We start from the raw sequence: 72,089 nt of genomic DNA, 5'->3' as shown, positions 1-72,089 counted from the left end.
GACACTTTCCCAAATGGCGCCGGTGTTTCTTCAAAGTACGCAATATGTCGATTGGTCACATCATTCTCATCCGCGGTAATCCCCTCGGTGTCAAGAGTTCACGGAGGACTGATGCATCTCCGACGCTTTGTGAGACATGTGCTTTTTATTTGGTCACCACGGCAGCCACGCCGACTTATCAGCGTAGCAGAACCAGCTGGGAATGCACTCCTGCACGGCTCCGTTGGGGACATTGGCAAGGAGCTGAAGTGCTCTGACTTTTTGAAACACACTCTTGTTTGATGAATAGATCGTATTAGTTATGGCGGTTCTCAGGGATCGAAACTTTCAGCCAGTATCAGTATAGTTTTCATCTTTTCACGTTGAAAGAACCAGGTTCTTTTATCGTTTTCAAAATGTTCTTTTCTTAGTTTGTGAATGCCAAAATGCCCCCCACAGCAGAGGCAATATTTTTCTGTCGTCCTTATACTACTACTAGAGAACTGGTTATTGTTTATTGTTCAAAAGCAAGCTTGTATTGATGTATATATATATATATATATATACATCAATACAAGCTCAAAAAGGCCTGTGTCCCTAAACTCTTGATTCAGATAAGAGAAGAAAAAAAATAGAGCAACAAAGGAGAAGGTTGTTCCCAAGTGTTCAAAATGAATAGCAGCTACAGATTTTGGTTCCAACTTTCAGTGTTGGATGAAAGAGAGAGTTCAACAAGTGTCCTTTCCTGTGTCTTTGCACACTTGTAACTCCCGACCTCCCTAGCTTCTGTTGCAAAGAAAAAACCCCAAAAACCTGCAACATGTAGAAATCGCATTTTATTCCTCTAATTGTTGGTCAGGCTGCTTTTCATTAGCGTATCCACAGAACTTATGAATCATTATTATTATTTGCGCCGCCGACCCCCCCCCCCCCGTCCTTTTGAAACACCACAGTAATCTTTCATTGAGAATGAGATTTGATAGAAGTCCAATGCCAGCGGGATTGTGGTGAGTTCATTTCCTCCATGTGCAGCGTGGGAGGAGGAGGAGGAGGAGGAGGTGGAGTGGAGTGGGTTGCCTTTAGGGGAGTGGGGGGCTGCAGAGGGGCAGTGGTCTTGGAGGAGTTAAAAATGACACGCAGTTAATCAGCCCAAGCAGACGACCGATATCACTTCACCGCGGAGGCTGGAATAGAGGCACGTCTGTGCGGAACAGCTGCAGGAGGGAAACTGGCCCTTTGCCTATCTTAGACATGTGGACGGAGGACGGAAGAGCGAGAGAGCGTAGCAGTGAGAGTGAAAGAAAGAGAGGCAGAGAGAGAGAGAGAGAGAGAGAGAGACACAGAGTATACATGTGTGAGAGGCCACTCACAGATGGGATGGAGGAGGGGAGGGAGGAGATGAAGAGGAAGAGAGAGAGAAAAAAGAGAAGGGTTTTCTTTTAACAGCCTACCCACATCTGTTTATTTAGAAAAGAAACCATTGTGTCATTCAGTTATTCTAACAACCTACACCAGGGCCAACGTTAGTCCCACAATGACGGCTTTTTAAATACACAGTTTACACTCCTATGAAGTGGCCTCATAACTGCGCCGGAGCCTCAGGAACGTGCCAAATGGCGGGGGAACATGCGAGGGTTTCACATTCCCTCTCACACTATTGGACGTCCCTGTAGACAGACTGCGATGGCAGAGTTTGGCCGGGGAGGCGGGGGGGATCTGGTGGTGGGGGCCATTTGTCTTGGGCTCTTTTCCTGCGCTTTTTTTCTGCGTCTAATCTCTTAAATTGGTACTCGAGGTTTGGAGGCCAGCCAAAGGGGGAAAAAAGCAAGACGGCAGGGGGTTCTTGGACACAAGTTTGAAAGCCGTGTGAGATGGTGGGATGCTATTCTGCTCTGTGGTCTGTTGTTTACGTATCCGATCAACTGTGCACCGGGCAGTGTACATGCTGCCGACGCACAGAAAAGATCAGTGGAGTGTAGTAGTGAATTCATAAAATACAAAATAAATCATAAATCTGCTCAATTACCGGAGATTTATGTTGACGTTGGACAAATCTGCCAAACGCCAGGTTTAAAAAAAGTTCCCTTCTGTTCTACTCTGAGGAGACAAAATGAGCGCGGCATAATCAAAGTATGGTTAGGATTAGGCAAATAAAACACGTGGTTTAAGTAGCTATAATCAGTATTTGTCAAATTTGTCAAATGACAATGGAAAAGAAAAGTGACTGAGTGTAGTGTGTTGCTCGCAGCGATGAACCTACAGAGCCGTATCACCTGAATCTGCAGCTCCGGGCTGCAACTTTACTGTTTCGGTTCAGTGTCACTGCACTATTACAGCGTTGTTGTTGTTGTTGTTGTTGTTGTTGTTGTTGTTGTTGTTGTTGTCGTTGTTGTTGTTTTTTGACCCAGTAAGCCTGCTGTTCACTCCCCGCTCAGCACTGCCAGCAGACATGCCCAGTTCGCAACTATAGCTGGTGAACAGAGCGGGCATTTATCTGCTAAAGAGCCAGATTGCTTTCCCTCAGGAGTTGGTAGAGACCAAAAGCAGAGCTGAAAGAGTCACTGTTTACTGACTCACGTTGGCCAAGTGGCCACAAACAAGACTGCAAATGAATAGCGTTGCTTCATAAACTCGGGATGTATGAGCAACTGCAGTTCCCCGTATCAACTCCAGCTAAGCAGGAGTTAGATGAAATTTAGCATCCAGTATATGATAACCATTGGTCATATGCATGTATATATATATATAAAATAATGGTTTAATTTGTTTTACATTTCTTTTATCACAACATCATAGTCACCGATAATTATAGTTTTTTATATTAGTTATTTGTTCAAAATAGTGCTGTTCAGTGCTCAACAATGTGCTGTACGAGAAATAAAACATTTTGGTCCATTACTTTCTCTTCTCAGTTTTTAAAAATGTTTTCTCCTAAAAGGGGAACAAAAAGAGCCGATGAGAGAACCGCCAAAGTACCGGGTCGATAAGAAGTATCGATACGAGTAGTAGAACTGTTAAAATCTTAACGATACCTATCCCTTAGTAGTGGGACACAAAGGCATGTCTCCTCGCCCAGCAACCACGTCAACATCCACACTACTTCCTGCCAGGCCACTGAACTTGACCTTGTGACCTGCAGAATCATCTAATACGAGCATAATTCATGGGATCTGGGGCTGTCATAAAGACATAGTTTAACGTTAAAACTTTTTAAAAGATAGTTGGTTGAATAAGATAGTCGTAAAAGATAGCTTTGTGAGGTATGGAAACTTTCCCACTCGAATATTTTGTCTTGTTAAAGTTTATGTTCTTGGCATTTTCATAATTCCCTAATCCAAAGTGTTTAACTTGAATGGAGGTTATTAGATGATAGTTTGGATTAATAAAGCACGCAGCCTTTCATCAACAGCAGATCAGGAATGTTTATCACCTGTGGTCCAAATGATTGTGATGTCTTGTTGTGCTTTGTTGTCTTTTTTTATATTGCCGAATTCTTTCTTGCTGCGCTCCACGTTTGGGCGATTAAGGTCATGTGTCTGTGTCAGGGGCTAGGTCTTTATTGGTCGGTCCATATGTGCTGGTGTTTGTCTGCGGCGATATGAACGGCCTTCGGGCTTGTATAAACAGCCACTCATACAGGCTGATGGCTGAGCAGCATATGTTGCAACAGCTGCCTGTGCGATATGTGGTGTGTGTGTGTGTGTGTGTGTGTGTGTGGAGGCTACGTAGCGATTCGTAGAGGCCTGTCAGAGTAAATACTGTACAAGTTACCTGGATGTAATTACAGTTATAAAAGCACACGGTCCAACTCTAATGGACTTAACTCTTGAGTTTACTAGTTCTCGACATGAGGGCTAAGATGAGCGCTGCCCCAAAAACATGCTCTGAAAGCCTGGGGCATCACTAGCATTCCGTCTGCAGACGTGCAGAACAGACCGGAGAGGTTGTCGTAAAAGTCTGCCGTTGCGGAGTGGCCCTCGAGGTTTTCGGATTTAGGGCCACCGAAACTAAAGTCGCCCACTCGCTCGTGGTGAATTTTGTACTTCTGTATGATCACCTGGGCTCGCTCAAGACATTTTGGGGAAATTTAACAAGGTAGCTGGAAGGCAAAGTTCCGTAAAATATGCAGACATTTGCGTTTTCACATACAGCCCCTCCCGCAAAAATGTCAGGAAAATGTCCGGACTACAGTGCATTTCTGAAAGCAGCTATGATAATATAATGAAGTATACCACCATGATGTGTAACCCAACAGCATCAATGTCTATCCTGCCATGCTATAGCTCTCCCTTTGACACAGACATAAATCCCTCTCCGACTACCTTCGCTGACGGCGCGAAGGCGGAACAGCATTTCCGCGTTCCTATTGTTTATTCAGAACAATTGGGCGGAATAAAGGTGCAACACTCCCATCTTTGACAGGACGTGTGAAAGGGGCTGCACCCGACTGAAATGGCCAGATTATGCAGTGGGTGGTGTTAAAAATATTTTTTAAAACAAGATCAGGGAGATCAGTACCTATGTGACATGATGGATGACTTTAATCTTACTGATTAAAAGGCCAGCCCCCGCCCCGAGAAGCCCATAACACTTCATTTAACATTTCGCCCCTTAAGTGGGATTTTGAAGGGGGTCCAACTCATTCTCATAAATACTTTTTAAGCACAAAGGGAATGTTGAATTTCCTGCCCCCGTCAAACTCTGGGGAGATAAGTCAATGCTCTTTATTCCTTGAAACTGTATTATATAATAATTTGGGGGTTTTTTATGTCGTGAAAAGAGACACTCGTCACAATCGTGACATCCTGCTGCGGATTTTCTCAATCACTACCCTCATGAGCTCAGCAATTTCCAGGGATTTGGTGACTTTTGCAGCCTAAGCGCTCTAGCAATGGCAAAAAATAGGTGGTGTATTTATAGCCGTCCGCCATTATCTTCCTACTTGTGCAGTTCTAATCACTTGTGTGTGTCTCTCTCTCTCTCTCTCTCTCTCTCTCTCTCTCTCTCTCTCGAGTTCCAAACCGAAAAACAAATCAACACAAATCCCCGGAAGAGGACGGACAGAAAAGAGGCAAATTAATAGGCAGACACGAGGAAGGAAATGAATCCCTAATCTCGTTTGGCTTCGTTCCAAATAACTTATCACTTGCCATTATCGCTTTCTCTGAAATCCCAGAGAGGAAGTCATTTGAATGGATGGTTCCTGCCAACTCATTTCCTGTATTCTGATATTTCCCTTTTGCAGACAGCCTGCAGTGCAGGCCCGCCGCCGCTGACCTGCTCTGCTGGGATTCAGCTCGGCCAGTGACTGACGAAATGCTCAACAACACATCTCTCTGCGGCTACACGCACACTCATACGTCGCCGTTTTAAGCGTGATAACAACCTCCATCCTCCACCTTAGCTCCGTATTGGAAATAATCTCCGTCTGTACTGACTCACCTGAAAACACTTTGATCACATCACCGTTCACGATCACTGGTTGTGAGCGGCGCCGGTGTAAACAGGACACAGATTGCCTATTCTGCATTTGGTTGCTTAGTTTGCGGAGATGAGTAGGAACAAAGAACTGCAACGGCGAAAAGAAAGACAAGGGATTTCTTATTTCATGCCAAGTTCAGACGGATCGCTGTGCAGTTCACACCATGCAACTTGCTGTCTGGTGATCGGGAGTTTCGGTTTCCTTCACCAGGAGAAACCCACGACTACGGCAAGTTGCTGCGCTCCAATCGGCTGTGGTGGTCAGCAATTCGTGTACAATAATTAGCCTGCCAGAAATCTAGTCGGAAGAGGTGCTGGCGAGTTGTTGGCGAGACCCTCGAATCGCGTCTTTGAAGAGTTCACAGGTTAGTGTCCGATCATAAACTCTTACTTTGAAAGAACCAAAGAGAATCCAACCCACTGTCGATCACCTATCCTCACGTAATTCTCACGTATCAGTCTCTGATGAAGTGCGTCAGATTGTTTGCTCCTTTCGAACTTACGTCATATCCCTCTTTATGGTGCGGTGATATGAGAAAGTTGAGATTCTCACACATAATCGACAGTTTTACGGACATTTTAAAACGCTCGTCTCCGTTGAAATGAGTTTTTGAAACTCAATTGAAAGTGCCTGGGCCCGTGCATGAAATAAAGAGCATGTTTTTATTTCAGCCGGCTTCATTCATCAGCCCGGTATGATGTTCTTACCGAGAACATTAGTGGACTCCTCTCGCTCTCTGTGCTCTGAACATCAGCAGGGGACGGTTTTTATATCGTTATGTCTGTCCCTTAATTGGACTGTTGCGGCGAGAAACTGGGATTTAATTGAGCCCTCAAAGTAACGACGCCGCGCTCGCAGCGCTGCACATCTGGTTCAGGCGAAACAGCTGTTGGCAAAGACAGAAGTGCTGGATTATTAGATAATTCGATAACCTCCTCTTTTTTTTTGGGGGGGGGGGCGGGTTGAATGAAATATTTTCATGTGGTTGATGAGGCGGTTTCTCCGCGAAGTCTTAACTTAATCCATATTCAAAACATGTTTTATCGTGGTCTCTGAAGGTCATAATTGCAGTTTTAGTTACACACTGACGCAGTGAAAAAAAAAAAAAAAAAGGTGACTGAATGAATGGCTCACTGGCGTGGTGTTGCCTCTGTTTTATATTGGAGTTGTTTCTAAAAAGCACTTGAAACAATGAAGACTTTGGGGTTTGGAAAACCTTTTGTCGGCGCACACAGTGTTTCCATTCGTTGTGCTGGCGGGAAGAGCAGGGGAGAGGGACTCCTGAGGTATTGAGTTCCCTGTATCCATCATTTTCGACGAGTCGGGACCTTGGAGTAGCGCCAGCAGTGTCTGCGCTAGCCAGCCGTAACTGACATTGAGTGCATTGTTTGCCGTTGGAAGCTCACGGCAGTGGCCTAAAGGTACATTCCTGAGATCAGAATGCTGTTTGAAACACAAACGGCCTTTGTGCCCTCGCTGCTCTCGTTCCCCGACTCCCTCATCCACATCAAGCCTGAAGAGCTAAACTGCCTCCTCCCGCTCATGTGTCAACATGTGGGCTATCATTTTACTAACACCCACACACACACACACACACACACACACACTTGTGTGTCATCTTGATGATGAGGTCCAGGCAGGTATCTAAGGGTGACTATCTAAACTCCTAGGGAAAAAGAAAAAAGCAGATTTTTATTGACCTTCGTGATAATTAGACGACAACCGACTCGATCAGATTAATGTCGACGAGATTGGTTGGAATTAGCAAACCTTAAGTTAAACCCGTCTCCTTGAATATGAGAACTGGTGAGAGATATTATAAGTAATAAGAATGAGAGAAAATGTCTTTTGGAGTAAATTTGATAGTTTCATGTATAATAAAGGCTCCCATATCACATAAAAGAAGTTATATGAATAAAATTGATACACTATAGGATATAAATGCACATCAATGTGCAATATTCTTAACAAACACTTTATAAAATACTCCTCAAATTCAATTAACTTAGTTATCTTTAAAAAAAACATGAAGTGTGACAGGTCAGGGGTCTTTTATGGCCATTTTATTTAAATTAAACACAATGAGCCAATGTTTAATTTGTATTATTTTTTAATCATTTATCATCATATACTTTTTAAGGCGTGTGCTACTTTATTGATAATACAGTTGTCTCTGACACATCGACTCCATCAAACTGTTCTGTGAGGGGTTAAAAAAGACTTTAGAAGTCAAGGTATTTTTGCAATAATTGTATTGTATTGACAAATATCAACTATATTTTCATTTAAAAAGGCGGTTGCATAATTTCCTCTTGTACGAATCTGTCCACCAACACTTCTCTCCACCACAGTCCTCCTCCCTCCCTCCCTCACCTTGTGTATTTTCTCCAGACCATCCTTCTCCCACCCCCTCTATGAACTCCCGCCCACCACTGCGTAGAAAAACCCACAACAAGTGGCCCAACCAATGAGACGCCCCTCGGCAATGTGCGGAGAAGGGGGCGAGGGGGGGACGATGAGGGGCAGAAGGACAAACACACACACACACACACACACGCAGAGGAGAGAGAGAGAGAGAGAGAGAGAGAGAGAGAGTGAGAGAGTAGAGGACCACTCTGCGACCTATAAGGGCTGTTGTTTTGTTTTGCGCTCCCGTGCGCACCGGGACTGCGGAACGATCCAGCGCCGTCTCGACCGAGGTTCTCCCGGGACTTGACCGGTTTCCCATTCGTTGTTTTATCCGGTGGAGACCCGCTAGGAGAGAGAGAGAGAGAGACATATAGAGAGAGAGAGAGAGAGAGAGAGAGAGAGAGTATACGCAACAGACGGGCGCTGAGCCGGAGGGGAAAAGTTTGTTGCACGGACTCAGAAAATCACTGCGATGGAATTATAAGCCGCGGCAGGAACTCCTCCAAACTTTATGGAGGGACCCATTTCTGCTTCTTAATCTCGTGTGAGTTTTTTTCTATTTGAGTCTTTTTCTTTTTCTTCTTTCCCCCCCCGAGCCCCCAATCATGTATGGATAACGGGAGGTTCTCTGAAGAATCCGGCTCAAATGGATCAGCGCTGACGGGAGCCGGGATTACTCTGCAGTGCACTGCCAGCCTGTTGAACGCCCACACACACACACACACACACACACGCCATCTGCTTCGCGATAAACAAGAGTCTCCCGTGAGAGGACCCTCCATCCATGGGAGTGTAGTGTAGAAGTTTCACCCATGACACCGCAGTGAGCGCTCGCCGTCTTCGCGCAGGCCGGAACAATGGCAACCGCTGGCGCACTGGCACGGCGCGTCCGCGTGTCCGCGTCGACCCTGAGCTGGGTGCTTCTGCTTCTCGGCTGCCTGTGCGCGGCCTCGCCGACGCACGGCCGGCGGCTCATCTGCTGGCAGGCCATCATGAACTGCCAGGCCGAGCCCGAGTGCAATTACGCGTACGATCACTACGCGCGCGCCTGCGGGCCCGTGCTGAGCGGCGACAGGAAGAAGTGTCCGAGCCACTGCATCTCGTCGCTGGTGCAGCTCAACCTGACCAAGAGCGGCCCGGCGCTGGAGGACTGCAGCTGCGCGCACGACGCGGTGTGCACGAGCACCAAGCGGGCCATCGAGCCCTGCCTGCCGCGGACCACCAGCACCGGCTGCACGGAGGCGCGGCGCCAGTGCGAGCGGGACCAGCAGTGCAGCTCGGCGATGCACGGCTACCTGCACCACTGCGGGAAGCTGTTCAGCGGCGCCGTGTGCACGAACGCCTGCCGCAGCGTCATCGCCAACATGCGTAAAATACCCAAGGGCCAGCAGCTGGACACCTGCATGTGCGACGGCACGGAGCGGGCCATCTGCGAGTTCGTGAAGAGCTCGATGAAGGCGCTGTGCTTCGACTCGGCCGAGAGGTTCGAGGCGAGCGGCTACGACGGCGGCGACCAAGAGGAGTACGGCGGCGACGACTTCTCGGACCCGGACTACCCCGAGGAGCTGGAGAGCGCGGCGTCCGCTCCTCCTCCGGCGGCGCGCCGCGCGTCGTTGACCCTGCTGGCTTCCATCTTGGCTCTGTTGCCCCTCGTTTAATCCCCCCCCCCCCCCCCAGGGTTCAAGAGTTGCCCTCCCCCCCTCGACTATTGTCAGGATAAAAGTCAATCGCCACCTCTTTTGACCTTTCTACTGTTGTGAAAGGTCAAGAGCCTCGGACACTTCAGAGGAGACGGTGTCGTGGAGGCGCAGGCCTCGTTTGAATCGAGAGGTTTCGGACTCTGGCGGATCTCGGAATCGGGATATTTTTCTATGCAAATGAAAGCAGAAAGGAATTTATGTCCAAATTCTCCCGAGCCTCCGCAGGCCGCTTCTCTTATCAAACCCACACCACGTCCTCCAGATGCTCCGCTTATGTGATAAGCGTTAATGGGATCTTCTACTTTCCCACAGTCACAGACTGAAAGGACACAGTCGGTTTTCCTTTCTTTGTTTTTGTAACAATGCCACATTTAATCAGTATATGCTGTGCACTGCCAATTCTTTCCTCTTTTTTTTTTTTTTAAAGATATGAACTATTTTTGTATATGATAGGCTGCATGTGACCGGGGCTGATCTGATTTACACGTATTTAATGCTGGAAATCTATATTGAACTATGTAAATAGATGAGGAGTTAAAAAGTGAAACGGTAATTTATTACATGCCACCTATTATAGTTACATCCAAATGTCCACCGTGTGAATAAAAGACTGAGAATTCCAGCTTTAAAGGGAAGTTATTTTTGACTGTATTCTCTTCAAAGATAATGTACATTGTATATATGTGTATATAGACTATATAGATTTTTTTCTCCCCCCCACCCCCCCGCTCCCAAACAGAGAATCCTTTACGTTGTAGGCTACAAGATGATTTATTCACTGTGTATCGCCTAGAGAGAAAGAAATGTCTAAATCCACTGTATGATTGCCTCGTTGATATACTTTTATAGAAGGCATAAAGGAAACTTGAAGATATGTTCTCTCGACTGCGAGTTATTTGTTGGCCGTGGTTGTCGCAAACGCACACACACGCATCACACTCCCTCGGATAGTGTTTCTGCGCCTCGGAAAGTGTTTTGAAAAAGGTTCATAACACTTATTTGTGGCTCGGCCAATTTTTGGGGGGTTTTCGTATGCAGTCCAAAAAGAGCTGTTTTGCAATGACAAGCATGAACCAAAATAAATGTTGTATTCAGTCAGGCAATGGGAATAATGCCGTTAATCTGCTGTGTGTGTGTGTGTGAATCGCAGTTTCACACACGCATGTTTTCTACCTTTTATAACTAATCATTAACGTTATCGTAGTGGCTGTGGTCGGTCGCGCAAAGGCAACTTATTTTGTTCCAGACTCTTTAAGCGCTGTGTGTTGGCCGTGCTCCAGTAAGTTTGGTTTCACAGTGCTGATTAAGGATAACATTTTGATACTGCGGCTCACAGGGATAAAACTGAAATATCAAATTCATCCGACATGGTTTTTGGCTGCTCTGGACGTTTTTTAACTCTTGTTTTTGTCCGGCGAAGAAACATATCTGGTCTCTTTCTGCTCCATCGTACATCTCTGTTACCAACACATTCACTTTCACACTCCTGTTTATGTAACCACTGTAAAGCTCTGTATAAACAGGCTCATTTAAATTGCAGGCCAGCTTCCTCTGGTTTACTGATAGCCTAATCATCTCCATTGGCTATTGTCAAAAGCAGCTGTCACCCCCTCCCCTCCTCCACAGACACTCTGCACTCACACATCAGAGTTTACACTCATTGGGCTGTAAGAGGCCTTTTTTATATTCTTACAAATATTTATATTTGTAAGAATTGTATTTGTAGAGATTGGATGCTAGACGGTAATTGGGAATTTGGGTGTCCTTCAGTTAGGAACATAAAAAAAATATCAGTCTTACTCTCATGTTTACAATCGCGACCAATGTAAATAAAGCCTGTACGAATCAGGGGCTTAAAGTCCACGTATTTATTCACAGAGCTGTCATTCATTGTAGGAGTAATGGCACATTTAAACCCCTTGGGGACTGTTTTGTTTCTAATCTAGAGGACGGATTATTCCTTTAATGGTCTTCAATTACATGCAGTACGGCGCAAGGCGTATTTGTTCAGTCCCTCATCTGAATACTAATCTGTGCATCGTCCACTGAAAGTATATGTGTGTGTGTGTCTTATTAGTATTTGCAGAATTATGGCTGCATGGTGTTATCTTCAAGACAGATTGCAGATCATGCCACCTCCCTCCCTTTGGTCGACCTCTCAGGGGCTTTAAAACCAATGATTTGCTGCAAAATGTTTTATGAGGGGAGGTGGGCTGGGGGGGTGGGGGGTACAAGGGCCCTCCAGCTTAATGGATGGAGGAGAAGTCGAGTGGCATCTTTGTCATGGAAATGTTAAGCACATAATAGTTGGGTAGCACAATAGGGAGGCACTTCATTCTTTCAGGCCCGGCTTGACACCTCTGGAGAGCCGAGTGGCGGGGAAGCATGTGGGAACGATCCGCTGCCGCTTGGGTCTCAGCCCTGTCCGCTGCAAGAAGAGAAGAAGAAGCAGAAGAAGAAGAAAACAAATGACAGACCTAGCCGAGGGATGATTTTTGTCTTTTCTTGAATCCTCACTTAACATCCCCAGGGTTTCGAGAAATGAAATAAAAAGGAGTGACACAAGCGGTCAAAACATTTATTCCCCCATGATTTTACAGTTTAAACCCCAACAACTAAAACTATTGTATTTATGCTTGTTGCAAAAAAACCTATCCCAGGATCCTCTTACTCGACGTGGCCAGTAAATAAATCACCCTGTCGATTTTTTTCTAACAGTGTCGGTATGCGCTCCACTGTGTATGAGGCTCTCGTTCCATAGTCCAGCCAGTCCTCCCCCCGTCTCGTCCTCCTCCTCTTCTCCCCCTCCGTGTCTTTCTGTTTTTGCCTCTCGCGTTTGTCCGGGCAGCTTGGGGGAAAGCGCAGCGTGCGATTATTAGGGCCCGAAAATAATGCGCGGTGTGTGAATGGATGAATGAGGTGCGGAAAAAAAAAAAAAACAATCTCACACAACTGGCCCCGCTCCTCATGAGATGTGAGTGCTCGGACACGTTTTGAGTGTGTTGTGCCCGCAAAGGCAAGTTTAAGGTGTTTTTTCTTTTTGTGGTGGTGGTGGTTAAAAACTATAAAGTGTGGGTTTTTTTTAAATTTAAATTTAATAAGTGCAGCTGGCAACAAAAAGTTTCTCAGAAATGTGAAAAGTTATCACATCTGATCTCGACAACATGCTGCTGTTAAAAATGCTCTACCCCAAACACTCACAGAGCAGTGTGTGTGTGTGTGTGTGTGTGTGTGTGTGTGTGTGTGTGTGTGTGTGTGTTGGGGGGGGGGGGGGGGGTTGGTTCTGGGGTTAATTTACAGACTGTGGCTGTTTGTGTTCCAGCTCTCTGAGCGTGTGTAACGTATCTCTGCCATCCACTTTGCTTCAGTGAGCTCACTTCACTCGCGAGCTCTGCCTCCTTGGCCTCGCGAACAAGACGGCCCACACTTCGCCCCGTGCGGATCACCTCACCCCCTCACCCCCTCGCACATCGCAGCACATGTGTTTACAAAGGTGCAGCGCTCGCGACCTCTGATGCCGGAGGTTCGGTGCTCGGTGCAGGCTGCCATCTGTTAATATCCTGTACAGTATTTCATATTTGTTCTACTCATAAAACGACCCTCACTTCCTTTGCTCTTACTTCCCTCTGCATCTATTCAACAATGTCAGTCGAACGAGTTAAGATTCCACGTATGATTAGGGATATTTGACAGTATGGAATATTTGACCTTAGCCCTACTTTTCCCTTAGCAGTGTTTTCACTTAAGTCCTGGCATCGGCTGAGCTGGTGTGTGTGTGTGTGTGTGTGTGTGTGTGTGTGTGTGTGTGTGTGTGTGTGTGTGTGTGTGTGTGTGTGTGTGTGTGTGTGTGTGTGTGTGTGTTTTCGCGGAGAGGTAAATGGAAAACCTATATGGAACCTATTCAGCTGGAGGTTGTTTTACTGAAGAGAAGAAGAAAAAAAACACACCCCTCAATCAAAACAAAACGTCTGAAAGGCTGCGACGTTCCGGTGTGTTCTCTGAGGAGCGGAGGCTTGAGCATGTATGGAGACTAAACTCACAACAAGATATGCGTAAGGACTGTTTAATTTGAGTCTATCTGACCCCCCCCCCCCTACAACAAATATTAAACATAAACAATATTCCATATATCCTTGGGCCTGGACGGGAGCTGCTCACTCCCGATGCGCGCCGACCATATTTCTCACAGGCATTTGTTTTGGCCCCGGCTCCAATGCGAGCTTGTGCAGGGAGTGATGTAGAAACGGTTGGACAGTTGGAATGGCTGAGACGGAGGAGGAGGCACTGAGATGGAAAGTTCATTTGAAAGGATTTGGAAATAATCCCCTAAAGTTACCACAGGGTATTCGATGGAATGGGCTCCACCTCGACTCCCCTCTGTGTCCGGGCCGTAGCTTAGCCGCACATTTGTTAAAAGGTAGTCATAAAAAGAAGTGGGGCTTTTTTTTTTTTTTGGTTGGGTTTTTTTTTTGTTTTGCTGCTAGTTGTTTCCCTGTGATTCTCAGCAGGAATGTGTTTTTTGCCATTGTGAGTTATTTTCAGTTCTCCCGGATGATGCTCCCAGTCGTCGCTTCTCACTGGGCTCCAGAGCGGGGAATCGCTCGCTTACGTTCGTGCCCTTTCCGGGGGGGGGGGGGGGGGTGGTGACCCGACAAAAAGCAAAGATCATTGATTTTGCATCTCTCTCATTAGCTGCTCCCTGGCCAGGGAGACTCTCAGCAAAACGCTTGTTGTTTTCCCCTCGTCTGTTTCAGCTGCCACTTTGATTCCATCATGCAAGACCTCTGCTGGGTTCACAACCCTTTGAAATGGGAAGAGGCCTGTAATCCAGTTACCCAAGCTGCAGCCCCCGACTCCTCGGGTCCTGAGAGGAAAAAAAAAACCTGCAGCACTAATCCCACTGTCACCGAGAGAACGCTTTGCTACCTGACTGATTGTGGCAGCCATTTGACATATTCGCCGATTAAAGTGTTGCCGTTGAGCATTTTGTTTTACGAAGGGGTCACAAAGTGTTGTCTTGTTAGTTGGGTTTTGCCGTGCTTGATACAGCCGGCGTAGCGTCGGGAAAATCAAAAAGACGACGCTTAAAAAAAGAGGAAAAAACTAAACCCAATGCCAAAGCATAGTCTTGGTTTGTTCAGAGTAAAAGCTAAAGATACATATAAGATTTTTAACAAGCTTCTGTCTTGTCTGAGTAGTTTTTTTAAATACTGAGAGTTTTATCCAGTGTCCCGCTTACTTACTATACTCTAAATATTGTCTGTGTTTCAACCTAGAATTATTAACTGTACATAGCAAACATACCACCAACATGCAGCTGTAACGGACGAAAAAAAAACCCAGAGTAAATGTCTGAACCTGGAGTGTTTTTACCGAAGGAAACATCCCTTACCGGCAGCGAGGTGAACGGTGATGGCGCGTGTGTGTGTGTGTGTGTTTGTGTTAGGCGACATTACTACGGTACTGTAGTCCTGTCCCAAAGCTGTGAGCATGGAATCTGAATGACGAGCGACTGTCGCTCGACAGAATCATATTGCCCTGGGCCACGTCCGTCTGCAATCAGTGCAGCGTCGCCAAGACCCGTTGGAGGGATTCGAAAATGTTTCAGGAGAAAACCACGGTGCACGGTCACGACGAGCACAACGCCCATTGGCAGGAAGCCCCGCCCCCACAATACAAGAGGAGTTTTTTCGAGGTATCTTGACAATACTAAACCTGGAGGGAAATCTACTACAGACCGATTTCAAACAAGGGAGACGAGGCCGAGAGTTGTTTACATCAGACATCTGACTACAAACGTGTCCAAGCTCCAGCAGTTCCGTTGGAAGGACGGTCCAGCATTCTGTTCCGATGCTACTGGAAGAGCTCGTTTGAGTTCATCGTCTCCAAAGGAGCTTTGAGGTCTTATTGAATGTGAATGTTTGATGGGTGTGTTCAATAAAGACACGAAAGAGTGTCATTTTTGTGTCTATTTAGCTTCAACACGTTGTGGTCGTCTTTGCTCGGGACTGAAGCCGTTTTCAGACATGAACTCCAGAAAATGTCCGTAAATTCCGTGAATTCCGAAATTCTATTAGTGGGCTTGGAGGAGAAGTTTCGGAAGAAAAATATCCTGACTTCAGTCGGTCTGAGAGTGTGAGATGACGATCAGGTCAGATTTCATGACCAATTAATGCAGAAAACCAGGTCATTCCAAAGGTCTCTAATTATCTTTCCTCATTGTAAAAGTGAGTAGTCATTTTGATTTGAACCTAAAAGGAACAGGTTACTCTCTGAAGGCAGTTCGATATGACGCAGTTGGTCATTGGCTTGTTCTCACAGCAAACATTGCATATGGCCTCAAGAAGAGTATTATGTACTTTGACATCGGTTAGTGCCCTAGTACTTGGCAATGTGTTGTTTCGAGTGATTTGTATTGATCAGCCCGTACAACAACTATCCACAGTTGCACTCTAATACAGTCATGCTGTGCAGTCAATTCTACGTCGCAGCCCTTTAATAAAGGTGTTAATCAGCCACTTGCGCTGTGTCCCCCCGGCCGCTGTGGCTCTTCTTCACCCTCCATCAGTCTGCAGCAGCCAGTGGGTCCAGCTGCTTTGCGGTCTCAAGGGGGGGGGGGGGGGGGGGGGGGGGGGGGCATTCCCAGCGTGTTCACACATCACTGGAGGAGCCCGAGTGTTTGCTTTTCACTTTGACCACAACACAAACAACCCTCACCCTCAAATAAACAAAACGGGAGGCGAGGGGCCAGGACGCGGTCCAACGGGGCCCCGGGACAGCGAGCCAACGGGGGCCGCCTCTGTTTTTGTTGCTGTCGTGTTTGTGTTTCACATGTGTGCCGGTGTGTGTATGCAAATGCTCCGCATGTGCAACTGGACGTCTGTGGAGGAATGCGGTGGGGGGGGGGGGGGTTTCTTCATGTGTTGTTTTTTTCTTTTTCATTGAGATGTTTTAGATGCACCAGAGGCTGTTTTGCCTCTCGTCTCTTTTTTTCCCCCCCAGCATGCTTAACCACAACCCACCTCCACCTCCAAAGGCCTCCTCGGGCTGTGCACTTTTGAGAGGCCTCCACAAATTCAGGGAATACAGGGGGGGGGTGGTGGTGCAGAGGAAAGCGGGGGAGGGGCCCCGGGACGAGAGACAGAGAAAGAGACAGAGGGAGGAAAACACAAAACTTGCTGACACGGGGCATAACTTAATTTCCACGGTAGGGGGACAGCTGTGCAGTGTAATCTGCCATGGCAGCCCATTCAGACTTCAATGGCAGGCTTGACCCACCAAGGAAAACTCGAACTGCAGCCAGCCCCTTCTCCGCGGAGGAGGTGGTGACCAGTCCACCATTTATGGGCTCGCCTTAAAGAAACATGCCCCTCTCGCTTGTTACTGATAACGACCCCCAACACACACACACACACACACACACACACACACACACACACACACACACACCGTAACCCTGACTACGACTTGCCCAACCCCAACCCTAACTATAACCTTAACCTAAACTTACTATAATCTTCAAACATGTCTTCACCAGGATTTACGATATGGTGACAAACTTTTTGTCCCCATAAGGAAGAACAGTCCCCAATAATGCGACCGTGTAAACAGAGTTAGGTTCCCCACAACATACGTAATACCTAGCACACGTACGCACGTACACACGTACACACGCTCAAGGCGGTGGGATTCTTAGCGGCCACAATGACTCGGGAAGCCACATGAAGGTTTTAGGAGGATCGCGTTGCCGTCGTCTTCAGTCGGAGCCTCCCAATTATCACCATTTGCGGCGACGGCGGATTTATTTCCAGATACTCTCGCCCCTGTGGAAGACTGTAATGGTGTCATTGCCTAAACCACCGCGATCCGAGCGTCTAGATAACATTGAGGTTTCGTGCGGCCCCCACGGCCAAAATATCTTTCACTCAAATTTTGTTACAGCATTTCTTCCAGCTACAATGGGCAGTGTTTTTGAGCCGGAGGGACCCGGTTGAGCAATGTCTCGGTCTACAGTACATTGTTCAGAAAATAGCACCGTGAGAAGGAAAAAAACCCCCAGAAGAAGACAGAGTTGGACCACTGCTGAGGGCTCATGGGGGAAAAAAATGCAGGGTTGTTTTGGTAAATATGTTGTAACGTGGCTTCAGCGGCGGTCAAGCGATGTCATGCAGCAAGAAACGCGCGTAGTGGAGTTGCTGCACAAACTGCCGCGTGGCGTCTGGGCGTCCGCTCTACCTGTCAAACTGTAAGTCGCCCCGTGGAGTTTTGAAAACAAACTGATGATAAGTTTACACACGGCTTCTCACCGAAATTCCTTTTTGAACATTTGAAATCCTGCATCATTTCCATCCGCCTTTTCCTCGCTAGCGGCCGTCTTCCTTGCAACAACAGGCGGTCGGTGGAATGGCGTTAATCGATGAGCAAGAGATCCTGTCGTGTTACAATCCTTTTTTTTGTCTCATGTACTACCAGCACACAAGAGCTACAAGGATCAGTTGATATTTGATAACTACTTTGACGATGGATTAAGTCATAAAAAGAAAAGATATGCATTTTCTGGTTACATATTCTTAAATGTGAGATTTCAATTTTTTTTTTTTTGCTGTTTTCCAGCATTTTAAAGATCAAAAGAATAATTGAGAAAAGGGACAGATTCATCCATAATGATAATTACAAGTTGCATCCTTAGAGGACACACATGATATGAGATTACTCATCTAAACGCACCGTAAAAAGATGCGGCAAATGTTTTTTATGAGGTATGAAATGCTTTTAAGATGGTGTGTGTGTGTGTGTGTGTGTGTGTGTGAAATGTAAACAAAGCCATCTTTGATTCGGCATGAAGAGCTGATCCAGCTGCAAGGCGATTGTTTAAAAAACTACTCCCAGTGTGTCACATTAACTTGCATGGCTGTGGTGCGAGTTTAAGGGAATGCTGCACCGATTTTCAGACCCTCCATGTTAAGTCAACATTGATCACTCCGCGGTGTCAGAGTTATCTACCCTACAGAAGTCGAACTAAAAGAAGACAGAATACATAAACAGCCCCCCACCCACCCACCCCCCGAAATGAATAATGAGGCTGTTGCTCGGGAGTCGTGAGGAGTTAATAGTTTGGCAGTGGAAGTCAATAGGGGCCGGGGTCTCACTCCATTAAGCTGACCCCCAGGGCCACGTATTCATCCCTCACACATTCATTTCCTCTTTTATGCTCGCTCTCCTTTCACAGCGGAGGGCAGGCAGCAGTGCGGGCCCCTGCAGAACAGCCCCTGTGCGGACTGTCGGTCATAAATATGTTGGGGACTGTGCGCGAGTCGATGTGGCCGCTTTGTTAACCCCCGAGAAGCACAAAGTCATTCGAAAAGTAAAGGTGGGGACAGAGGAAGCTGTGGAGAGTAGCGAGCGCAACACTGGAGCCCAGTTTTACCCCTTAATACACTAACACACACTTTGTCTATATTATATATATATATATATATATATATATATATATATATATATATATATATATGTACATGTTGTGTTTTCATGTGTTTTTGAACTGTTATTCCACGCCTTGAATGTATATTTATTGGTCTTAATTTTTTTTTTTACTTTACAATTTTAAAAACACTATCTAATGTAGTCGCGTCCCATTGGGTTTTACCAGGTTTCACACATTTGATCATCATTAGTTTACATACATGGATTCCTCCGTGAAAATAATTCTCCGTGTGTTCAGGAGATTAGTAGTAAATGACCCGCACAAGCCCAGTGTGTCATTCGAAACACATGGTTTAAGATCTCCATTCTCCCTGTTGTGCTCCCTGCAGTGACATCCGTAAACACCCTCGAGCGAAAAATCCCAAGAGCAAACACGTCCGCAAAGTCCTTCGGCAGGCCGCACTTCAGCCCCCGGCTCCAAGAGGCTCAGAGCTGGAGGACGTCTGTGATTGAAGTCCAACAAGAGGTGCAGGAAGCAATTACTTCATTTCAAGGGGAGGAAAAAAAATTGACACCACATCCTTCATCTGATTTTTAAAATATGAACCGTTTCCCATTGAAGTATAAATAACCTTTAAAAGGAAGTGTAACATGTGCTGCATTGAAATCCCCCCCCCCCCCCCAAAATGATTAAAACTTTTCAGTCCTCTAAGTGAAATCGTGTCCCCCTAAATTGTCGAGTACAAAGGCACGTAGCATGATGAATCTGTAATAAACTTGGCTGACAAGAGCTAAACACATAATGAATAATCCCGCGAAAGGCCCCGCGCACAATGGTCCAGTTTACCAAAGCAACCGGGAGCATGGCTGGTGATTCAGGGTCATTCATGAAGCCCCCCCCCCCCCTCTTTGTGCCTCAGTTCACGACGGAGCAGGAAGGTTTTCAAATGTCTCTGCATTGTTTTAGGATGACAGATTGAATCCGCAGACTGACGGAGAAAGAAGAAAAAAAAAAAGAAGAAGCAGGAAGTTTCTCTGGCGTTTCTCCCTGGCTCTGCGGTCGTGTAGAGTAGCGTATATACTTCTTTGCTGTCGTGGAGTTTGTTCGCTTTTTTTGGGGGGAAAACTACAGTAGTAACACTTCTCACAGGGAGGATATAGGTGCTGTGAATGGACATGCATATAAATATACAAAGAAAAAGGGTGATAATAATGAAAATATTGATGAACTGGACGAGGAACGGTGTTTACGCAGACAGAAATCACAGAGCAGAGATCCAGAACTATATCCCACCATGGCTTCTTTTTCTTTTTTTCTTTTCTTTCCTGGATCCTGTTTTTCCCCCTCGTCACATGGAAATCCAGCTTAGCAGCTCTTCAGTAAAGACAGAAAGCTGAGTGAGTCTTTTCCTGAGCTGCTCATATGTCATGTTAAAGACACTCCAGGAACAGCGGAGGAAGGCGGGGCGCGCGACGGGGAGTTTGCAATGTCTGGAGCGAGACACGGAGACGAGTGTGTGTGTGTGTGTGTGTGAACACGTGTGTGTGTGTGTGTGTGTGTGTGTACGTGTGTTTTTGGGGGGAGGGTCCTGCAGGAGTAGCTAGACCAACAGTGAAAGTGATCAGGCTGGAAAATGTTGGCGTGGGAGCGTTTGTGTCATCAAAAGTGAGAGTAAGCAACTCCAAGTTAATCCATCCAGTACTACTGCAAGGCTAAAGCACATGGGTATCTAAAGCAAACTGTAAAGTTCTGAAAATTTATTTAAGTGGATATGAATTGGAAGTTTAGGAAATTACATTAGGAAAATATGCTTGTCGGCTTTGTCCCCCAAGAATTACAAGAGAAGATCAATAGCGTTCTCATATCAGTACACCACATAAAAACGCTGGAGCAATTAAATGTTTAGCTCCGCTTACATTGTCTATGTAACGATAAAGTCACAATACAGAACGGAATGTGACGAAGTAACAGTTTTGATATTCAAAAGATACTCTTTTGCATAGATGTAAGCATGCGAACCTGCTGTCCCTGTTCCCGTCTCGCAATACCACTTTCTACCTCAGGCGGCGATAGTGAGTCACTGTAGCACTATTGCTCTTGGGGAATGAAGGAATTAAGTTTGATGCTGAACAAGGTTTCTTCTAGACTGGTAAGTAAACAGGTGTTAATGCTGACGTGCAACTGTTTTTTCAAGTCTTAAGATAAGCTAATAGCTAAGATAATACAAGGCAAGAAATGCATTTCCCCAAATGTTGAACTATTCCTTTAAATTTGTACAAATACAAAATATGGATTTTAAAAGAATAAAACGGGTAAAACATTTTTGTGACCCGGGGCTTTTTGGTCACGTCAGTGTTCTTCTGCAAAGGGCCGGTCGAGATGCACGTGAATCAGATTTATAGCTGATCACGCAGAGATGATCATTTCCTCTCCGACCTCTGGGATTAAGTCTATAAATGTGGAAATTGGCAAATTAAATTAAACGGGATTAGAGCGTCTATAGGGCCTTTATAGGGGGCTGGGGCCCCCGGACAGCCAGACGGCAGCCGGCGGTTCAGGGCCGGTGGCAGTTAGACAGGTAGACCCCTGGAGGCAGCTGCTTCCACTCAGTCCAAAATCCTCCCATCACCCTCCGACTTAACGGCAACACACACACACACGCACGCACGCACACATGTGTTTTACGACAAGGGCCCAAGCGGGGTTTTAAGAACCACGCAGGCAATCGGTTTCAGATATGCAAAACCAAACTCTGACAATAATATTTGTCTATTTGCTGAATGAACAGGGCACACGAGTTCCCCCTCCCTTTCAAAAAAATACATTGAGAAACTTTTCTTCGCTCATTAGTTTGGCATCTCCCTGTCGGCGGCTCAGCGGGATACATTCATCATTCAAGTTTTTTTTTAAATTTTTCTTCTTCTGCTTCTTTTTTTTTTTCTGGGTTGAAACTCAAAAACTCCTTTGGACTTTCTTTGCCTGCGGGCGACAAATTGTCGTGACTGGAGAGAGAAGCTGACTCACTCCTCCGCGCCCCGGTTCATTTTACACCCGCCCCTGGACGGCGTATCAGCTTCCAGTGGGTCCTCGGCCTTTTGTTTGGGGGGGGGAAGAAAAAAAAGGACACAACAGCTGTTGCTTTCTCAGGATTTATTTTCTAACCTGGGGACCTTGGAAAGAGAAAAAAACTACCCCCATCCCCTTTTTCCCCCTTTTCAAACAGAAAAAGCGAAAAGTTCCCTTTGCCACGGAATCTGCTCTAAATCAACACCACCAGTACACGTCTCCCTCTGTTGTCTGACGCCTACACACTTTCTGTCTTTCTGTCCTCTCTCGCTCTGTCTCTCTCGCTTTAATTCTCTGTCCCATCAACAGGCGTCACAGAGGCGGCGGCGGCGGCGGCGGCGGAGAGAAACTCACGGGTTCCACTCCTCCTTTTCACCTGTCTCATTATTAGCGGCGATGAAGGACACAGTCAGAATTCCCTCCAATTATTCTGTCTGCGAGCCGCCTGTCTCCGCCGCGTCCACCTGTTGACGGAGCTGCCAAATGAGTCCCGGGGACAGGAATGTTAATCAAGGAATCTGACATGTTGCTGGAGATTTGGCCTTCAGCGTCTGCGGCGGGCCTCTCTCGCACAGGTGGATCCGTCCCTGCGGAGCGGCTTCGATATCAGGACTGTGGTATTCCCCTGTAGTTTTAGATATGTAAGTAAGTTTGACCAAAAAAATATCTTTCACTGAACCCCAAATAGAGGAATCTCACATGTGGAAAGCCCTCCCGAATGTTCCAACCTTGGCAGAAAACCGCGCTCAGCCAGTAACACCACTGCCCAAAGTGGATACCAAGGTCTTCAGGCCCTGCAGATCTCCTGGTTGTGTGACAGACTTTTGCAGGAGAAGAGTGGAATCTGTGGCAGTTTGTTTTGTTGTATGGTTCTACGAGAGAAAAAAAAGAATAACAGTTGAGAATATTTGTATGCGAAGTGTGGCGTCGTCCACACTGTAATCTTGGTCGCTCCCACACTCGCTCCCTGATTGGTTCGTATCAGTCACAACTTTTACAACTGTCAATAACACTCACTGTCAGTAACAGTTCCGCCGCATGTCGTGGATCCAAAGGAAAGAAATCCCAGTTTTTGATCTTTTTGCGCCATTGCTGTTCGTTGTATTTTCTGCAGCTAAGCAACCAACTGCGAACAGGAGACCTGCTTCCTGTTTACCCCACGTGAATGGTCGCGTGACATGTGCCACAGAGACAAGCACCCTTGAGCTGTCACTTGTGATTTCTTATTTTCTCTTCAAGTCAAAGAATCGCAATCCTTCGCACAAAACAGGAATTTAATAGGGCAGGTAACAGATGAAAGATGTCTTCGAAATCTCAGTTAATGTCATGAAGCGTAATTAAACAAACACAGACTCAACTTACTTCATTCTGATGTGTAATGTTCGTCCTGCTCTCGACCCATTTGTCGGTGGTTTTCGCCATCAGACGATGGTTTTGTTGCGTTTCTTTAACGCCGTGTCTAAGTAACAGGATCATTTTTTGGTGGGGGGGGGGGGGGGGGGGGGGGGGGTTTCGGTGCCAGTTAATCAGACTCTCTGTGGCACGAGGCGGTGAGAGCCGCAGCCGGAGGACGGGGGGTTGTGTGATGAGGTTAGTGGGACGAAGTCGTCATGTAGCCGAGCGGAGCCTCGGGGGCAGAAGAGATCATCATCAAACAGAACACAAACTAATTGCAGAACATTATAGTGCGGGTTAGGCAGCTCGGCAGCGCGCGTGTGTGCGTGTGTGTGTGCCTCATTTTCGGGGAGGGGGGGGGAACCAACCACAATGTTTAATCTTGACATTAGTACGTCTTAAGCAGGGCAAGGTGCCAAGCCGTGTGTGTTTGGTGGTGGTTAACCAGCCAGAGAAAAGATCCTGATGAGATACCTGTGTACACTCATCCGCTGGGCTGAGACAAAACATCCATTCAGCCCGAGGAACAAAACTCACACACGCTGTAAAAAATGCGGAAAGATTTCGCCGTAAAATATACGCGTTTTTCCTGAAACGAAGCGCGTGTTCCCGAAGTGGGTTTCTGTTTGAATTGGCTGTTTTTCTTGCCTCATAAAACCTTTTGGTGAATTGAATTTCCACCTCTGTCTCTCCGCTGTCTTTGTCATTTTCGTGACTTTGCAACGTCACAATTGTCCTTTAAAACGACAAGAAATTGTCAGTTAATCGATTAGCTGATGCAGCAGAGAGCTGTCCCCTCGTCCTCGGATCACTCGGGTCGGATGTTAGCACCAGGTCTGAGCGGGGCCCAAGAGTTTCCAGGAATTATCCCTGTTTGAAAAAAAACTTTAAGGAGAACAGCAAATCAACTTTCTAGCCCTTTGCTTGCACAATCTTGGCCCTGGTGAGATTACATCTTTCTTTTTTTTCTCTTTATTTATCTTTCCATTCATGCATTGTGTGTTTTGTGTGCGTGTGTATTTTGCAGCCATTCAGACACCGGTACATTTGGAATGTGTTTTCAGCAAAGCCTAATTTCAGAGTCGGGGACGTACCATCATAATGTGGATTAGACTCATGTAAACGCCTTCACTCAACAAGTCACTATTATCTCACGAGCGGCCCTTTGTGTGCTCTTTGTCACTCGCGGTTAGTCGACAACGGACGGAGCGTTAGTGGCACTCGCAGGAATTAAATCCAATCAAACATCGTGACCACAATGTGAAACCCTTTTTTTCTGATCTTCTTTCAAATCCCCGCTCGCCTAAGCCCGGGCCAAAGTAAACTGCCTCGCCCCTCGCACCGCGAGCGGCGAGCAGCGCTGCGGAGATGCAGCGGCCCCTTCCAGATCCCTGCAAAGCCCTTTGTTTGTGAAGCACTTTCAGCTGGAAACTGGGCTGTAAAAGGTAAATAATTATCCAAAGCTTGCTCCCAAAAAGAGAAAAGGCTTCGGCGTCAGTCCCCCCTGGAGGTTTGTAGGTGCAACAGACGGGCGGCTGCTCCATACAGCGGCGCGGCGCTTACTCATTGAGTTCCGCAGGATGGACTTAAATCAGAGAGAGCTACTCGACCCGTTTATCCGTGTATCGTGACAAAATCAACAACGTAATGCTGCGTTCGCACCAGACGAATTTTACTCTATTTTGTAGAGGCAGTTTTATTGTTGAAGTTGATATTTTCTTGAAAGTTCTACTTAAATCTTGAAATGCAAGTTCATCCTTTATTTAACGTTATTCACAACATGCAAAAGAATATTTCTCCTCTGATTTTGTTCTACTTTATTCTGAACACTTGTGGACTTGTCTTATGGACATGTTTAAAGTTGGTGACGGAATTTTGAAACAACCCCTGCAGTCTCAAATACAAACAAAGCGACTCGGAGGGAACTGAAACATATTTGATGTCATGTACAGTGTATCTCTGCGTAATCGTTTGCAGACCTGAGTGTCGGAGAACGGTGACGCCCACACGTTTTGACAGCCATCTTGTATTCTATAAATAAGGATCTATGTTGGCGGAACAATGAGCCTTCTTGTATTGTTTTTTTGTTTTGTGGGACGTACACTATTTGGATCTCAGCTTGAGCCTTTAACTGCTGGTCAGAGAAACCAGATGGGTCACAATGTCTCTTCTGGTGGTATCCCCACACAACCAGAGCAGAAATATGTTTTTCCTCAGCCTGGGTCGAGTTTCTCTTTTGGTTTCTTTGGCCGAAAGAGTCTCGGAACCCTGTCGGTCTTAATATTTTCTCCATGTATATAAATGGACGTAACTGTGGTTAGACTTTCCCCACAAAATGAATATTGATAACAGAAGTGCAGAACCGCTGATTAACCACAGCTTCAGAGCCGCGTACAGTTCCTGTTCCGACGCCGGAGTATCCCTGTCGTCTCGGACAGGAAGTCGAAGGTGAGGCTGCGCGGGGGAAAATAGCAGATTTAAGTGAAAGCAGAGAAACGGGTCAGCGCCGCTCTGCTCATTCATGCAGCCTGACGCAGCGCAGGGACGTTCTCACGGCGCGCCGAGTCCCTCGACGACCAATTCCATCGCGCCGCGCCGCGCCACAGGAAACAGCCGGGGCCGTTTGTCTGACTGGCCTGTGACTCTGTATATTCCATCTCCCTCGTTGGCAGCGAGGCCTCGCCGCTGCCAGAGAAGGGGGGGAGGGGGAGACATTGTGCACCACAGTCGTTGGTGGAAAAAAAAAAGACTCGCTGGTGTAGCGAGCGCTGCTTAAGGCCGTGCACGCGGATTCACAGCACACCAGGCAGGAAAGATTTACACACCCGCCGAAGAGAGAGACGGTAACACGTGCATGCCGAGGCAAACCCACACTCTTGTTTATGGACATTTTCTCTCTCGCACACCACAGGCTTTCCGGCGGCGGCGGCGGCGGCGGCTTTGGAATGGTCCGTGCGTGCGCGTGTGCGCGTATGCATGTGTTCTTTTTCCACACTAAATCTCACTCCAATCAGTATTTGACACGGTGCAGTAAGGTAATATATCTTACATTGGCAAGAAATGTTCCTTTTGCTGTGCATCACGTACAGAAAAACATTGTAGTATACACAACAAAAGTTGTGCATCATATAGTTTCTTTGAACTGTGTATTTAGGTAAATGAGGAGCTTACTAGTTGGCATTTTGTATTCTTGTGGGAACAGATTGGAGCATTGCTTATTTAGTATGAATTTGAGGAGCTATAGAATTTTAAGAATAAGTTTTGTGGTTTCTGTTTATTTTATTTTTTTTTAAAGGTAATTTGGCCCTGATTCAAATTTGCTGTAACTGATCTGCCCCTGTAGAAATATGGGTCTTTTGAAAACAGTAAGCAGAAGGGGTATTTAAGGAGACTCGTGTCACGGCTAAACCTGTAATTTCAAGTCGAACCCCCACAGAAATCGTGTGACAAATGGAACTTTGCAGACCAAAGGTGTAATTTCGAAAAGGATGAAAAGGGTTAAAAAAAAAAAGTGAATCCGGTCCTTCGCGACGGCCTATAAGCTTGTTGGGAATATCATGTCTTGGTGCTTTGTAGTGTTTTTCCGCAGACGGGCCAGCTGCTAGTGGTTTGGCCAGCCATGGGAAATCTCCCTCCCATTAGCTTGTCTCCTGCCTTTAGTCATCTCTCTTATCTTCTGGCGCAGCCCACTGGGAGAGCAGTCCTCCACCAAATGGACAGAAATATTTCCCCATGAATGGAGCTATAGATAAAAATCTTCCCTCATGATACCCTAGAGCGTTAGTCCGACTCCCTGGGCGCTGGCCTGAACTATCAGAGCTACACCCAGGCCTTCCAGCTACTAAACTTTCTTAATGAATAGACAATTATAGCCAGCGCCGGGTCAACCGAGGCCCAGGGCCCCAGATGCCATCCGAGTAAGACGTGCACTTGTTTGGACGTTTGACATCAAATTCGGTCTTTGCACTCTAGCCACAATTAGCGGCGCAGGAAATGATGTCTGAACACATGACAACAAGGGAGAAGCGGTGGAGAGGGTGAGTCACTCGAGCCAGATAGTCTAAAGGCTTTCACACGACGGGGGTGACGAATAAAAGACACGAATATGCCAAAGTACCCTCACCTGTGAATATTTAAATATCGTATGAAATGAATTCATGCTGGCAGTGATGTGAATTTGGGCCAGCGCGCAAGAGGTCGGCGTAGATTCCCGTCAGCTCATTCTTCAGAAGAGAAAAAGATGACTTCAGCATCAGCAGAGATGATGAGAAGGAGAAGTTGGAAAAGTTGGAGGTGTAGCTCTTCCCCTGCCCCCAGTTCCAGATGTCGGTGGGATAGTTTGAGGTCCTGCTGGGGTCCCGCCATAGCGACTTATCTGTGGAGACGGGGGATCAAACCTTGATCCCGTTGACCCAGAGCACGAGTCTGGCAGGTTTCTCTGAAGCTAAGTGATGTATTGCTCAAACTACCACGTGGTGTTCAGTGACCGGTTGACGCCAAAGTTATCCGCGGTGCAAAAGCTCCGAGAAAAATTGACCTCCCTGCTGAAAAATATGACATCTCTTTTGTTTTATCCTTTGTGAAAGTGTTCATGACAATGAAACATATTTTGACATGCGTATGAATGAGTCGGAGGGAGAAACCCCCCCCCCCCCCGCTTGGAAAAACTCTCTGAACTTTGACCTTTCAGTCACAGATTCACAGAATCCCGGGGGGAAAAATACAGAATCACTGCATGGCAGGGAATATTTGTGGTGACCTATGATTTCAATATGATACAGCTCCCTCTGTCCTTAGTCCATTACATGTCTCTCTCTTAATACAAAACACAATGTCAGATCAAAGTTGGCACAGGACTATCCCGAACCACACGAATGGAGTTTGTATAGTATTCTTCGACCACCTGTGAACACATTAGATCATTCTTTATTTGGATCCCCGTCGCCTTCTGCAAAGCGATCGCTCGTCCTCTCGGGGGCCCGACTCCGTATTTTATCTCTCTGTGAGTTGACTTTTTTCTATTGTGAAGCTCATGAGCAAGAGTTAAGACCTGAGGCGGCGAGGCGAGGCGAGGAGTCATCAGTCCTGTTTCATGTCGGCTCCTTTTCCTGCGTGTCTGCTCGCTCACGCAGCCTCCTCCGGCAACACCCTGACACAGCGGCAGACATTCTTTGCCAGAAGTGGAAGATAGCACCAGCACGAGATTGGCGAGATAAGGGAAAGACTGTCGTGACACGCACGTTGTCTTCTGAGCAGAGAATCCGAGGCGGAGGAGGAATCCCCGCATTCGGCACTTGCAGAGCTGAAGAACAAAGACCAAACCCTCGTGTGGGGTTTTAATCGGAGGAGGCGGTTTATTCGAATGCACGTCGTAGAAATGCGATACACGTTGTCCGCAACTATTGGCCACGCACACTGTAAACGCGATGACAGCCGAGCACGTTGAGAAACAAACCAAACAGCCACCGAGACGGCGAGGGCTGTCGTGGTCCCATTTTCAAACACGTTTTGCCCCGGGGACTGTTTGCCAGCTGCACCTCATAAGCGTTCGTCCGACCAAAGACGCAGGTTAATAAGATTTTTTTTTTTTTTTTTAAAGTCTCTCTGACCAGTTCGCCCCTTCAGCTTTTTCGGAATCTGGGGCCCCCGAAACGCTTGACTTCATTATTTTTAATTTCCGCTGCCCCGACTTGTATGTGTGCGTTTTCAATTTCCTACGGCGCGCATTCCTGTGCAGTCAGCACGCTGCAGCGGACATGTCGTGTTGATTGGCTGGTACATTCTGACTGACTGTAGCACGTCAGAGGCTTCGCACGTCTCGAAGGTGACGTCCGTCCAATTAAAAGAAATGAAGGAATCGTGGAAATAGTCTGAGTCGCGGGAGGAAGAACTGAGTGATTATCGTGAAACGTGACAAAGACAAAGGGGAGACGGCAGAAACTCATGCCTCAAAGAACAGAAGCAGCGGAATTCATTTCTGAAAAGTGCAAAAAAAAAAACTAAGGTGAAGAGAACCAACCGTGTCTCTTAAAACGATTTTAATAATCCTAATTAACAACAGCCCATCAGGATTTATATGCTCACCGACCACATTTTTACCCGTGTACCGACGTAGTACTTCTTCAGCAGTCAGCAGAAACACTTATCATGACCCTTTGAGTTCGTAGGGTCAACCCCAGCAATCACACCACCCCCAACATTTGAGAAGTTTGGAAACGGTGCTGCGGTTTTAGTTTGAAAACTCCGGGGCTGCGTTGTATGTTGGACGGGCAGAAACGGGACGGGGACATTTGGAAAGATTATGACACAGTCGCCCGCATTCACTTCCTGATTGGTTCCACCAGCGGCGGACGAAAAAGCACTGCGATATCGCCTATCGTACGCACCGGTTCCACCTTGTCGTTGGTCCAAGAAAAGAACAACCGCGGCTCCCACTTTTTCCGCCATCGCCGCTTCTCGTCCGTAGTCGTTTCCGTAACTATAGGCAACCGACTGCACAGTTGGACAATCTGCTTCCTGTTTGCCCCGGTACGCACACGCCCGGCGTACGCCACTGGTCACATGATATGCATTTTCAGGAGTGTCAATACTTTTAAAACGAAAACACATTAGTGTGGATACAGTACGGCCATTTTGACGAGGTTTTATGAAGAACAGAGTTGTTAAAAAAACTGTGAATGATGAAAATAGACCAATGTTGAAGGTGCTGGTGTTTGTCTTTATTGGATAGTTTTGGATGTTGTGTATATACTGGTCGGACGTAAATCTGATTAGTATTTGTACCAGACACAAACATGAAAGGAAATGATTATCGTGTGGATCATCACTGTGACTTTGTAGAATCGTATTGCATTCATACCATCTCATCTTCTCACAGTTGTCGGCGCTGCACCTCTGCACCACAGTCCAAGGCAACTTTTTTTCCATTCTCTCAGTGAGGACGCGTTACATGTGAGCCATTGTGCGAGGCGCTGTGTAGTCCCGGTGATGTCATGCAGAATTCCTGCCGCGGTGTATCATTTACTTAGTGTCGGCTCTTGTAATTTCGGAGGAGGGCGTCCGCCTGATATCGCAAGTGACAACCTGTTGATGTGGGTTTTGTGTTTTTAGTTTTTTTTTTGCCGCGCGGGGGCGAGGGAGTTGCTAGGCGCCTGTTTTAGACAGCAATTAATTTTTCGGGCTCTGGCCAAGGGCGGGCGTGACGGTCGAAAAGTGGCTCGGGGAAGTTTGTCAGCCGGCCAGCCGAGTGCGAGAGCGAGCGAGGGAGGGAGAGAAGGAACGCGAGGGAGGGAGAGAGGTTCCTTCAGCTGACTTCACTTTAATGAGCAGCAAACCACAGTAAACAAACAAAAAAGCACATAAATTGTTCATAGACTGCCTCCTAAAACCCAAACTCTGGGAGCATTTTGCAAGAAGCGTTCCTCCTGCATGATGAGCATTCGATGATTGTTTTTATTTGCATCATTTTATTATTTTTTTTATTAAAGCTGGGCTTCATGAACTGATGTCGAGCTTAAACTGGAAGTGCGAGTTGTTTAAAGAGTTCTTAAAAGTCGCACGCGCGCGCACACACACACACACACACACACACACACACACACACACACACACACACACACACACACTCAAACGAGTGATACACAACCCCGAGTCTCGCTCGGGCCTTTACTCTGTCCAGACGCACCGCTCGGCCGTGAGATGTGTCTCTTACGTGCCGTTCCACATGACGACTGCAATGTCAACAGTGCGGCCCGGGATGAATGTGTCTGCAGCAGCGTCGCCTCTTTTTTTCCCCTTAGTGTTAAATTATACAAACGTGTAATGTATATTTAGACAGGAACACAAACGGTCTTGACAGCGGGTGAGCGAACGATTCTCTCACCGGGCTCTTACCAGCGACGGCGCAATAACACGCCACCCTGCACATGCTGGAAATAAAGATGTCACACACAGTGGGAATATAAAAAAATATGTAAAAAAAGACACGTTGGGCGAACTCGCTGAGGTCTGTGGTCTTCTTCGTCCTCATCCTCCCAGTCAAATTAGCTAATTTGCGCAAGAGCTCACTTTTAAACATGGGTGGCGTAGCTGTTTTAACACAGTACTCATGAGAAAAAATGTATATTGCAGCTGGACAAACAGTGATTACTGACTCGTTTTTCGCTTCAATGCCCGGCACCAAACCGTAGACGGACAAAGTGAGCAGTCCACTGGTAAGGACTGAGCGTTTATTAGCTAAAAATTCAATTTTTTTTCCCCCTCAGGAGTTGGTGGAGACCAAAAATAGAGATAAAAAAAGAGGGTTACTATTAGACTTAAGGTTATGCAGGTGGAAAAGATGCATTCTAAACTGAGCAGTTTGAGATAATGAAGTGTGTATTTTCATTTTAGCAGTGTTTGTGTATCTTACTGCTGATGTTTTTTCTCGGCCACAGTACAAAATGAAATGTACCAGGAACAGCTCATGGAGAAAGAAGAAATTAGATTCACAAAATCCACAAAATGTAGCAGCGCAGATTGTCTTTTTGGAAGACATCTACCTGCCTTGACAGACACGGACTGCTGAAGTCTTATATGTCCTCTCCGACAGAAGCAGAAGAATGTGTTTTATCTACAGAACAAGGGCGGTTGATTTATAGACTTGGAAGGGAATGCTTCAGTCTGGGATGATTGTGTAGAGATACACAGCTGCTTTCCTTTCACTTACTGTATTAAGATGGAGTAGGAACAATGAGTTATTACAGTCGAGTTCAGACACATTAGAAATGCAGAAACGAGGAAATAGGCCAAATGGTGTAAAACATTGATGTAATACCATCAGTACATGGAAAGTAAGCAATGTGGATTTGACAGTTTGTGAGAGACTAATTCAAAAGCGGCATATGAAAAGTTGTGGCTACGCTGTTGTTGCCAGGCGACATCCACTCTTTGCCTTCAGTGTTAGTTTGGACTCTAATCCAGTTTGTTGTGGTCGTTTACGCTGCGACTTTGACTAATGGAGGCCGACGACATCTGGAGCCACTGAAGCCCCATTAGCAGCCCGCTCATAATTGGCCCCCGACCCCTTACTCTGAGAGGTCGTTGGTCAGAAAAGGTTGGGTAGTTTAGGAACAGGAAAATTAACTTCCTGTTATTCGACGATAACTGCCACATGAGGTGCAAAGTTAACCGAGGGTTGTTAGAACGAGCGTCTCGCACACACACACACACACACACACAGGATTTGAGTTTCTACATAAGCAGATTTATCAGTTTGTAGATTCTTAAACGCACCAAACGAGCTACAGTAAACGGCACGCAGCCGCCCAAATGAGACCCTCCATTTCAACCTCCGTCCAGGTTTCATCACACTGTGGCGCTTTTGCCGTCTAAAGCACCTTCTCAGGGAAATCCTTTCATCATTATTAGATGCCGGCTTTTTTTTTTTTGTTCTCACGTCCCCAAAAAACATAAACTTTGACTGTAATCTTTGAAGCTTCATGCCGCCCGCGGCGTTTGGATAAACGTCTCGCTGCGCCGACCGCTCACCGCTGGTCCCGTACGGAGACAGAGAAGGGCCCGGGGCTCGCTGCTCCGCTCCTAACGAACTCCATATGGTACGGGTCTGGACATCCAACTGACTTCTAAGACTGCTGCAGACTGGTGCAATGTAAACTTAGCATCTCATCTGCACGGGGGCCACGGGCAACCCCCTCCACCTCTCCTCCTCCTCCTCCTCCTCCTCTGCTCTAAGGAGAAGCATCTGTCCCCCGTCGCTCTTAACATCCACCTCGCCCATTGCCGAAGGCTCTGATTGTGACGTGGCCCACATCTGAAATCTTATCAGGCTGAAAGAATTCGGTGCCTCCATTTATTTAGGTTTACGCGGAATCAGAGAGGTTGAGAAGTTTTAATGACCAATACTTACGCAGTTCAAAAACAATCGGCACAGAGAGGATCCCCCTTTTTTTCCCAGTCTTTGTCAGAGTGTATAAGACACTTGGAGTCCTCTTTTACTCTGAGGGAGTTTTTCTTGAGAAGTCTCTGCTGAGCGAGAGGGTAAAAGGAACTGCTGGCGCTGAGACTGGGTCGGTGAATGAGCCGGGGTAAGAAAGAGTACAACAGGTAACAAGGACCTACCGCTGAGAGACAGATGGCTGAGCGGCACAATGAGAGGCCAGTACACTAACGGGAAGCCCTGTTCGAGTGTGTGTGTGTGTGTGTGTGTGTGTGCGTGCGTGCGTGTGTGTGTGTGCGTGTGTGCATGTGCGTGCGTGCGTGCGTGCGTGCGTGCGTGCGTGCGTGCGTGTGTGCGTGTGTGTGTGTGTTAATGTGTGCGGGTAGGAGCCGCTTTTATTCCCTGTACATCAATTTGTCCAATGAACAATCAAAGAATGCCCCCGTGAATGACTGTTTCACAGAGCAGCAACTAACATTGCTTTGGGGGGGACAGGGGGGGGGGGGGCTACTCCGTGAGCGATGTAAACGTGGCACCGAAACAAAAAAAATAAACCCAGTTACAAGGCAGCAGGATTTCACATCATCACAAATACTTTCGAGCACTCAAACTGATTAAAAATGAAGAAATGACAGAAGACCAAATGTTAGATTATAACCCCCCCCCCCCTTTTTTTTTGTAGCTATGTGTTTCTCCTTCCTGTCTTTATACAGTAGCTGCTGGAAACACTGTTTAACACTAACTCTTTTTAACTGTAATCTGGGGCAGCTTCGATTCCCGGTCCTGACAGACGCTCGTCAGCCCCGGCGAGCGTAACGATGATCCTGCGGTGTAAAGTGCCGTAATATAATATTTTTCCACTTTGCGAAAACGTCACGCCGGGGTTTTTTCCCTCCGTTTCTCACGATCGAGGCTTATTCGCACCCTCCCGCGAAGATCGTCTGCACCTGACCGTACACACCTACAGGCGTGCAGACTGCTTTGGTTTTTGCAACAAAACAAAAAAAAAAGAAGATATTTCGAGTGTTGCATGTGTGGAACTTGTCAGTGCCAACTAACGCCCAATGTAGTATGTGCCAAAGCAATTTTTCTGCTGTCCGCTCTCAGGGCTCACGATTTCTGCAGCGTCTGCATCAAGAGGAAGAGGCTGGTAGAGGGGTTGCATTTGTTTCTGTTAACTATGGTGAAGATCCAGCAAGGCTGTTGCGCATCACTGCAGGAAAAGGCCCAACTGCTTTATTCTGAAGGATAAAGCTGACACTTGCTAGTGCACATGTTTTACATCATGGATAAAAAAAAACCCGTCTACGGTTTGAATTCCATCAAAACGTGCATGGGAAATATGCTCGCATGACATCACGGCGTCTAACCTACGCGTGGGAAAAGTGCAACGCACGGTGTCCTCGGGAAACACAAAAGGACATTACAAACAGCTGTATTTCAGTCGCAGAGGAAAACTCACGTTTGCAGTAAGCAATGAACCGGCCGTGCGTTCATTGAAACGTTCTGCTCTGGACGTCGTTTGATTCTTAAGACTTTACAGCCGATCGTGGGTGTCACCGACAACGTGAGACAAGTGGACAGCGGGCGGGGAAACACACAAATGCGAGGGGACTCTGCATGGTGCTTACTGCGGGAGGACACGAGGACCAGTCAGGCATGCAGGCATAGCATGGATGAATCACAGAGGGTCTCCGATTGCACGGTCTCTAGCCACTGTAATCGATAGTAAAACCACCATCCCCCCTTTGGGAGAAAATCTACAGCAGAGAGTCCAACCACATCCAGTTTGGACCCCCGCCAGTGAATTATTCATTGCTTGAGTTATGCGGGCCAATGCAGAATCATATGGATTACACACACACACACACACACACACACACACACACTGGTGCCCTATCAGGGCCAGACTTGACGGGAGTTTTTCTGGAAGGGAACTCGTTGGCTGCGGTGGCTCTCCACACTAAATAGCGAGGCTAACCAGTGTTTGCTTTGTGGAAATCCCTCTGGCGTTCGCAGAGTGAGACGGGACGGACGGCTCACACAAGCCAGTTGCCCCTCTCCGCTCCGCCGTCATGTGTGGCAGGGCATGTGTTGGAGGCGGGAGCGCTTTCACTCAAATATTGGTGCGACTGCGCCGGCGGAGCAGAAAATGCATAACTGGGACCCAGCCATTTGACGGTGGAGTCAAAGGGCTGAGCGTCGCGGAAAGTAACTGCATGGCAGTAGTGGGCCCGTTATGTTTCTGGAATGGATTTGAGACCCAAGTTTGAGCTGTTTTTATAAATTTTAGATAGCACAAAATACAGGGAAAAAAAAAATAGAAATGATGTCATCAACAATACATTAACAATAAGTTAATGTATTGTTGTCTGTAAGCTACCACTTGTTAACACCTGACCATGTGCTGTGATGGAGAGTGCATGAAAGCTTAAAGCTACAGTGTGTAATATTTAGAAGAACCTATTCACAGAAATTGAATATATTGTCCATAACTATGGGTTCATTTATGTATAATCACCTGCAGCAAAGAACCGACGTTCTTTGAATGAGTTAAATATAGTTACCTGAGGTGGACCCGACCTCCGTGTGATTCGCCATGTTTGCTACGTCGTGTTGAATACGGTTGTTGCACAAAACGGTTCAGAATACGCCTTTGAATTTTCGGCACTAACGGAAATGGAATCGGCGGTGCGCCACCGTAAAGTGTCCCCTGTCAGGTACTCGGTTGGTTGCGGTTTGCCACTTTACCACCGGATGCCGCCAGAAAAATAGAAAAATGTACAAACTTAAGTTGTGCTCAGACTCCCACTCGCTTGATATGAATCTTCCGGAGATTTAACCGCTGTATTTTCCCGGAAATTTTCCAAAAGGGGGGTTGGCAGGAAGAGTTCCAGCAAATGTTCTGGATCAACATTTGCTCTCTCTCATACAACCCCTTTCAGAAACGTTCAGGGAGATGTCCGGACTTCGGTGCAACTGAGTCGAAACGGTTAAAAAGTCGATAGTTAAATGGAAGTAACAGTTTGGAAAAGTACCAAACAGTTGAAATAGTAAGCGAAAGCAATAAGTGGTTGAAGCTTCCAGCCTCTGTTGCTCCATGTGGTGGCAGCAACGTTGACGATTCTGACTTTGAGCATTCACATCATCCTCTCTTTTATAACTTCCACACTTACAATGTGACAGATGCTGTTGATGGAAGGGTACTCTGTTCGGGATGTGAACCAGTGTCGGAATAAAAAAAAAAAATGTTGGGAACAGCTGGTCCACGGGTGGCGATCCAGAGAGGACGGAGTTCTCCCCGTCAGGATTCGACCCGGCAGCCCCGCAGGCCCAAAGTGAAAGCTCAGTGAGCGTTGGGGCCCGGGCCTCTTATCATCTGGTTTCTATTCTCTCTGCCCTGTCCAATGAAATCTGACCTGCTTTCGAGGAGAACTGAATTATGGGCGCCATCGACAGATACCATATTCCTGCGCTTTGAAGTCGCGTACGTGATGGAAAGTGGTAAGATGTCATGTGCTAAAGTTATTACCCATTTCTTTAACATTAACATACTGTGCCTGACGCTCCTGACTTTTTGAAGACTGTTGTGGCTTCATCTATCCTGACAGCAGCCAGACTGGACTCCCCCCCCCCCCCCCCCACTTTGCTCCAAACGTCAGAACTATTTTCAATCTCCCTTCGACTTTCTCTGACCCCCGCCGAGGTAACCAGGGCCCGGTGAGAGAGGAGGGAGAGGCGGGTTGCGTCACAGGAGGAAGATTGACTCCGAATGTTCTCGTGACAGTGGTGGATAACTTCACCAGCTGGTGAATAGTCAGCTCTTGAGTCATTTGGAGGTGCCTATAAAAGCCTGCGTGTAATCTCCCTGCCTCCCACTCTTTAATTGCGCCTCTCATGGAACAAGTTGCTTTTTGTTACAAACAGAGCGATCGCCCCGAGGTTCTGCTGATCTCACCGGTGAAAATGAAAGAAGACAAAGCACGAGGCAGGGATGTGCATTCAGAGATTTTTAACGGCGTGCAGCATTTCTGGGACTATTATTTCTGGTGTATGTTTTTGCTTTATCTGATATTTGAAAGTGGACTGAGGCAAGGCAAGATGGAAGGACATAAAATCCAATGACATGGTGTCCACGAGAAGGCCGGGTAATCTTGAAGAAGAGCTAGCTTGTTTGCAACAAATCGTCCGACCGCTTCTAATAGCTGTCTGTGAAAAATGGCCACCGTTGAGTTGGAGCCCACCAAGGTCACGGCGCGATGAAACGTGCAGATGCTAGATGCATTTGTGGTGCGTCGCACTTGTAGGAAAAGTTTGGGGTCGAAGGTTTTTGATGCAGTTTGACCACGTGACAATAGACTTTATCTGCACTATACTAAAGCTTTCATACACCAGGAAGTAGCAGCGCGCTCGTTACTATACATTTTTTCATCAACTCAGACAGGTATTTAGTGTGAACTTTCATTTGTCATGAACTCGTCAGCCGTGCAAAAGCCCCAAATAAGAGCCTCAGCAAGTGTCGGTGGAGGAGAGTGACCAGGCGGGTGCCTGCTCACACTCGGTGTCGATGAAGATCTCAAGTGAAGAAGAGGGATCAGGGGTTATCCCTGCAGCGGCAGCTGCCCCGGGATAATGAGTAACAGCGCTCCTGCTATCCCCGACTGACTGACTGACTGACTGACTGACTGACTGACTGGAAAACTACCACGGCCATTCAAAAAAGCCTCACGTGAGCCGAGGAGGACGGGAAGGGGAGGACGGTTGCCCTCCCCCGTGGCTCGTGGAATGAATCCAATATCTGCCGTGATAACAGGGAGCGGTAAGGCAAGCGGACAACATATTTAAAAGCTGGAGAGAGAAAAAAAAAAACTGTCTTTCAGGGTTCAGAGGGAAAAAAAAGCTCCTGCTAAAGTCGCGAATATTTGTTTTTTCACAAATGCCGTCTTATTGTCTGGAAGTCTGTTTGTATCCATAAGAGCTCACGCACTTATATCGCACATGAGGGGAAACACACTTCTCTCCGAGTTGCCTTTATACCGCGGAGCATCTGTTGACAAGAGTCTTTGTGGCGTCCCATTGATGCATAGGAGGAGGTGTGAAGATGTTTGTCGGTGATATTCATTACAAGCCGGCGCATCAGCCCATCAAAGCTCCCCTTTGTGGAGGGGATCAAGCCAGAGGCGGGTTAAGGCTTCTCCACAGAGACGCCTGCGGTTTTGCTCTTCCTCTCCGCTTCCTCTTTTCTTCTGCTTCTGCGTTCCTGAGCATCGGATCGCGACCAGCCGCACAATCGGAGCTCAAAGTTCCCCGTTGAGCGCAAGCGCTTCTTCGCACGAGCCCACATATGGTCAGCCGGATAACATTTGCCCGCTTACGGCCTCGACAACGCTTCTGAAAAGACCTTTGGTTTAAATACTTTGTTTTAATTTGCTTGTTGATTTTAGTAACAGAACTTGACTCTGTGAATTTGTACATGTACTTTGTACAACAACAAAAAAACTGAAAAATGATATACATCCAAATACACCAACTTATAAAGAAAATATTATATAATATAGAGGAAAAGTTACAAATGAAGTAAAACAAGTTTTAAATGTCTATTTGCAGACATTGGCTGAAATGAGGGGATTTCTTTACTTTACCGTATTTTTCCCTTAAAGTTATGTCTTTGGGTTTTGCACTGGTAATATAGGAAACGCGATTTTTAAAAATGCAAAGTTAATATGTCACCTAGAGGTCTGGAAAAGTGGGATGGATGTTTATCAGTATTTCCTCACGCTTTGTAGCCAAACAATGAGTCAATCGCTTATTTTCAGATTGATAACTCATTAAACGTAACTATTTCAGCCCTGTACAAGTTGTTCTGTTTAATGCTGAGTGATAATTTGGTATGGAGATCAGCTACAATGAAAAAGTACACAGTAAACTGGAGTATAATTCATATAAATGTAAGAAGAAAAAAATCATTCAACTCCGCATGAATGAAATGAAGTGGAAACGGAGAGCGAGATCCAGAGCGAGAGAGAGAGAGAGAAAGCGTCCAATCGGAGGCAGACCGTCCTTCGACTGAGTGACTGAGAGCCGGCGGGGTGTTTCCTGTCCGCCGCAGGTTGTGACCCCCGCAGAACGGAGCCGCTCCCGCAGAATGACCCGTCTGTTTCGGAGAGAAGCTGCTGAGCCGCCCGGGCCGCGGACGACCAGGCGAGAGCGGCCTCGAGACCTTTGACGGGCTCAGATCAATCAGCCTCCAGGGCCGTCTCCCCCCCTGAGACCGTCCCACCTTGACCGGCAAAGGTCACCGTTTCAATTAGACTTCTCTTTTTTTTTCTCTCTCTCTCTCTCACTAAACCGAATCACTTGTCTTGTCATGCAGACAAGGATTGGTTTGGAAAACGTCTGGACAAAAAAATGCCCAACTTCGTGGTTGAATTCACTGTGCGGTGTCTATATGACACATTTCTATACTCCTACGTCCAGTGAGGATCCTCCAAGTTGTTTAGTATTTCAAATTTGTATTTATCCATTCATTTTATAGGCTGTTTTGTATAATGAACCTAAAGATACATGAATAATTTCTCAACTTCACTGCTTCAATTGGGGAAATATACATAACACATAACAATGATGACTGAATTCAGATTACATCTACACACACACACACACACACACACACTGAGTATACATAGTAGAACACGTTTGGTCGAGGGTCTTCCAGACTCTCTTGGATTCACCCCCTGAGTGTCTGAGGCAGGAGACAGTTGAGAAGGGAGGAGAATTACAGCAGCAGTTTTGTTTTTGGACTCCTTGTGGGGACGTGAGGCCCTCCCTCCCTCCCTGCCTCCCTCCCTCCATCCCAGCTCAACTGTCGGCCCTCTTCACTCCTCAGGGCCCGAGCGGCCGTGCAGCAGCAGCAGCAGCAGCAGGCTCCGACTTGCGCAGGGGTCTCGAAAAAAAAACCCTCAAAAAAGAGCGGGGCGTCTCTTTCAAGCCGCGAGGTTTCAAACTCCCCAGCCCTCTGCGTCACTCACTCGGTGCGACCACGCTCCCGCGCTCCCGGTGCCGCAGGTGGTGCTTGGGTTGCTTGTGCCAAACTTTATTCACAGAAATACTTCAACAACACCGAAATGTGAGATTGATTGCATGAACAAACGTGCTCGTCGCTCGATGGCAGGACGCGAGGCGAAGGTTTATACAGTGCGTAGGTATTCGTTTCCCCTTCAAGATGTCCCCCCCCCCCCCCCCCCCCCCCCCCCCCCCCCCCCCCCCCAGTTCTCTCCATCCATCCATCACCATCTGGGTCCCTGTCCGCCCAGACACTTCTCCTCTGTACTTTGCGGGGGGAGAAAGTATCCAATCTTAAAAGACCCGTCGACCACCTGTCCAGAGCTCATTTCAAAACTTTCACTGGCCCATTTGTCTCCGGGGGCGCGCACACGTCGAGGGGCAGGGGCGTCCGGAGCGTGCCCTCCACTCGATCCCACGATGAAAACAGTGGGAACTGGGAATCAGTCGGACCCTCGTCCCGTCCGCGGGCGGATGGACTGCAGCTGAGTGGATTTTTGAAGAAGATTTCAGAAAAATTGGAAAGTGATGGCTTTGGAAATATTCAGATGAATTCCAAAAGGACGCAGGGCACTACGTCATTTTCGTTTGCGTGTCACTCACATACCTTAATGGACCAATCCAGTGCTCAGCGTTAGATACTGTCTTTCCGAAAACAACAGCTCAAGGTTTTAGTGGTGGTGTTGCAGCGAACTTCATCATATCAATAGGTTTTTCGTCGTCCTCCCTATAAACAGAGATGAGGAGATGACAGCTTTACTCTCAATATAATAAGATATGACCTAAAATATAAAACCTCTGTGACATAATTAAAAAAACAAAAACACCAGTAGACTTTATGTCAGAACTATGGAAGATTATTAGGGCCAGGCATAAGGGAATAAAAAAAACCAAACACACGTTGACGTTCACGTTGTCGCCGCAATCGTTTCTTCCAGCTTCAGCAGGTCAATAACAATATCGCAACTTTACATCTTGGCTAGCAGGTAGCGTTATCTTAGCAAACTGGCTAGCAAAACATCGACATCCGGTTGTTTGGGTCACAGATTTCAACTTGATTCTCGAAATAATATTTAACTTTATTCTTAACATTTTGACTTCATTCTCGAAATAATATTTTAACTTTATTCTCAACATTTTGACTTCATTCTCGAAATAGTTTTTTAACTTTATTCTTAACATTTTTACTTTGTTCACAAAGTATTTCAACTTTATTCTTGAAGTATTTCGACTTTATTCTTGAAATGCAAGACAAAAAAAAACATCTTCCTCCCCTGATTTTTTTTTCTAAAGCCCGGCCCTAATACTCTTCTGTAAAAGTTGTATCCGATTTCCGTAGATAGTATTTTGGGAGGATTTATGATACTTATTGGCCCAGATGAGGATTTCGTCAAACGTCGGAAACATCATAACTTTCATATTTACTGCCGTTAACTATTATTCATATCCACCGTGCATATAAAATAATGTAAACATAAAAAATAGGCAGCGGCCCGCAGCGATCCCGACGATATAATGCGGCCACAGAGACACATGGATGTACATTAAAGCAGCACATCCACACAGGCGCTGGAGGTTTAGACGTCAGGAGCAAAGGTGGAAAATCAAAACCTGTAAATACCACGACATGACTTGACAAGTGAGACATGGGGGCAGGGGGCAGGTTTTTCTTTCTTCTTCTTCTTCCTCCAAAGGATTTATCGGAAACACGCATTCCACCGGTGTCAATTAGGTTTTCGTCCTCTCGCCGATTTAAATGTGTGTTTAAGCTCAACGAGCTGCCGAGTTTACACACTCCGTTTCCTGGCTAGTCTATAAAATCAGTGCAGTCGCGCGTTTCCGTCGCGCCCGCGAAAACGTTCGCCGGCGAATATGGCAACAGAAAAGTATTTCGTGTGACGGTGGGGATCCCCGTGGCTCCTTGACACCCGCTCGTCTCTTCCTTTTGCACTAATCTAATCAAAGTTTCCAACTCAACGGGGTTCACGAGGGAGTTGGGGGGACGGGAGGTGGGAGGGGGGGGGGGGGGGGGGGTCCTCTTGTGTTAGACAGCTTACTGCAATTAAAATTTATTTAAGGCTTACAAGGAATCCTTTCACTCTTGAACAAATCAGAGTGAATTCCTCCGACTCTGACAAGGTTCGCCCTCCCTATAATTATGCCTCAGCTCAGCGAGCGCCGCGCACGCGCACGCGAGAGAGAGAGAGAGAGAGAGAGAGAGAGAGGAGCGCGCCTCTCCTTCGACCGCCCGACTGCAATACCTCAGAGCGTCACACTTGTAATTAAATCATAAAATAACAACAACTGCAAATTCAGAGGTTTTTGGTTTTTTTGAGCACTTGTAGGACTGTGATTTGAGGAAGCGGGGTGGCGTGCCAGACGACTTCATTGATGTCAAATTTTTTTCTTCTTCTTCTTCTTAAAGCTCGTGTCATAAATCGTGTTTTTTTAATTTTTTAATTCCAGAGGCGTTGGACCTTCAGCTCCTGCGGCCCGACTCCGAGGAGTGTCGCTGTGTTGATGTGACGCAGCACGGGAGATTACAAGTTTCAACAGGTTACCGGGCAAACAGACTGATTCTCCTCATGTTACTGCACATGGCAGCTTCTGGCCTGCAGGCTTTGATTTTCGACGTTTGTAGCTCGTCAGTTTACGGCGTTAATCCTAATCTGACACTGCGTTGTTTTGTTGCAGGGCACCGCGGCCTGCCCTGTCGTCCGTTTCGTTTCTACTGGCAACATTCATACGACACTGGCGGAAATACACTTCGTTCGGCGTTTTGATGTTTGGCCCCTCGGGCAAGAGCGGAGAGACGAACTCTATTAAAATTAAAAATCCTGCCTCGCTCGTCGATGCGCTGAGGATAACTTTTAAGCCTCGAGATCCGTGACTAATTCAACTTGCCCAGTCTTCATAGCTGTGATTTAAGTTTGGAGATTAGACTGGTCGGTGCCTGAACTCACGGGATTATTCAAATCTGATGTGCAAAATTGTCTTTCTCCGTTTTTTAACTACGCACTTTGAGTTCAGTATTTTCCCCACATAACTAAAAGTCATCCTTGTGCTCTTATCTGACACCAGGTTTCCTCTTGTCCTTTTAATATGTTTTTTTGCGATTCCCCCTCCGATTACTTTGCCCTTGTGACCGGGCGCTGAATAAAATGCCTAATTTAACATGGGCCCTTTGTTGGCCACCTCTTTGTTGGGAAGCCCTTTCTAATCGTCCAGCGGGGGCCGCGGTGTCGTTGACGGGCCGGGGGGGCGGACAGTCCTCTGGCATTATCCCCCGGTGACAGCGTGTCCTTGGGCAAGGCAGCAGAGCTGTCAGGTCCCTCTGTCCCACTTCTCCACGGGCAGGACACGGCCGGCCCGCGGCACAGTGAGGGGTCCTCGAGACCCGGGGCCGCGGCCGCTCATCTCCGGGGGGATGCCATACCTTGGTTGTCTAGCAACCGACTCTGGCTGACAGCGTTTGTTTCGCTTGTGTTTGGCTGCTGTGTGATGGAGCGCTGGACGTGGGGGCTACAGCGAAACTAACCAAACAACACGACGGGCGCTTTTGTCGCCTCACCAAAGAGGCGGAGCTATCAGGAGCTCCCACTATGTGTCCTTTCATGCCTCCGAGTCATGGGAAGTGCAAGCAAGCGCGCACACACACACACACACACACACACAAGCACAATGTACAATGCCAGGTTCTGTTGTGTCACTTTGTCTTTTTCTCACTGATCGCGTGTCACAGTTTTTTAATTAAGCTGATTTGTGCATTTTTTTACATTTCCATATCGCAATTCTTTTTGTTTTTTGATTTTTCCTTAGAGCTGTGAATGTTTTTGTTGTCAATTACTCCACTGATTATCTTCCACAATGATTGCTCGGTCCGCAAAAGGTCCGAGATGGCATCGTCGTCAAAGTGCTTGTTCCGCACAAGCCGATAAATCTGTCCGATGTTTTCTGTGGGCCCGAGAGAGAGAGAGAGCGATGAACTGCCGAATCTGAACTGTGCCAAGCTCAGAGCCGTAAACGCTTAAGTGCATATAATATCCTGCAAAGTCGTTATTCGGCCTTATTCTGCCAAATCAAGTTGTTTCCAAGTGAGAAATGTCCTGAGGTGCGGTCAGAGCCCGGGGCGAGAGGGGCAGTAAATGAGCAGAGATCGTTGTCATTTGGACGGAGGGGTCACTGAATCACCTCACCTCTGACCCCCTGACATAGCAATGTCCCCATCTTAATCTTTCTCTGAACGTGCTGTCACGCCGTGAAACTGATTTATTTTTTCAATTGGGATTTGTAACAATTTTTTTTTATTATTTTTCAAGGGAAAGGGGAAATCGCCCCTGCAGATCTGAAAACACTTCTCTGTGTCGTTCCAGTCGCAGAGAAGCGCGCCGCGCATTTCCAATTTGACACGCTGGACCAGTCAGTTAAATAAAGAATCCTTCAAGCGCTGCTTTTGTTTGGATGTTATCTTTTCTAATCGTGACCCTGGACCTATTATAGCACAACCCTGTGCTCCATCCCACAAGAATTGGAAACTCGCGATTTATTGCCCTGCATTTCTGCCACTGTTAATTTACACGCACCTCAAAAGAAATAACTTCGATAACAACAACTATTTTTCTCTTCTTTCTATTCAGATTTCTGTTTCCAGTAGGTTCAGGCCTCAACACACTCCATTGGACACAGTAGCGAAGAGGCGGCAGAGTCCTGGCAGCAAACCGCTTCCCCTTCTTTCATCTCCCCCCTTATCTCCTGTTTGCACAGCTCTCGGCCCTGTCAGCGGAGTTTGTTTAGGTTCCGTGCCCGTCAATACAGCAGGTATTCCTCATTCGTCTCAGCCCACATCTTAAAAAATAGAGATCGTCGGTGATAGATTGGCGGGCGGCGCGTTTCCACAGCCGCAGCAATCCCCGGAGCTTCGGACGGAAAACCATTAGGGGGAGTGTTTGGATCCTGAACGGCAGCAAAGACAACAGCTGTGTGCTGCTGGAAGTCTGCGAGTTCACTTTCCTCCGAGCGCGCGTTGGTCCAAGAGGTGTTGGGGATAGTGCAAGAAGCTGGCTGCCGCAAAGGAAAAAGGAAAGGAAACTGAATTCGCTCACAGCTTTATGTTGAAAGCTTATCGCAGGTTATAGTATTGATGTATATATTGGCTCATACTGTCGACCAGGGAGCACTGATAACTTATTTTTCAAATGTAAAATGTTCCGCTCAACACATGCCAGCGTGAGTCTTTTAAAAGATCCATATCTAGACTTCTGTTTGTGTTTTTTGTTTAACAAGAAATAACTGTCGCCACACGTGGCATTATTCAAATACTGTTATGAAAAATTCATTATCGGTGGCAATGTCCCAACATCAGAACCTCAAAAAGCCCATTAAATAACATGATGTTGTTGAGCCGTACCAAAAACTAAATGTACACCAAAGGTAAAGTCACCAACGCTGAAGAAACCAGCAAAAGTTGATAGTTTTGTTTTTGAAGTACACATCAAAAAAAAAATTGGGCAGAGGAGCGCAGAATGGCTAACTATACTCGTGGCTCATTCCTGGGCTAGAGAGCACAGAACATTATCATAATAATCATAAACAAGGAGCATTAGTATTGTCGCTAGTCACATTTTAACATTGCAAAAGATGCGCACGAGGAGAACATGATGCAGGGACGGACCAAAAGGCAGGGAGGTCATTCGTCATTCATCCGGAACGAATAAAATGATTGGATGAGCCTTTTCACAGCCCCACGACTTCTGCAGATGATGGATTTGTTGTTTTTTTCCCCGTTTGTCGTCCGGACCTTTCATTCACTCATTGAGGATTTGAAGAGATATTGTATGACAGAAAATGCTTTGCTGAAACAGATGGCCAACCCCCAACGAGCCTCGAGCAGCAGCAGCAGCACACAGTGCCGGATTCCGATAAGTGTGAAAACCCCTCACATTTACTTTGGCGCAGGTGGCGTAAAGAAACCCACCAATGCCGCGCGGTTGCAGTGGCGCTGGTTTAAATGACGAAGTAACACGCACTGAAAACACAGACGGCGTAATAGACGGGCGGCCGACTCAGGTGTGCCGACCAGCTGCGCTCCCAGCGGGGAGGAGGAGGGTGTAGTTTCCCCCCGTCGACCTCTGCAGGCAGCGGTGACTCACGCTGGCACGCGTTGCCAACGGACACCGTTTGACAGTTGGATATTTACGCCGTCAATTCCAAAGACTAACTTTGGCAATTGAGGGGAGGCGATTCCGGGCAGATGTGGACGCAGGGACAAAGGGGGCTTTTGTTCGGCCGGGGCAAAATACATCCGTCTCTCCCGATGACGACGCTTGCAACGGGCCCCCAGGGTCTTTGGCGGTCGGGTCGCCTCGCGCCGGATGAAGTCACACCATGTCACTCTTGGGCGGGACGTCCCGTCAAGCAGCAGTTGGAGCCGAGGCGTCTTGTTGACCGAGCATTATGCTCATTTCAAAACAGAAAAAAAGAGAAACCTGTGGATTACTCTAACTGCACCGATTCATATAAGTGTAGCAGCTCAATATTTTGCCAACAGTGGAAATATAAATACAGAGCCCGTGTGCCTTGTGGTTACAGAGACAGGCCTGTACGCAAAGAGTCACAGGTGCCATTCTGTCAACGGCAATATTACCTGAGTGCAGACAGGACACTTAAGCTCTTTCACTCCAGTAACAGTCGACGTTTTGTGCTTTTGTAAGTTACATCACTTAATATCTTGACAAGATCTGAGCCCTGGGAATTCAATTCCCAGTATTTTTCCCCGGAATTTTTGCCAAAGTCTTCATGGAAAAAAATATACCTGTAGACATTTTTTTTAAGCAAATATGTGAGCCTGTGCGTCTGGTCTGGTCTTTTTTTTTTTTTATCACACTGGACACTTATCATATTCAATGAAAAGGAAAAAACACCCTCTCCAAACCTCATTCACGCTGCCACGATGTCAAAGCGGAAACAAAAAGCTTTAAAATGCTGTTGTCACTGGATCAACGTTTCAGCCTCAGTGGAGTCTTCATACTGAAGTTCAGGCTGCTTACGGTTCGTGTTATTGTAGAATATGTATGAGTAAATCTCAGAGTGCAAATATACTCCACTTGCAGCCAAACAGGCCGTTCAATCAGACGTGCAACGCAGCAATCCCAAATCAGACTGCACCATTTTATGGAGTCATTATCCACACTTCTTTATTTAACTTCAAACATGTTTCCCAGTGAGAGAGAGAAAACACATTATACTTCCTGAAAGTAATTATAGCTTAACCATAATCTTCACTGAAATCACAGGAGTCACCTTTTTTCACTCCGCTGTGCTGCAATTAAAAAGCCAAAAGAAATCCAGGGAAAGAGTAAACCATCATGTTTGAAAAGCTCTGCCATGATTGAGGTTGTGTCGGTAACGGCATGCTTTGGATTTTTTTTTTCCCCTTAGAAAATTCCATATGAATATCAGCAAGTGGAAATTTGCACGAGCACCGTATGCAAAAAAAAAAAAAAAATTCTACAAAAAAAGAACTACAACAATAACTGTTTAACATTCAGCCTTCATACTCAGCTACATCTTCCCAAAAATGACACAGTGAAGTCACAAAATTTTAGATCATTCAGCTATCTGTATAATATAAACTTTGAGATTGCTTTTAGCAATGAAAAGTGCTCTATAAATGAAATTTATTATTATTATTATTATGAATATATCAATTTGTATACATATAAAAATACTTAAAAATACATAAGTCCAAAGACACTGGTACATACTACACGACCTACTTTCCACTGTTGACACTAAGCTGCGGTCGTGTGGTCCTCGGCCTCTCCTGTCCGACCGCTGACCGTAACTCTCTTTTCCCGTCCAAACACATCACACGCCACAGACACCACAAACTACCGCTTGTGCACAGTAACACATCAGGTGGCTCAACATGAACACATCAACATGAACCACCTGATGTGTTACGTCAATCATACTTCTATGGTCTGTGATGGAGGAAACGTCATAGAAAAATATCATTGCAAGAATCCTGAATAAACACAGATTTGATTCCATATTCGGCTCCCTTTAACCTGTAAAAAGTTGTTGTCAGTGAATTTCTGCATCGTGAACTATGGAGTTTAAGACCAATATCTGTCATTTGAAGACTGCCACGGTTTTGTATTCATATAATCAAACAAACACAAAAAAACTGGTGTACCTATTCACACATTGTTTTTCATAAAATCTTCCAAAACCACAATCCACCATAAAAAAAAACAATAACCTTGCACACATTATTCAAGCAAAGCATTTTTTTTCCCGCACAGCAGCCAGTGATTCATCAAATTCATTGCTAACATTAATCAACAACATAAAGCGCCGACCAGGCTGCAGCGTCACGAACATCCACATCATTTTATCCACACGTCGGCCCACCTGGGCAGAAAGCGACAGTGGAGAACAGGTAGTTGCCATAAACAGTCGGGCTTTATCGTCTGGGGGCGCGAACGGAGCCAGGAGTCGTTCTGTTGCACACTCTCGGTTTAATGAGAGATGACCTGGAGCCATTTATAGGCAGTAAAGGACGTCCTGTAGCAGCTTGAGCCGGGAGGTTTCAGGGCGAAGGTCAAAGTGGACGGTGACGACGGAGACAGGTCAACGTGCAGGAGGGGAGGACTTTCAGATGATATTGCTGCGGTGAGGTGACCTCCAGGTGTCGTCAGTTTGTCCTTCCCTCCATGCATATTCTCATATTTCAAACTGAGGAAAAACTCTTAATGGGTTGGAAAATGGGAGTCACGATTTTCAAACCTGAATGAATCCAGGTCAACATTTATCTTTTGGACACATGCAACATTTTAAACTTTCTATATTCACAATTGTTTTTTTGTTTTTTTTAAACTACACGTACGTAAGATGCGTCTCCCGCATAAAACAACAGAATTGTCAGCCGGCTCCGCTCCGTTACTCTCATCTATGTGAAGAATTTCAGCATCCTTCAGTTGGCCCACATCTTTGCTGATTTGGTTCTCTTCCAGTGCTTTGATCGGCTTTCATTTTTGGCATATGCAAACATAAAGAATCCACTGTACACTACCTGTCCAGCACTAGAAGTAAAGGCATGTGAATATTGGACTTACATTTATACGACTCCAAATGAACGCTAACATTGCTCCGTATTTTTGTAATGAAATTAATCAGCTGTTTGCAAATAAATTAACTAAATCAACATGAAGGAAGAGAATACATCAGTGCTGCACTCCCAGCTTGTTCCCAATCCCCCAGTAAAAAATCTGCAGATTTCAGCATGAGAAATATTCGTCATGAACCAAAAATAAAAGCTTTCAAAGTTTATTACCATCACCCATCCTTAAAAAAACGGTCATAATGAGATCAGTTTTATTCGCGGCTGTGGTTAATGGACCAGTGTGAAGGATTCAGGGGCAATGATATTGATAATTAAAATTTTCATCAGTGGTGTAATCACCTGCAAATTGCAAATTGCTGTGGTTTTGTTGCCTCAGAATGAGCTTTTCGAATCTACTTGGGGAGCAGGAGTCTGACACGTTGTGTCACCATGTTCCTACGGTAGCCCAGAACGGACAAACCAAACACTGGCTCGAGAGAGAGAGAGAGAGAGAGAGAGAGAGAGAGAGAGAGAGAGAGAGAGAGAGAGAGAGAGAGAGAGAGAGAGAGAGGGCCTCTTGGTGTCTTTTATGTTACCCAAAGGTCACCTTAGGTTCTCCTGCAGGCCTGGAGGGGGAGGGGTGAGAGGAGGGTTATTTAATTGGCTGCGATCTGCAACCTCACCACTCGATGGCACTAGATTCTATACATTGGTCCTTTAACCCGGAAATCTGAAATACAGAATTAAAAGAAAAACCTAATGGATTGTCTCATTTATATATTTTCTGAGCATCAGAAAAAAAAATCTGTGACAGCAATCCGTTTAGATTTTTTTTATGAAGACAATAAGAAACAGTACAGTATTCCAGCTGCACACATTTGCATGTGTTTTGTCCATTGCACTCCTGGATACCTGGCAGCACTCTCGTCAAATGTGATAGTCATGGGACACAACAGAAGCTCAGACATGCTAGAAAACATGGAGAGAATGAGGGGGGAGGGGTCCAACCTGACCACACAGGGGCCCTTCACCCAAGGTAGAGGTTTGTTGTGCTCAGACCCGGGGACTCAAGCCTTGTAATTGAGCAATATGTTCTGCTTTGTGTGACGAGGGTCCGCCCCCTCGTGCTCTGCTTGTGTTTTATCTCCCCCCTACTTTACAAAGAAAGAGGCCCTGCGAGCAGCCACCTTCACACCTCTCTGAGCAGCTCCCCTGAATGAGCTCCGGCACTTCTCCATTCACACGTGGAAATATACTGCACGCACGGTGAGTGTGGGAGCCCTCTCTGCGCCCTGTGAAGAGGACGAAACAAAAACGTACCGAGATCTTCACATGAATGGGGAAAGGGGAACGAGCTCCTGTTCGGTTATTGGCCCTGAAATGTTTATAGGTTTTTTCCAAAAGGAGCGATTGAGGAGCGAAGCGTTTTCGACAATATGCCCCGGAAAAAGCTCCAGCAGCTTGAAACCTTTATGAAAGTGCCAAATATGAATCACTGCGCGGCGGATGCCAGATGGGCCTTTCCTGTGTTGCTGAGGGAGCCCCTCGGACTGGAGCAGGCTGGGCAGCCGGAGGGGGGGCTAAGTGTTTCGGATGGTTGTACAGTGCCGCGCGGTAGATATGACTTGATGCTCCCATTCCTGCCCCGCAGCGTGGGTGGTCTCGCGCTTGATTTTATACTGCCACCTATTAGCACCGTGAGCTGGTGATTTATGCAGCTGTCGGCTTCAACTTCATCAGCTCTGTCAGCCGCCGGTGAATTGTGGCTATGCTGGCAAAGCCTTCCCTCTCTGCACCTCCCACTCCGGGGCTAGAGTAAACCGCCCTGCAAGGGTGAAAAAAAAAAAGAAGCTGTTTTAAGAGAAAAATACAATTTAGATAAATAAGAACCGTGCCTACCACTGGGTCCTCCTCCTCGGCGGAGAACGTCCAGCCTACGCATCTGGCCGGCTGCATGTGAGGACGAGACCGTGTTTGAGTTAAAGCAAGGTGAGAAAGGAGGAATTCATGGTTGGAACGGCCAACAGACAGTCGAACTGCTCGGGGGGATCAGTCAGAGGCCGCAGAGAATTATTAAGGACAAGTGTTGTCAGGAATAAAAAAGGCTTTATGGAGGAAACGGGGGGCGGAAATGGCTGCATTCGTGGCAGTACATTTTCCAGAAGATGCAAAGTGCAAGAGAACCGAACGTGTTTGAGGAAAAGTCTGTCATTTTTGCGTCACGGCCATACAGTACAAGGTAATGGAAACTTAAGGTAACAGCTCCCAGTGGTTGGCTGATGAAGAAAAGGGGTGTTGCTCCGAGTAATGGGCTTTTTTCGCTCGGTCGTAATGAGGTTGCTCCGTTCGCGCTGGACCAGCGCCGCGGGCCAATTTCAACAAACACGGGTCATGATAGGAAGGTGGACTGTGCATATAAGCGATTTGCAGTATGTAATTCTTCACCATAAGGAGCATGGAAAAAAGCAGTTTGAGTGCTACCGTGATGCTCAGGGCGCTGCGTTTAAGATGATAAGGCCGATATGTGGAACAGACATTGGCTTTTTTTAAGTCTCAGGGGCTAATTGCTTTTACTGCAGTTGCACCCCAAGATAGTTAAACTTTATTAAACACCTGTTAAAATAATACCTTGTGTTTGTTGGAAATCTGTATCCCGTTGGACACATCTGAAAGGAAAATCATGTCATCAAGTATAGGACAAGGAAATAAATTGTAAAACCTATAATTATCAGGAGGAAAAAACAAAAAGGGTAACATATTTGTGTGATCGTTTATCGAGAAATTTATTGTCTCAATAACCAATAACGACCCGCTACAATAGGCTGACAACACGGCGCCAACCAACAAATGAGTCGGTTCAGTCTACATTGTTTGCCAAAAATAACTGATAGATTGTTTCAATAGTTAGTTAAAAAGGAGAAAAAAATAGTCCCCTTATGGATAAATAGTTAACTAAAAGTAAAAGACTTGTGATATACTTCTAGCTACAAGTAATGTATTAATGATTGATTAACATTTGAAATAAAGTAATTTATAGTATAGTAACTTTTTGTGAAATGTAATCGATAGTTGAATTAGTTAGCCAATTCGATGTAATGGATAAACAGGTGAAATAGGGAAAAGTAATGGATAGTTAAAATAGTTAGCTTAAATAATGGATGCACTGTTGAAATAGTTGGCTAAAAGTAATGTGATTAAAGGTAATGGATAAACAGTTGGAATTGTTAAAAGTAATGGATGAACAATTGCGATGGCTAGCTATAATGGTTACATGTAGCTAAAAGATACGGTTACAGGTAAAATTTGTAATGGATAGCTAAAAATAGTTAGCTCAAATAATGGATACACTGTTGAAAAAGGTAAAATTTCTAGATCAACGGTTGAAAATTTGACCAAAATTGCACTAAACATAAGTATTTCAGTTGAATGAGGGGAAAAAAAGGCTTCGAACACACTTCAAAATCAACTAAAACGAGTCTATTTGGGACATGATGGATGGTGTTGATGAAGGGCTCATCAACATTGTCGCTTGTTATGTACCAAATTATCACTCGTACCAAAAACTCCGTAAACCGAACTGCAGCCACATGTCATCGCTTCTGCTCAGTTTGTCTCCTCCAGACCTACATCAAAGATAGATCCACAGTGGATCGCCGGTGTCGTCTACATGCAGGGTGTGACTGGTGGCAACGTCCATCTCCTTGGCGTGAAGTGGTTTACTTGATTTATGCTGCCGGGCCACAAGCAGAGGTCATATTTTTGCAATGAGAAATCAAGGGTCACACGCTATGGCCTTCCAGATAACAGAGAGTGTGATCAAACGGTTCCCAATTAGAACCATATCATTTGGTTAACATTATGATATTAAAGAGGGCAGCTTGGTTTTCCCAAGCAAAACTAACTTCACGAGCGGCTGACCATAATTCGGGGTTCTGTTGCAGTTATGCAAAGGGGTAATGGTGCAGGAGGAGGCTGTATGCATGTGTGTGTGCGGTAAGGGTGGTAGCAGTTGCTGCAGAGACGGAGAAGTACTCCGGAGGAAGAAAAATGGTTGGTGAGGATTCAAATATGCATTTCTTCGGTCCAGCTGCAACATGACTTAAGGATGAAAAGGTGGAGAGAAGGTAGGAGCGTGAGTATGTCACAGGAGGGGGAGGCCTTTTGGATTTTGGCTGTCACTGTTGGAAAGGAAAAAAGTTGAGGGGGAAAAAACCTTTTAAATATATCGGGCAGACTGCACAGTCACTGCGGTTTTCATGGTGACAGAGAAAAACAAACACAAGAACAAAAAACTGTTACTGCTGAGAAAGAAGAAAAAAGGGCAAATTGGATGAGAAATCGCAGCATTTGTGATTTGCTCTTAAAGGAATAGTTTAGACATTTTGGGAAATACACTTAATTTGCTTTCATGCCGAGAGTAAGATGAGAGGATGCATCTCCCTCGTATGTTTCCCATGAAGTCAGAGCCTGACCCAGAAGCCAATTAGCCAGTAAGAAAAGTCAAACGTGTGTTAGCTGAAAGTAAAATTGTCAGAGGAAAGGGAAATCTCCTGAGCAGAAGGTGGCGATAAAGCACCTATTACGCTGGTTGCGAACCGCCATTAAAATCAACGAAGAAGAGTGGACAACCAATCACGTTGCAGTCTTTTATGGCGTTGTGGCCCTGCAACACGGCTGCAACTATAGCTCACCTCAACTTTTAACGGTGCTTCACGCAAGTGTTAGCTATCGATACATAGCCAACGTTTAGTTTATTACCTTCACACTCCGCTAGGCTAGCAGTTTCCCCCCGTCTTCAGTCTTTATGCTAAGCTAGGTTAACCAGCTGATTTGTTCCAGCTTCATATTTACTGCATAGCGATGAGAGTGGTATTGCTCACTTACGGCAAGAAAAAAAGCTCACTATCCTGAACTAAAAACTATTTACTATTATATAAATAGTTTTATTTTGAATAAATGAATGTTGGTTATGCTTTAAAAAAAAAACGAATTATCTTTAATCAACTCAAGCGACTTAAGGCCCCAGTGTGTAATTTTGTGATTTTCTGGCGGCCTCTGGTGGTAACATTCCAAACCGCAACCAACTGAGCACCCGACAGGGGACACTTTATGGTGGTGCACCGCTGATTCCATTTCCGGTTTCCGGCAGCGCTGAAAATTCAACGCCAACGCAACGTATTCTGGAACAGCACGACGTAGCAAACATGGCGACTCACACGGAGGTCGGGTCCACCTCATGTTACTATATTTAACTCATTCAAGGTTGACGAAAAAACATTGGTTCATACATATATGAACACATAGTTATGGACAATATATTCAGTTTCTGTGAATAAGTTCTTCTAAATATTACACACTGTAGCTTTAAGTTTTTTTTACGTACAAATCAAAGCACTTGAAAAATGGCTGGTATGATACTTTCAAAAAATGTGGACTAACTTGATTTTTCAGTCAAAAGAGATGCCCCTTGTTAAAGTTTGTCCCAGCGACGTCTAGGCAAAGACCTGCAGCAGCGGGATCTTTTAACATGTGGATCGATAGCAAAAAAAAAAAAAAAAAAAAAATGCATGCGTGGTGAGAGAGAGCGAGAGAGAAGTTTGCTCAGTTCAGTGAAGCGTTGTGACCCTTCGAGGCCAGTTTGCCAGTGGAGCATACAGCAATGGGTCTAACGGGGGGAAGAAGAGGGAGTGAGGAGTCCCAGCGATAGGCTGAGAGTCGGCAGCCGGGCCCAATCCCCCCGAGATTTCTGGCCGTCTTGCTCTGTGTGTTGACACTCTCCTACTCCGCTGACTTTTTCATTAACCCCTTATCAAAATGTTTTTCTCTCCCACACTTCACTAACATCAGCCCCACTCCTCACCCCCCCCCCCCCCCCCCCCCCCCCTCACCCCCCCTGCAACTTCCTGCACGGCTGAGCTGTTCCATCTTGTGGTCAGATTTGATATCATGGTGTCCTCACACCAGCACAGGGATCTTTTTTCCCACCACATTTTTGACTTCGGAATTCTTTGTTCTAGTGAGTTAAATTTTTGCAGAAAAGGGATGATTAATATGATAAGTCAGAAACTTTACCTTAAAACTTTCTTGACAAAACAAGATACGAACATTATATTCAACAAAATCTCCTAAACTAAGTCTCACTAAGCATCAAATATAAGGCCTACACAAGAAAACAAACCTGGGAACATGTTTTTATTTGGTGCCGAAAAGCTCACATTGGCCAAAATAACTGATGGCTTCTCACTTATTTTAACTACCTGCATCTTGCAGGGCGGCCAAGATCAATGTTTTCATTGGCCTGTGCTCGGAGTTGGGTAGCTCACTGCCTGTTCGGCAAACTGTGAGACCATCGCTCACTCACAACTTTAACCTTAGTGCTAACGTTCCCCACTTAAATTAATGGGAGAGGTTTGCATGATTTAAATAGGTGATTTCCAAATAAAACGGGGGGAACAGTTAATGCGTTGTCCTGGGGAAAAAAAGCCAAAAGTATCGCATGAGTGCGCAAATGTTAAACCTGTAAAGTACATCATGAATACCCAACCTGTGTGACTAAGTAGATGCCACAGTTGAAGCCACAACAAAGGCAATTACATTTCTTTTACCAACTTTGTGTGTTTTTTTAACTGCAGAAAAACTCCCTTCACTTCTGCCAGCTGGTAAAACTGTGGAAACACTGGTCTCAACCATTTGCCTGTTCCAGCTGCGAGGGGAGCGTACGGATGTAGCACCCTCTTGTGGTTGGAATATCAATGTGAGACCTGGAAGTGGTGCAAGATGTGCCAATGCTTAAACTGCATTGAAGTAAAGTTTTGCATGATTTCATGAAAATAACAAGAGCAGATGGAGAGCAGTTAAAGAAAATGCATAGGCGGGGGAATAACTGGAGCACAGATGGTTGTAATTTGCACTTTTTTCGTGTCACGTCTTTTACATGTTTGATAAAGGAAAATGTCCTTTTTTATTAAATAAGGAATAAAACCTTGTCTTAAAAAAAAGTGCCAAGCAGTGTAGAAAAAAATGTCACATGCTTTAGTGTAATAGAGCAGACAACACAATTAAATACAGAGTTCAGTAAGCATGTGATGAAGAGCAGCATCCAGCACAGCACCAGTTTCCATCCTGGGTGATGATGACGCACTGGTGGAGGAAGGTGATAAGGATCCACACTCATCTCTCCAGCTCCACCGCTTCCTTGTGGAAAATTGGATGTTTTGAGTTTTGAACTACAGAATCCTAAACTAAAGTGGGTTGTGGTTTTTAAAAAAACTACTTCTGATTGTGATGGAAACAGTTGCACAAAAAGCCACAGATATTAAAGAAGCCTTTATTTTTGTGTCCTCAAGGCTCTTTATAGTGAAATTTAAATACATGTTGATCTTTTCAACTGTCACTATTCTTTATTTTATGCTAAGATTGAATGTGTATATTTACTGATAAACGTCCCAGTTCTGACACAGGTCACCAATGGATAACCTGGTTTGCAACAGCATAATTAAAAAGACAATTCAAGTCAGAAGAATTTGGTGCTGAAATTTCCCCAACGACAGAAAATGGTGAGTCTTGTATCTTATAAAAAAGCAGAACATAGCACATCAAGAATAAACAGTTTAATTATGAAAACTGTAATCCATGTATAATTCCCTGAAGTGATTGATCCAAACGGGTTAAGACAATGGTACAAACCATTTCCCCTCAGCTCATTACATATGGAAAATGTTCCTAAAGATTTATTCTATGGTAGAGAACGGTTCTGTAAAGACATGATCCATTCATAGTCTCATGAGTTGAATTTCAGTATGATCAGAAAGGATATTGACAGTTATATTTAATTCTATGCAGGACAGTAACCATGAGACTTGATAAATTGAAAAAAGCAAACAGTGATACAGTAAAGAGCCAATTCAAGACACCAGAGAATTGTCAAATCAGAAGAACAGACAAGGCAGTAAAAACTGATTTTTCTACCAAATGGCCCTTTAAAAGATTCCAGATTCAAGCTGTTAGCAGCGACTTTGGGGAAAAGCTCAGAATTCCTCCTCGGCGTTGCGACTCCTGGTGGTCTTGAGCTGCTTCAGTCGCTCGACGCACTCCTCCACGCTGCGCTCGCCGTGGACTTTGTTGTCCCGAGTGCGCACGTTCACAGTGTTGCTCGTCTTCTCCTTCTCTCCCAACACTGTTCCAAAGAGGACAACAGAAAATCAATACCTAGACGGACGGCGAGGAAGAGACAGAAGCGTGAAAGAGAGTGTGCTGCCACTGACCCAGGATGAAGTTGTACTGTGCCAACTGTGCATTGCGGATCTTTTTGTTCAAAGTGCAGCTGGGGTCGAGGTCCACGTCCGTCATGAAGCCGCCGTTGTGGAATTCCTGCTTGACCTGCAACATTGAGAAAGAGAAAGAGCAAAGTTCACGCCCTGCATGGTTTAAAGTTCATCAATTTCCTTTAAACAGATTTCTGCGAATTAGTTTTTCATTGTAGGATTAGTACATCATCAATAATTTGGCAATAGAGAAGCATACAAGGCAAACGATATTATCAGTGAGTGGACCTGTTTTCTTTTCCAGTGATAATTTACAGTTTTTTAATTAAAAATGTGTCTTTTAGTCTTCAACACAACTAGGGCTGAGAAAATATACTGTTTTTATCATCAATTAATCGTTTTGTCTATTGACTTGGAGACAGAACAAGGTGACCTCTTCAAATGTCTTGTTCTGTCTATTGACCAACAGTGCAAAATTCAAGGATTGTCAGTTTACTATCATGTGACAAAAAACAACAACAAATCTTATGTTCCTTAAAAAAAAAAAAGAGAGACTAAAATGAAACATATCTGTGGAGATATGGGGTGAGTGGTATTCAGAAATGTCTTATAAAGTACATGTTGTAACACAAAAAAAAGAAAAGAAACATTGCTCATTAAAAACAAACTGCACAAATAAAACAACTTCAGAATCAGTGTAGTGTTGACCTAAGTGTTTGTTCTGTCTCTGAGGTGTGAATATGTGCTGAGGTCAGTGTTTTACCTTCTGAGCGTAATCGTCACAGGTTGGTCCCACAGGCACAACCATCACTTGACGGGGAGAGAGCCACAGAGGCCTGGAAATGGACACATTGGTGTTTAGCTGGTTAGTGAAGAAGCAGCGTGCCAGACAATCTGTGCTAAAGTCGATTACAGAGCTGAGGTACTTTCTAGTTCTATAAATCTATCATCATTTTGTGCTTTCACCGTTTTTCTTAAGTCTTGATTGTTTCCTAAGCCAATTGTCTGTTTAAAGGAAGATAAAAAAATCTCTCTGAAACCCTAAAAAATAAAAAAGGCACCACTTGACTACCTGAAAAAATTATAAATGGTCTTCAAGTTCTGCTCCATAGCTGAAGTGATTACAGACGGATGGACATATTGATCACTACATGCTGGGGGATAAATATGTCCATTGCAATTAAACAATGGATCATGTCCTGTTGTTTACAAACCATTTGCCTCCGTAGTTTTCAGTCAGAATAGCGATCATCCTCTCCACTGATCCCAGGATGGCTCTGTGGATGATCACTGGTCTCTTCTTGTCTTCACCATCATGGCTACAAAAAAAAAACCAACAACATTTGAACGGGGGGAAACGCCACGCAAAAAGAAAAACTAAAGACAACGACGGTAATGAGTGCACACTGTTAATAGTCTAGGGCTGCAACTAACGATTATTTTCATTATCGTTTAATCTGTCAATTATTTTATTGATTAATCGATTAGTTGTTTGGTCCATAAAATGTCATATTTTGTCCACACACCAAAGATATTTAGTTTACTGTCATAGAGGAGCAAAGAAACCAGAATATATTCATGTTTAAGAAGCTGAATTTTGAGCTTTCATTCCTATACAAAATGTTAAAAAAAATATCTGTGGCAGATTCAAGATCCTTGGATTGATTTCTGATTTGTATCTTCTTCTTTTATTTTTCGGTCATTTTTACTTTTAGACAAATAAATTAGAAAAAGAAGTACAAGATTTACCTGACAAAGGTGAGATTGAAGCGGATCGGCAGCTGGAAATCGAGCTGAATCGTGGCACATTGATGGTATCGACCGATGGCGTCCTTGATCTGAATGTCGATCTGCGAACACAGGACACGTCGGTCAGCAGCAGCCCTGTCCTGCTGTTCCACGGTCTAACCACATCATTAGTGCTCGGCTCACCTTGGGTCCGTAGAAAGCGCCGTCGCCTGGGTTGAGGACCCACTGCTCCCCAAACTCGTTCAAGCTGTTCTCCAGTTGCTGTGAAAACAAACAAGTTACTGCTTTGTTTGCAATGCATCAGTGGCTGACCAACAAGAAAACAAGTGGCGTTGAGCAAAGCAGTAAATTTTAGACCTGACATTTTCCTTCATCTGGAACTAATCACTGAACTGAGAAATGTTAACGTCTCCATAATATTTTATGGTTTGCTTGTGGGAGTTAATGAGGTGAGGGGAAACACGCAGCAAGTTCTGTTCCAGTGACTAAGCCGAGTTTAGAAGTCACTTGTGTGTGTATATTATTTTCCACCTTTGCGCACGTAAACGTTAATAACAAACAAAAAACTCTGAGCTCAATTTAGAGTGTTTTCCTTGGAGTGAAGCGTCCCGAAAGGTCAAGCGGAACAGCTGTAGGAATTACAAGCCATTAGATCTTTTTCTTTGCTCTTTTAACAACTGCTCTCCCAATTCTGAGAACTGTGACTAACTGTTAATCACACAAATAATAATTAACACTCCTCCTCATCGTGCAACAAACTCTTTTTATATCTAGATAATGTAGTTACTGTCATATTTAAACCACTGCACATTTTTAGCTTCTTTTTCACAAAGCAATTATTCGTATATATTGTATGCAGCTTTTTATACAGTCTTTTGTCTAGTTCTTTTCTACCTTCATTGTATATTTTTGCTGTATTTTATTAACTACCTCTGTGACTAGTGAATTGTCCCAGTGTGGGATTAATAAAGTCTCATCTCATCATTGCCACTTGATGGTAATGACTCAACACGTTCAAAAACAAGTTATTAAGAGTAATTACTTTAAGGACTCACTTTTAATTAATTGTTATCTTTTACAATACCAGTGACATTGCACGGAGCACTTTCTCACCTGTAGCCTTTTTAGCCTAATTTTAAATAATAAAATATTAAATAACATACAAAGATAGTATTTGCAGCAAAACATCAGAACTGGGACTTTTAGAAGATATGTCATGTTGGTTGTTGCGTCGTGTTTTAACAAAATGCAGCAGCTCCAACTCCAAAGTAAAACGTTCAGTAAGAATCAAGTGTTGATGGAGCACTGTTCTCTTTATGAATATAACTTCAGTGATTGTACACTAATGAACAGATTGCATGTATTTTATTAAACCTATGTTACTGATAAAGTAGTGCGGTATGCTTGTGACACGTTTATCAATTTTTTATTCCACAGATTCATCTATTAGACTCCAACGTGTATCGAGAATGATCAGTTTTCCATCTGATTCTTGACAGCAGCAAGAAATAAAAGCTCATCATCACTCAGTTTATCTCAGTCACTCTTGTTATTACTTTGTCAAAGCTAGTTTTAATAAATGGCCTGCTCTTTTCACAGAGCAAATTAGATCTGAATCCAAGATGTAAAAAAAAAGCTGTTCTTCACAGTGAACTTGATTTGACAGTGATGTGGATTCTCAGGAGAATAGACTTCATTTTCTTTCAGAACTGAAGGCACTTCTGCAGAATGAAGCCAATTAAACACAAATGTTCTCCGGGTCTACAAATCTCTTCCATTTACCGTCTGTGGAGTAGCTCTCTGTAATTTACATTTGTAATAAAATCACATATATCAGCATCTTAATTTTCTGGTAAGACTTTGTCCTGAGAGCTGTTCACGGGGGGGGGGGTGGTTTTGCCAGCATCCCGATTATTACCTTCTCCGCCTGGTCCCACACATCCGGGTCCCCCAGGAACTTCTCTGGTCTTGTGGAGAGGTTGAGTTTGAAAGTGAAGCCGAACACTTCGTACACGGTGCGCAGGAAGTCCAGGCAGCCCTTCATCTCCTCTCCGATCTGGGGTTGGAAGACAGAATGTAACAAGACTTTGAAGCATCCATCTGGACATGGCTGCAAATTTAATATCTGTTGTAATGTCTGATTTAATCTTTGTTTGTTTGTTTTTTTTTTAAAGATAGTACAGCTACTGGAATTATTTAATCATAATATAATGGCTTCATTGTCCTTGTGGGCCAATTATTGTACCGGCATTACGTAAATAGATCACAAGTTTTGAGCGAGTGCCCTAAATGTGTAAAAAAAAATATAAAACACAATGACAAGAAGAACTTGAAATGGGAACGGCTTCGCCTTGAGAGAGGCAACTCTCGCCTAATAAACAGTTTTTATTCTCCTTAAACGGGGGCCACCATCTGGACCCACTGATTATAAACTTAATGGCGGCTATAAGATAAGAACACAGCCTCTGCAGTCTGCTTCCAAGTTCGCCCGAGTTTTTTGTGCATAATAAAAGACGACGAGCACAAGAAGTGCTTTGCAGCTGCTGCGGTGAAGGTGAAACGTTAAAACTATGAAAATACTTGTGTGTGTGTGTGTACGAAAGTGCAATCAAACACTTGACAATCTCACCCGCTGCCATTACTGATGGAGAGAAAACGAATCGGGGAGATTCGGGCTGCAAGTTGCTGCGTCGCTACATTTGGACAAACTAATTAAGAAATCACGCTTCCAAAACTCCTGTTTGTGTGCATCAGTATCTGCGGTGCTCCTCGTCTGGTGAAAGGACTAATCTGAGGATGTGACGGGCCATTCGATGACATCGTTAACTGGATTAATTAAATAAACGGTGCTAACAAACAGGTGAAATCCACTTTTCTTTGTAAACTGTGTGGTAGTTTACCACTGTTCTCCTCATCTTCCTTTCAAGTGTTTTGTATCTGCAGCTTTTGTATTCATCTGAACAGCAAATAAGTCATTCATCAGAGGTACTTCCAGGGAAAACGTGACAGTGTGAATAAATTCCTGTCGAATATGGGAGGAAAATCAATGCATCAGAATCAGCAATATTGTCTTTTTTTTATTACACATTATTACTTACTTTATTACAAAATATTGTGGCACCTACATTACCCATAATGCAACGCAACAGTTCAGTAAGAGGCTAAGGTAACCTCAAGCAGAGATGTTGAGCTTGTGACAGAGGTGTCCTCATCAGACGACTTATTTTTCAAGACTCCACACACACGTGTGTGTGCGTGCGTGTGTGTTGTTTGAACTGCCTCGGGCGCGGGGCTCACCTGGTCCATGGTGCAGAAGATGTGAGCGTCGTCCTGCTGGAAGCGGCGGACTCGAGTGAGGCCGGTCAGGGCCCCCGACAGCTCGTTCCTGTGTAGGACGCCGAAGTCAGCCATGCGGATGGGCAACTCTCTCCAGGAGCGCGGCCGGTGATCGAACATCAGACTGGTGCCAAACAGAAAAAAACAGGCAGTGTTAAAAAATAAATGAATAAACACAACCGCTCCAAACTCCAACCCATCACAATAACTTGACAATTGCTCGACTGAAATCAATACTACTCTGAAAGACTAAATTTAACATTTGATTAAACAGACATCCACTCTGACAAAATGTGTTGGCGAGCTACAATTTCCATTTCAGGAGGATCACCAGAGGGGCTTGCCTGTGTGAATAGCAAGAAGATTGAAACAGTGAGCAGAAGAAGAGGGAAAGATTTGAATACAAAGAGCTGCAGTCGGATTCTTTACACTGCAATGCAGCATTCACAGCAGTAAATTGAAGTGGGTCATTCAACAACTGGAAACTATTTCACTGCTTCAGCTATTGAAGCAGTGAAATTTGACGCTATTTCACAAAGACTACTGATAACAAAACCCATGAGCAAAATCTAATAAGCTACTCGGGCGTGGTAAAACTTAAAGGGGCAGTAAGCGATTTTGGAGAACGCTTGTTTCTCTTTTTGTTTTTTGTTCTAATTTTACTGCTCTTCGATTTACAGAGCCACGACTGAGCTGGATTCTTTTTCGGCGCACACACAAAAGCGACAACTAGCTGACGGTTAAGAAATATTCGCAGATTTTTCCAAAAAGTGTATTGATTTAGAATTGCTTACTGCACCTTTAAGTAATGTTTTACCACCACAATTGTTTCTGATTAGAGACCAAGTAAAAATACCTATTTCACACTATAGAACCATACTTAACACAGTGTGCAGAAGAAGTGGGTGTGTTTTTCTTCAAACCTTTTTTGATATGAGTTCCTTGCTGATATGAAAACGACACTTCTACCAAAACAACTGTGAATGCGAGCAGAAGGAGGCCTCACCAGTGTCCGGGGCAGTTCATGGGCTTGAGGGCAAAGGTCTCCTTCTCGGCCTCAAATGAAAACATGTTCTCGCTGTAGTGCTGCCAGTGGCCGGAGGTCTGCCACAGTTTGCTGTTGTAGATGTTGGGGGTCACCACCTCCTGGAAGCCCCTCTTCCTGTACTCACTCTGCTCAAAGACAAGAGCAAGATTGTGTCACACGTGGAGGTTTCACTTTTTTTGAGTTACATCAAGAAACTCTGCTTCATAATTCTGCGCACACATTTACAACTGCAGACTGGTTAAAACTGTTTCTATTGACAACCCTGGCAATTAGAACATATCCTCTGAAATATACAAGCAAAGGCTGTGATTTTGATTTTGAAAACGCAAACTTCCTCTCAAGAATGTCTATACTGCTGGATATTAACATTCCTGCTTGTTTACACATTATGGAGGGGGTTTGGGGAAAACTGCGTTTTATTGCCGTTTGGGTTGGCCCTTATTTGTTTGCTATTAATTCAAAACAGACATCTGATGATGATAAAATAAGAGCAATTTATTTTAAATCCCAACAAATATTTGGATGTTTGTGGTGTTGCGTTGCTTCTACGGTCTTAGACTTTGTTTAAACAGATCTCATTACTCAAAATCATTTCAGTCAGAAATCTATTTTACCACATTTAAGTGAAATTACATCCAATGTGTTTGACATTGCACTTACTGCAAATCAACAGAGTGACTATGTTAAAGCGTATTGTTGTGTGTGTGGCTCTTTTTAACAGGGCAGCTGCAGACTGAAAAGATTCTCTTTAAAGCTGTCAATCACGGTCTATTTTACATGTTTTATTTTAAAACTAATTAATGGCTATGAATATTACGTTCATGTTCAACGGTTAACTTCAAACCGAGTAAAGTTTTTCTATTTCCTGGACAAAACTGGGGAAGTCATAATGAGTTAGCGTACATTAAATGTGTCGACATCTGTTATAGCTGTAGGAGAAGAAATGGATGTGAATTAGCATTTTATTTAACGTGCATGCGTATATATAATTATTACATATGTGCCAAGCTTCTGGTTTTTGAGATTTCATTCATTAGACCTTGGCTTATCATTTCAAAGACAATGATATAAAGCCACATCATCAGCATATAGCAAAATCTTACCTCTGGAAAGAAAAAGAAAAACCTAAGTTTCTACCATAAAAGAATACGACTGTCAAAGTGATTTGAATTCACTGATTCATTATTTATAACACTCATTCTTGAGCCAATCCCAGGTGACATTGGGCGAGAGGCAGGGAACACCCTGGACAGGTCGCCAGTCTATCAGCGGTCTGACAGACGCAGCTTTTGAATTACGAAGCAATATATCTTGTTCCTATAACCAGTATCATCACTCAGGGCAACTAAAGGTACAACACCTTCCCTTCAACCCAGGTCTTCCTGCCAAATTTAACTTTTATTCTTTCGTTAACTTTCATAACCTCCATCTTCTCTCATCCGCCGTGGGTCTGACAGCTCTGACTCACTCTGATGAACTCGATCAGTGTGTTGTAGATGAAGGCGCCCTTTGGCAGGAAGAAGCAGCTCCCCGGACTCAGGTCATGGAAGAAAAACAGGTCCTGCTCCTGAATTTAAAAAAAGAAGACAAAAAACATTTTGTTAGTGTGATGAAAAACCCAGGTTTCAATATGAAACTAGAAGGCCGCTCAACAAAAAGACAAACAAAACGCTGAGGAAAACATAACCTCCTTAGGAATGGTAATAATGCAGCAGCTCATCACATATTTAATGAAACAAGGTTTGTCTCGCAATTGACTTAATCTCCTGCTCGGCTCGTCTTCCCACACCTGTTGTTATATTTATTGAATGGCAACAACAAACACACCCTAAACTGTCAGTGCCCTGTCAAAAAAGGAAGTTACATGACAATGAAAAAAGGCCCTTCAGCTTCACCAGTTGATTTACACCATGGGTTAATCTTTCCATCACTTCATTCAATTAGCAACTTTTTAAACAATTCACCAAAAAAGTGACACTTTCTGAGATTTTTGTCTTTGACATGAAAAAAACTTCTTGTTGTAGGATAAAGTTTCTTTAACAGAAAGTGCAGTTATTGTTCTGCAAATGCACCATAAATACTATTCTCACTCTTCTCAGAAATGGCTGTGGAAATATTCTCAGGAGTGACTTTTCTTCCTGTATTTCCTATTTGTTTTGAGTGGGGATCATCACTGCAACTCTACCAGTCGAGTCACAGCATCATAAACTAAACAGACAAATACCAAGGTACCATAAATAACCTTCCTTTTTAAAATGATACATGACAGACATCGGCTCTTTCAGCACGTACCCGGCCCAGTTTGCGGTGGTCTCTGTTCTTGGCCTCCTCCTGGAACTTCTCCCACTCTTTGAGCATTTTGGGGTCAGGGAAGGAGATCCCATAGATCCTCTGGAGGGTTTCCATTTCTGCCTTTCCCTCCCAGTATGTAGATGAATTCTAACACACCACAAAAAAGGACCATGTTAGCATTCATCATTCTTTTTGGGTGCATCAAATCCCTTGAGAATAACACATAAAGGTAAACTGCTCTTGGAATGGGGACAAATGTGCCACAAATAGTGTAACAACCATTTTGCTGTACATAAAGCAGGGAGAAAAAAAACAAACGCTCACCTTGTGGATCTTGAGTGCCTTGATTTTCCCAGTGTGTCTCACATGGGGCCCACGACACAAGTCAATTAAGGGACCACACCTGAAATGTGTTTTACATATTTTGTAAAAAATGTTATATAATGAACTTTTAGGATAGTAATATGTTAGTGTCATCAAAAATCTTAAAAAAGACCAAAACCAATCTTTCACAATTTTCCTTAACTGTCTGCCAATCAGTACTGAGCCCATTGGTTCTTACCAAATAAACCTAGTACAAAATAAAATAAAAACCTTTTTTTTCCCTTAAACACCTGGACTTTAATTTTGAGTTACTCCTGGGTGTTACTCAGTAATAATTTATCTATAGGGGACTATTTTGAGTGATGCCCATGTACATCATAAACGAACATGTCACACAGTGCAATGGTGTGGCTAATTCATTTGATTTGAATAGTTTTTGGACAATAATAGATTTCAATAGAAAGTAATAAACTGCATCAGACTTCAGACACAAAGGCAGCGCTTATTAGTCCAATAAATTAAACAGGCCGCAGACTCACCTGTACACTGTGGTAGTCGGGGTGGTGACTTTCTCATTCAGAATGCGGCACTTAAACTTGTTGTACTGTAAAGGACAAGAAGTCATTTCAAAGTCCTGGTTGTTATGCAATTCTCCTTAAAACTTTTTCTTGTTTTTGTATATATGCGTTTGTGTGTGTGTGTGTGTGTGTGTGTGTGTGTGTGTGTGTGTGTGTGTGTGTGCGTTAGTACTTTAAGATACCTTGAACATTTCCAACAAGGTCTCCTTCTTTATCTCTAGCCTCTCGAACGGCTGCTTCTCCTTGATGATTTTTTTGCACAAGGTTTCCAGACATGGGAAGTCATTGCTCGATACACCCCTGTCCAAAACATCAAGAGATAAACAAAACAGCAACGGCACATTGAACAAGGACTCTCACTTAGAATGCTGCATTAATATGCAAACAGTCTCCAATTGCTAAATTTTTGTCTGCCACAGTTTCCAGAGGGCATCGTGGATGTGGACCGTGCTTTTTTTACTCCCACCGATGTAATTCTTTGACTTCCAGAAACTGATCACCTCTGACGCGCATGGGCAAATACTTTAAAGTCCTTGGCTTTAGGGCTTGGGCAATGTCAAAATATCCTTGTACAAAACATTCTCCAAGAATTTCATTAGCATAAAATGACTTCATTAAAGGGGGTTGTAGAATTAATTAGACAGAACTCCTCATGCTCTCCTGCAGCCTGAAGCAGGACGAAATGCATCGTTTCGGGGAAAGGTCAAGTGAAGAAAGTTGTTTACGAGTGAGAAGTGTTCACATTTCTGAGGGTGTCTCCGCGCGCATTCAAAGCTTCACTGAAGCAACGTGTTTGGGTTTTGAATAGATTTTGGGCTTCCAATCTCATACGCACGTATTGACAGGTGTCATTTCAAATCCACACCCATGAAAAATCCAGCTAGGCAGCATTAGTGTCATTCCACCAGTTGCTAAGCCTTGAAGTACACACCAAAATAACACAGAGCTGACTCATGCAACTACAGCGAAATCCAAAATGTATTTGGACAGTGACACAATTTGTTGTTATTTTTGCCTCTGTACACTACTGTAATGGATTTTAAATGAAGCCATCAACATGTGTAGGCTTTCAGCTGGACAAACTAACACAACTATAAATTAATAATATAATAATGCAGACAAATCTGAACCCAAAGCCTTGGCGACTCACTCGCTGTTCTCCAGGAACATGTCGTAGTAGAAGCCGCTCTCGATGGGGGGACCGTAGCAGAGGCAACCTCCATATACCCTCTCCATGGCTTCACCCAAGATATGGGCACTGGAGTGCCAGTAAACCTAAACAACAAACAATAGGGAAAAATAGGAGTCCTGTCAATCTTATATTTTCTATCACTTATTCTGAATGCTGACAATATGCAAAAAACCTACAGACTAAATGCGCCACGGAAAACAAATTGAGTGAGACTCTGGAATGTCTTACTGCAAGAACTGCTGACAAATGGTTCAGTACCTTGTAAAGACGATGACAACAGAATTGTCCTTTTTTTTTTCTTCTTTTCAGGGAAATGTCTCATTATTCTCTTCGAGAGACCATTGGCTGTCACTTTTACGACAGTACATGATTGCAGCGTTTTTTTATGTTCTCACATCTCCTCTTAATGTCTTTGTGGACCAGCCACTGAGTGGATAACAGGACTTTGAGGTTTATTATTGATTGTAAACCTTTTATACATCACTTTAATCTTACATGCTCAGGTACCCTGTCCTAAGTGCATATTAATAAGGCTGAACAAACTATTCAAAAGGACGAGTATTAAGTAACCATCAGGTTATTTTTTTGAATTTGGAAATTAACATTTTTCTTTTTGACAAAAACAGAATTTATAATCTTAAGAAATTATTTCTGGGAGAACGTCATCATCATTATCAAGCTTTTCAAATAAAGCAAGTGACAATTGTCATTTCAGGATGAATTTACTATTCAACATTTTCCTCTTCTAATCCGTATGTAGGGGAAAGAAAAAATATAAATCTGCATTGACTTTTATATGGTGTGTTGGACCAGGTGGCGAGGCGTACTTACAGCTTGAGCTTCCTCATCATCAAACTTGAGCAACGCAAGGCTGCAGTCTTCCTCCAGAGGTCGGTCTAGGTCCCACACACCGTTGTTCACTTTGGCAATCACGGTGTTGTCAGCGAGGCCTTGGCTGAATGTAAAACATAATATACAACTTCAAATTGCAGATATATATTAACATACTCTTGGCACTTATTTTATACTGGACCGTGCTGGTAGGAAGATCAGGTCCAGTCTTTGCAGAGGCAAAGTTTTATCTACTTTTAACACTAATGAGTTTTGTTTTTTTCTGTCAAAGTCTTTTTTTGTCTTCGGTGGATGGTCTAAGGATGGCGGCTGTCATTTCCAATTACTGTTTTCATAATGTGAGTGTTATGAAAGTCTTTTAAATTATAAGAATGATTACAAGCTGTATTATAAACCTGACAGCTCATATTTGGAAATTAAATTACTGAGGTGCCCATAAGGTCTTCATTCTTATTTTTGTGCTACATGAAACCAAGGTGCCACATTTAATAAGAAACATCTCATCAGACATTAGTCCCATCATCACACTGACCTGATTCCACAGGCCACCTGGTACGGCGTGGTCTTCCAAGACTCGGCCTCCACCACCTTTCCATCAGGCAGGGTGACCTTGATCGCTCGGCTATTCTTTGCAGCCCTCTCTGCCATCAGGGCTTCGTGCTCGGCTTTCAGCTTTGCATACAAAGTAAGACGCCCATCGATGTACTGAGGTGGTGGTGTCAGCTGGACGAAAGCACAAAAAATGTGTGAGAAAATTGGGGGTAGTGTTGAGTAATGCTGTCACTGTGTATAAACTTAATCTGATGATAATCTGTACAAATTGCTTCTGTCCCCCTAAATAAAGAAAATCATTGCTGACAGTCTAAAGTAGTTAGACATCAAACTATGATTGTTTTACACGAGATGCACAGATAATAAGGTGATAAATTATTTTCTTTGAGTTAAATCTATCTTCTGCTTTACTTAATTATACAACGACAATAGTGTGAGACTGAAACAAAAACCTGATATTTGCAGTGTACATTGTGGCCTGCGGAAATTGTTTCTGCTTTGAAATTTTATTGTAGCAGTGTTGATGTGACACAACCGTTTCTGTTTGTCCATTTATGTACAGGATCATAAAAGGTGAGGTATTAGACATGAGTATGATTGCCAACAGTCTGCTCTGTAGTTCTGAAAATGGAATTGATAAAATTGTCACAGTATCTGAAGTGTTTCCCAGATGAATGTGTCTGGACACCACAACAGTCAAACAATCAAAGGTAGAAATAATTCATCATGGAGCCGCTGTATGCTATTACATGTATGGGTATGCAATGACAGATCAAAACAAACGCAAAGTATAAAAAAGTGATTCATGTCTAGGGAATATGACATGTTATTATAGCAGGCACATATATTCAGAGACTTCATTTAAGCAACTCACCTCGGACCTGCCTCCAGGGTCTGCGGCAGCAGCAGCACCTTTAGCTTTCTTCTTGCCTCCATCTTTACCACCACCACTCCTCCCCTTTACAAAATGAAAAAGAAAAGAAGAAAGAAAATCACATCATCTTGAGTTTACTGGGTTCGTTTAGTCTCATCAACACAGTCTACGAAAGACGAGTTTAGTTTGAAACTATGTACGAGTAACTACACAATAACACAAACATCTCTGCTTGATGAATAACAATGGTGAGAAGAAGCACAGCTAATATGCACAGGAGCACATTGACATAGGCTACAGAAGAAGGTGACATAAGACGAATCATGAAGAGTCCAGTGTGATATCACATGAGCATTAATACATGTTTCAGGTCACCTGACAGCTTCCTCAAAGTTCTGACCACGAGAGCTATTATTGGAAATGTATGGTGGAGTACACAAACCAGTTTTCTTCAGATTGAGCTCATTAAATCTGAAACAGAATCCTCACTGTCCTCTTCAGTGTGTGTGCCGATGCAATCCAGAACACAGGTGACAAATGCTTAAATGATACTCGCGACCCTAACGTGTTTGCAAACCTCACCGACGAGCAGCGAAACCTTAAAAAGGCAGAATTTTGATCGGAGTTTGGCGAGAGAGTCTCTGCTTAGAGCTACGTTTGCTCAACAGCCCAACTAGCCGGTTGGGCTTGCTTAACTTGCAACGTGGCACAATTCAACGCCAGGTTGAAAGAAAATAATATACGCGAATACCATGTGTTATCTTGAGAGAAACAAGTTTGTACAAGCCAACAGAACGTTATTATAGAAAGCTAGCTAGTAGCAAGCCGTAGCATTGCCACCGCGTTGCCCCGGTGGCTGAATGACAGCATACCTCCGACCGGCGGCTAAGGCTAACTGCTAGCTAGCTACCTGGCTAACATAGTGAAGAAAAGTGGGGTATCACCTTTTTCGCCTCGTCCACTTGCAGTTCGCTCATTTTCTCCACGACTGCCTGCTCGGCCATTGCGAGTGAGAAGCTACCTCGCTTCCAGAGGTAACTTTTCCTCAAAGTGTGAGAGCAATGTGTACAGTGAGCGAGTAAGGTACGGGTGCCGGGTGAGGACTCGTGTTGTGACGCGTACCCGGATATTGCGATTCTGATGCAATGTTGCGCAGGCGCAGGCGCAGTCGGTGCTCTCGACCGTACTTTTGTTAACACGTGAGCATTTTTTTAACCTGGTGTTGCTGCGATGTTGCATCTGCATCGTCTGCTGGGGTGAATGTGACAAGCCTGCCGATTGGTTTGGTTTCCCCGGCGTGTACCTTTGTGTTGACAAAGTATTACATCAACTGTCCATCAGATCAAGTTACGCTTTAAAGTTACGTTATTTACGTGTAACACCTTGTAAAGTCGGTTTATTGAAGCAGTGCTCATTTGGTCTTTGAATGCAACACTGTTACAATATGTTGCAAGGTATCTACACCATC

At 44.8% G+C, this 72,089-nt stretch overlaps 2 protein-coding genes across 2 annotated transcripts; one reads left to right on the top strand and one right to left on the bottom strand.

The window, feature by feature from the left end:
• Positions 1-8,025: 8,025 nt before the first annotated feature.
• gas1a (growth arrest-specific 1a) lies at positions 8,026-10,444 on the top strand. Its single transcript, XM_035640848.2, has one exon. It carries the CDS (start codon positions 8,728-8,730, stop codon positions 9,526-9,528), a length of 801 nt encoding a protein of 266 aa, XP_035496741.1. The 5' UTR covers positions 8,026-8,727; the 3' UTR covers positions 9,529-10,444.
• A 46,429-nt stretch (positions 10,445-56,873) lies between these two features.
• tars1 (threonyl-tRNA synthetase 1) lies at positions 56,874-71,749 on the bottom strand. The gene is made up of 19 exons (XM_035640559.2): positions 71,566-71,749; positions 70,622-70,705; positions 69,728-69,918; positions 69,175-69,298; positions 68,302-68,426; positions 67,334-67,451; positions 67,113-67,177; positions 66,574-66,652; positions 66,250-66,396; positions 65,426-65,524; positions 63,916-64,082; positions 62,871-63,033; positions 61,492-61,629; positions 59,757-59,834; positions 59,574-59,674; positions 59,039-59,143; positions 58,588-58,660; positions 57,825-57,939; positions 56,874-57,736 (listed from the first exon to the last, which is right to left on the bottom strand). The coding sequence occupies exons 1-19, from the start codon at positions 71,623-71,625 to the stop codon at positions 57,588-57,590; spliced, it is 2,181 nt and encodes a 726-aa protein (XP_035496452.2). The 5' UTR covers positions 71,626-71,749; the 3' UTR covers positions 56,874-57,587.
• Between the last annotated feature and the right edge of the window lie 340 nt (positions 71,750-72,089).

The sequence above is a fragment of the Scophthalmus maximus genome, chromosome 19 (genome assembly GCF_022379125.1).
Source record: "Scophthalmus maximus strain ysfricsl-2021 chromosome 19, ASM2237912v1, whole genome shotgun sequence".
NCBI lineage: Eukaryota > Metazoa > Chordata > Actinopteri > Pleuronectiformes > Scophthalmidae > Scophthalmus > Scophthalmus maximus.
This window is presented reverse-complemented; position numbering and strand designations above follow the sequence as displayed.

Excerpts from the sequence above, each read along its gene's own strand:
- gas1a (XM_035640848.2), top strand. The coding sequence starts at position 8,728 with ATGGCAACCGCTGGCGCACTGGCACGGCGCGTCCGCGTGTCCGCGTCG.
- tars1 (XM_035640559.2), bottom strand. The coding sequence starts at position 71,625 with ATGGCCGAGCAGGCAGTCGTGGAGAAAATGAGCGAACTGCAAGTGGAC. Across the intron at positions 66,397-66,573 it reads AGGCACTCAAGATCCACAAG|AATTCATCTACATACTGGGA; the intron begins GTGAGCGTTTGT and ends GTGGTGTGTTAG. Across the intron at positions 63,034-63,915 it reads ATGAACTGCCCCGGACACTG|TCTGATGTTCGATCACCGGC; the intron begins GTGAGGCCTCCT and ends GTTTGGCACCAG.